Raw genomic sequence first — 72,089 nt, forward strand, 5'->3', positions numbered from 1 at the left:
CTTGTAATATACTGTAAAATATTATATTAAATTTGTTCCTTCCATTTGTTAACTGTAAATGATTTTTTAAATGTAAGTGCTCCATAGGAATATTCTCTATGAAAGCTGAACAAATAATTTTCTTTGCCTATTAGTTTTTTAATACTGATGAATGCAACATTTTTGTGTTTGTGGTATTTAGTTTAACTGTATTATCTGCACTGTCAGATTTACACTTATAAATTTCTATGCAATCAAACAAGTTCTTTTAAATCTAATGTATATTGTGATATTGATCATTCCAAACATTCTGAATTGTAACACCATTAACTAGATAACACTGTTCACACATGCATTCACCAAGTAATGCATTGTTGTTTAGGGCAGAGACACATGAAATAATTTAGTTGTTAGTAAACTACTTATGTTCACTTTGCCAACCTGAGTGAAACAAATGTGTAGGAATATTAAAAGGAGAATACCAGAAATGAAACTAGTCAGATTTGTGTGTTGTTTAATTTTAACTGCACTCCCCTAGCAGAATTTGAATTTGCCCTTTTGAATCATTATCAATTTACTTGAAGACTCATATAAACATTGATAAAGGGCTCCAGGGAAATATAAATGGCAAGAATGCTCAAAACAAGAATAGAAACTAAAACCACTGTTTGGGAAACACAAAGCTTTACTTGCAGAGATTTTGCTGAAAGTATGTTTTTCTAAAAATTCTTAATAATGTTTTAATAGTATTAAAAATAGATAAATAGGTTAACAAAAAGCAGTTAATCTATTGCTTATTCTGCTAAAGCTGAGATATTTAAAAAATATTTTCTTACTGTTATAGAACTTTAAATGCATGTCTGTTACTGGGACTAGAAACACTTGTTCAAACATAAAAGTATTTTTGAACTATTGCACAGATAAACAGATACCAACAGTATTGCCCATGTTGGACTAAGTTTAACTGAAAATGCTCAAAAGCTGATTTTGTGAAATGTGCTTAGAAGATCACTTTAAAATAAAATTAATATAAAATAATAAGTATCAATTAATAAAATAATAAAAGTAAATTTACTTTGGAAATATTATTTCTAAAATATTGAAACATTTTATTTTTTTCCTTTTATAACATAAGGTCATATTAACTATTTTTATCTGTGTGCACTTAGTTAAATATTTTAGCATTAATTCAAGGATTAACTTGCAAATAAGTTTGTGAAGATTTAAAAGATATGGAGAGTTTTTTATTAATTAAAATGAATATTTTTTCCACAGCATGTATATCCATTCACTCTAAATGTCTAAAAATGTAAATAACACAGTAGTACTAAATTCACTAATTCTGTTAGACTGAGCTTGCAGCAGATTTGAGTGACAGCAGTTTTTCCGAATCTCTCTCGTCTCCTGCGCTTCACTCTGGATTAGAACTGGCACCTTCCCCTATGCAAATGAACAGCTAATTAGAGACACCTCCCAGTCAATAAGCCACTTTCTTATTACCAATTATTTTACCTGACAAGCCCTTTCTCTCCAGTCCTGGCTCACCAAGAATCTTCATTCATTTTCTCTTCTTCTCTGCAAAGTGAACTGATCCCGCATAATCCCAGGAATAATGTAGTTTCTCTTGTGGAAGAGCAGCTTCCCTCTCCCCCTTTTACATCAAACTAATGGAGCCAGTAGGTATCCTATTGATCTTTTCTCTATATGGTTTCCACAAGGATTTGACAGACTTCCTTACAGGTTAAACATCCAGGCTTTCTGAAGTGGTTATAAAGCTTTGTTTTTGATTTTTCTAACTTTTTTTTAAACCCTTGCTCATCTGTGATCTTTAAAAGCTCAGTTGATGCCATGCAGAGCAAAGCCTTATTTCTTTGCAGAACTAATCTAGACACTGTCTAGTGTTGAGTACAGTTGTCTGATTCAAATCTTCTGTTACAAAGCAGATGACATCTAGCTAGATGTCATGAGAAGAGCCTAACAATGACAATTCACTTATCCCTTAGAAAGAATCAATTCTCCCACAATGCATCTGTCAGAGAACTCTCACTCAGTAAAAGCAATTTTTCTAGCTGTCTGACACTGTAATTGCTCTTAAATTTTCAATGAACGTTTTACAAGGACTCCCCTGAACCATGATGAAAAACTTAACTTTTTTCTAAAAATGAGAGGCTGACAGGATGAAAGAGGTCTTTCTCTTTAAAGCCTTGCTTGCTTGAGTAGGAATTCTTTCATATCATCAACAAGCTGTTGAATAGAGGATAGATTACTTTCCATTTATTTCATCAATCAGATTAAAGGCTCTCCTTCACAATGCCCTTTAAACAAGAGCTGTTTATATGATGTCCTCCCAGGTTTGACTTTAATGTAGTTTTAAATCACTATGGACAGTGGAGTCGGTAAAGAATATAAATATGATGAATATCTGACAACATTTAAGTATTGCATATATTTCAGTCATTATCTTCATTCTTGTCATAAAAGAGAGGTAAACAGGGAGGAAAAACAACTATAGATTTGCTATTCTTTAGTCTGAAAAAAAAATCCAACACAGTTTCTTTTTATGGATCAGCAAGCAGAAATGCCAAGCACAGCACTGAGTTTTTTTTTTTCTTTTCAGACCAGCAATAAAAAAAAAAATTAAACAAAGAAAGAAGTAGATATTTCTTTCCTTTCTCTTCTAAATATGTTGACAATCTTTAAAAATAGAGCTCTGAGTTCATATGTTCTTTCTGAATTCGGACTATATATGGATAATGTCCTATTGTAACATTTTTCAAAAACAAATCTGGGCTGAAGAGCTATTTATTATTTTATTAACAATACGATAATCTTTCCAGAATGAGATGTGTATGTATCAAGTATGTTAATATAAATCCTTTAATATGTGTGTGTGTGTGTATAAATGTGTGTATTTGGTTAGTAAATGATAAAATATTTGAATCCATTAAAATTCCTTCATCTAAATATATAATGTACCTGTGATAAAGCATTTTATTTTAGAAGCAAGATTATATCATAACTATTTTCAAATCAATATGTAATTAAAGTTTCTAGCTCTCATATGAATTTCTCCAAATGAGAGGGAAATTTTTTATATGTATAAAGTAAAAGAAATATCAAATTATAGGAGAGACTCTCACAATCATCTTGACCTGCCACAAAACAGGTCTACTGTTTCCCCCCATCTTCTGCTGAAATCCCTTCAACACCTAGGATCTTATCATACTCCTACATATGTATGTATATATATATATAAACATATAATATACATACTGAATGCAGCATATATAGTCACACAGTTCCATTTGTCAAACATTTTTTTCTAACATCAAGCCCAAATATTCATTCTGTGATCTATTATTTTTTAGGTCATTATATTTATGTAAACTAAAATTAGAAATATATATTTTGAAACAGTAAGTATTCAAATAATAAGAGAACTTTTGAAAATAATTCTCTTGTTCTTTCCACTCTCTCTCTCCCCTTTCTCTGAAGCTGATCATTTGCCACAAGTTTTCCTCATGCATTCATTGAAACAATTTAATAGGAACTAGTTACCTGAGCATGTGATGTACATAATCTCATTGAATCTTCAGTTGAGATATCTATATCTATGATAGACATGTTCTTTATTCAGAGAAGAAAAATGAGGCACAGAAACCTTAAGTAAACTGACCAAGTCACAGTTCAAGCTCACATTTATCAGCTGCTAAGAGCAGCATCTGTACCTGATTCTACACTATTGCTATTTCTTTTATGCTACCTTCCTATTTTTGTTTACCTTCTGAGTTTACTTTACTCTAAGTCAGGAAACATAAAAGTGGAAGTAGGAAAACCGTTAAGGTGGTGGTGTGATTCAGATAAGAACTATGATAATTACCATTAGGACCAGTAGATGTGAAGTCTGAACATAAGTGAACATATTTACATCGATCTCTATTTATGAACACCTTTATTTTGTCCCTTTCCCTTCTCTTTTTCTCTTTTTTCCCTCCCTCTTTCTTTCTTTCTTATTTCTTATTTCATTTCTTTCTTACACACATTCACACTTATTTTTGTTAACTTTCTCTTCCCATCATAAACATGCTATGTATGATGGCATCCAAGTCACTGATAAAGTTTGCAGAGGGTAGATTTGAAAGCTATACTTATCAATATTCCACATAGAATTTCCTTCTGACCAATATCATATATTTAATCTTTCTCTCAGTGACCAACATCTCTGGAAAAACCTGTTCATAAAGTTCACTTTTCCTCAACTTATCAACAAGAATTTTATATCAAATGTCTATATTTCATATATTTTGTCTTTGGCATTATCCAAATCAACCCTCTTAGGACCCTATCAGAAAGGGTCTCTAATTTCACGATTTTAATGAGGAAACTTGTGTTTCTCATGATTTATCTTATTTTAGGAATAAATTATATAGACATGAGCCATTTGTTCTTATAAGTCTTTACTCAATCTTATGACTTGTACTGTCTGCACATGTTTTATGAAAAAAAAATCTGAATTCATCTCAGAGACTCTTTGGCACTGATCTCTTCATGGAGGATCAGGACTGGAAAAATAAATTTTAGCCATGGAATGAGAATTTTGTTCTTGAAATCCCCCTTAATTTTGAGGGGATATCTTTCTGCTTAGTGCCTCATTTCATAGATTGACATGTTAATTTCCTTGTTTTATTTTACCCTGGGTTTTGGCCAGGTTTGGATAAACCACTTAGGAAAGAGGATCTGATTTGATTTCATTTTCCTTCAATCAATCTATTCTGCTTATCACTGCTTCCAATTTGATTAAGAAAACGGAGTTTCAGCTGAGATTTCCCTGTTTCTTCTGCCAATATCTAATAACCTAATATACTTTCACTTTCTGACTCATTTTGCCACCTTTGGCTATGGCCTCCATGCTTCTTTATTCTTTAAATTATTTGGTTCAGTAACTACTCTTTCCTATGTCTGTAAACTTTTGCTTGCTACATTCTTCTTAGCAAATAAGCATGTTTAATTATTTTACCATTAAATATATATACACCCTGCACAACAAAATGTCCTCTTCCTCTAGTTATTCTTATTTTCCTCTCTACCTTGTTATAAGCAAGATTCTTGAATCATACTGATCTCAACATTAACTATATTTTCCTCTTCTTGTCAACTGACTCTATTAGAACCCAGCTTCAGATCTATTTCACCAAAATTCCCCTGTTAAGATTACTGCTGGGGCAGGGCTGGGGCTGGGGCTATAGTTCAGTGGCAGAGAGCTTGCCTAGTATAAGTAAGGCACTGGGTTAGAACCTCAGCACCACATAAAAATAAACAATTAAATAAAGGCGTTGTGTCCATCTACAACTACAAAAAATATATAAAAAAAAGATTACTGCTGTAGTTTGAATTATAAATATCCCTTAGGGTCCTATTGCTAAAGATTTGGTCTCCAGTCCATAGCACTTTTGGGAAGTGGTGGAAACTTTAGTGGGGGTTGGGATAGGGGTCTGTAGAAGGTTTTAGGCTATTGGGCCTATCCTCTCAAAGAAGAATGTGAGACCCTGGTTTCTTCCCCTCTCATTTTTCATCCTGAACATAATGTAAATTTGTTCATATGTTTTCCTGCCCTTATGTGCCAAAACAATGCCAAAATAAAGCTCCAAAGCAACAAGATCAATCAGTCATGCACTGAAACCCCCAAAGCTGTGAGACCAAAGAAACCTTTTTTCTTATAAGTTGACTATCTCAGATATTTGTTGCCATAACAGAAAGCTGATCAATACTGTTACTAATGATATTCCTATTGCCATATCCTTATCACTTATTATCTTAGCTAATTCTTGCTAAGATAATAAGAGATATATATGTGACATATTTAAACCTATGTCGTAGTATGGTAGATTCTGATATTTTAGTATTCTGGTTACTTGTTACAAATTTCAATTTCTGCTTGCACTTGAAATACCAATTTTTTTTTAAAGTTTCCTTTTCAGCTGTCCACATTTTAAAAAATGATATTTTATTGGCCAGGCTCAGTGGCACACACCTGTAATCCCAGTGGCTCAGGAGGCTTTGAGAATTCAAAGTCAGCTTCAGCAAAAGTGAGGCACTAAGCAACTCAGTGAGACCCTGTCTCTAAAATAAAATAGAGTGGTGGAGTGCTCCTGAGTTCAATCCTGGATACTCCCCAGAAAAATGTTATATTCTCCTCCTAGGTGAGCTGATTCAAATCTGAAACTTTAACCACTGATGATGAATTTTTCATCTTTACCTAGGATCCTCTTTGAGCTCTAAATACAAATTAATTGCATATTCTTATAATTTCACTGACGTCTCACTACCCAAATGAAAGAAAGGTGGTAATTTTTTCATACATGGTTTCATGCTCCAATTTTTTTCTCCTAAGTTTGAAGCTAAAGGAAAATCACTGACATCTAATGAGCAGACAGAAAATTCCTTTCAAAATTAAACCAAAGGTTCCCATTCATGGGACATGGAGTCAGTATAAATAAACAAGTTGAACTCATCCACCTTCCCCAAGGCTAGTATACTTACCAACCAACCTGAATCTACCACATTCTCTCTTCCATCCTGTTCCCAAAAACTTTGTGGATGGTTTGTGTCAGCTCTTCTCCAAAGTAGTCTCTTTCCTTGCCATTAGACATCACTTGTCCTTACTTTCCCAGCAAGTTGATTCCTTCCACTCTTTCCTTCCTTCTGCATCATCAATTTCTTTACCACTCCCCACCCCCCAGAATATTAAATCAGGCGTATTCACCTTCTTTAGTGCCTCTTAATCCTTTAGAAAGGATTACTTTTGCTTTATATCCTTCTCTAACAATATTTTTATACTTTATTACCTTTCAATAATAACATAGAAAATATTGGTCCACAACAGCATTTTTTTTTTCATTTTGAAACTTCTGCCAAACACATGTCATCTATACTATGCTCTCAAACTGCTCCTGCCAGTCATGAATTGTCTCAGATTCAGAAGTCTAAGAACTATAAAAATATACTATAAAATAAACTTTGCATTAACTTATCTAATGTTTCCCTTTTAATTTTTCTTCAGTCTTTGACAAAGTTGACCCCTTCTTGTTCTGACCAACTTATTTAATTGTAGCCACTTTTCCCATGACTCCCAGCACTCTAGCTCCTTGGTAACTGCTTTACTTCTGAAGGTCCCCCCGCCCCCCAAAGGAAAAGACATTCTCTGTTCTTAGCATTTCTAATTTGAAGTGGGAGAGGTGGTGATAAATATTTATGATAAATATTATGTTAAATATTTATCGTTTATTATCTGTCTTTCACATTTTAATACAACATATAAAAGAAGAGAAATTTTTACTTAAATAAAGAACTTATTTCTGAATGCTTATTTTTCTTAGATTTAATGTATTCTGTTGGCTTTTCTTCTACTTTGCCTCTCAGTCACTTCTAAATTTTACAGTGCCCAGGGACAGAATTCTAAGCTATTTCTCTTCTTTATCCACTGTTTCTTCTAAGATAATCTTATCCAGATCTGTGGATCTACCTGTCTCTACCCCATGGACTTCCTAATTTATAAATATTGCCCTGTCCTTTTCTCTGAGTTTTACTGATGTATACCAGCTGCCTACTTGACATATCTACTTGGATATCTAGGGGAAATAAAACCAAATACACACACCTTAATCTTAATACGTTCACAATAGAACTCTAACTTCTGTCTCGGGTTTACTCATCCCAGAATTTTAACTCTCTCAAATTTACCATCTTACAGTTGCTCAAGTATAAAAATAAACTTTGCATTAACTTATCTAATTTTCTTATCTCTAATCAAAACCTTGACTGCTTACTCTGCCCAGTGAACATTAAGTTTTGTATTTTTACTTTTTTCCTCTATGGTATGACATGCATGGTGTCCACCTCTCCCACTTCAAATCCTTTGGTGCCTTCCTATTACACTTAGAACACAAGTCCCAGCTCTTGTCCTTAGACCAGGGTGACCTGGCTTCTGCACCCTCACTACTTATCTCAGCTTCTCTCATCGCTCTCCAGCTATATGTGTACTCTTTCTGTTCCTCAAACACATGAAGTTTCTTTCTTCTTTAAAACCTTAATATTAACTGTTTTCTCTTTTAAATCACTCTACCATCATAGCCACAGATACACTCTGCATGGTCTTTAAATGTCAGTTGCCACATCTCCTCCTTAAGACACCCTTCCAGATTATTCAGAACAGCTTCTGGCTACTGTTCCTAAAATCTTATTTTATTTTCATCAGAAGTGCTTACAAAATAAATATTTAAAATTTTTAGTTCAGTGTTTATTTTCCGTATCTAGAATATAAGTGTCATGAAATCAGTAACATTGTCTTTCTTGTTCACTATTGTGTCTCCAAAGCCTATGACAGTGGCACATTGATACTCAATAAAAATGTGTTTAATGGACTAAAGAACTAAACATACAAATGGCCAACAAATACATTAAAAAAAGTTCAGTTTCAATAATCGTCAGAGAAATGCAAATCAAAGCCACAAGTTATCATTTCCCACCAGTTACAATGACTATCATCAAAAGACAAGAAACCACAGATGCTGGTGAGGATGTAGAGAAAACAAAGCCTTTATACACTCTTGGTGTAAATTAAATTAGTAGAGCTATTATAAAAAAAATTATAGAGATTTCTCAAAAATCTAAAAATAGAACTATTGCATGATCCAGCAATTCCACAGTATATACTCGAAGGAAATGATATCTTTATACCAGACAAATGCTTACACCATCATATTCATAGCACTTTGCACACTAGGCAAAATATGAAATCAACTCAGATGCCCTTCAGTAGATAAATGAATAAAGAAAATGTGCTATATTTACACAATGGAATAAAACTCAACCTCAAAAGCAATGAAATCCTGTTGTTGTGGCAACATGGATGAAAGTAGAGAACATAATGTTGAGTGAAACAAGCCAGACACGGAAAGACAAATAACACAAGTTCTCACTCATTTATGGAAACCAATAAATAAATCTTGTAGAAGTATTGAATGGAATAATGTTCACGAGAGATGAGGAAGCATAGCAGGGGGACAGAAAGAAACTAAAAGGGTAATCTAGGGTCTGTGAAGAGCCAGTGGGTGGGAAAGAAGAGGAGGGTGAATACTCCTCTAATTTAGTGAAATTTAAATCTAAACTCTATCTTCCCGGTCACAGGAAATTTGGAAATTTCTTCTCAGCTCTTTGAATCTTCAAGTTTTTTGTTTGCTGTAGTGCTTAGAGTCTCATCCATTCATGGATCCGTTTGAAATCAGCTTTTGAAACAATGAGAGATTGGCTGCAGATCCCTTCCCTCTTTGTGCCTGTCTTTTCTGGCATTGCAATTTTAATTTTTCTGCCATCCTAGCTACTTCCAATTCCACTTTAAGATCCCTCATGCTTTTACCATGTCCGGTAAGAGCTAGCAGCGGTCTAGTAGGACTTGAACAAGCACGCACATCATCCGGTTGGTCCCCATTTTTTAGGATCATATTATTTTTAGTTTCTGTTTACTGCTGACTGATTTTCTGTAAATTTGGGGATCTTTTTTTAAAAAAACTATTTTTTTCCTGGCATTTATCATTATTGTTAACAGAATGGACACTACAATACAAACTGTAGTCACAATGCCCTTGTTGATTAATTAAATAAATTAAATATGTGATTTTAATAATCATAATTTATTATTCAGGGATCATTTTCATTTCATTATTTTTACACCTTCCATGCACAGTACCCTATTTAAAACTCAGAAATACTCAGTGTTCTATAATGCAAACCTCTTGTGTTAACTTGTTTGGTAGCTTTAAACTATGTGTTTATTTTGGTTAGTGTGAGTATCTATGTATTTAAGACACATTAATGAGCTTTTGATTACAACACCCTTCCTCACAGGCTGCTGTCTGTGGGTATTATGAAATATACATGATCACCTTTTATTTCTAAAATGAGAAAATCTTTTATTTATTTATTTATTTATTTATTTATTTATTTATTTATTTATTGTCCTGGGAATTGGACCCAGAGAGACTTTACCACTGAGCTATATCCCCAGCCCCCTTTTTATTTTTTATTTTAAGACAGGGTAAAATGAGAAAATCTAAAAATTGCAAACACATCTGACCACAAGGTTTTCAGATTAAGTGATTGCTGACCTATATCAAATTTGAGCAGGAAAACAAATGTTCTGTTTTCCATCCAGGTTACACACAAGATAAAAGTGTTTTGGGCAGTATTTTTTGTTTTGTGCAAAATTTGGCAAGTAATTATTCTGAAAAAGAGAAAAAAGGAGTTGATAAGAAGCTAGTGTTAAGACCTGCTCTTTAGAGCAGTCTTTGCTAATAGAATTCATTGTAAGCTACCCATTTGAGTTAGAGAATTCTTCTGCATTTTATTTTTCTAATATTTTTTCTAACAATGTGACTGGGGTATGCATAGACTGGATACATGGAACTAAGTCCAATAAAACCTGATGACTTGTCCAATCTCAAATTATTAATTTGCCACTCAGTATGCTACTTACTAGTATTAGTACTTAGTATTACTGCTTGTGAATATTTTCACAGTTATTATTTTCTGTCATTAAGCAAAACCTAATGTAGCCAAAAAATAATAATAATCTCAGTCTGTTCAAATGTTTTTAATCATAAATTTTAGGTCACCTTCTAGAATAAACACTTCCAATTGTGAATACTCATAAGAAATATGTAGTGATCTTTTATGATTATTTTAAAATATTCTTTTGTACATTATGGAGTAAGGAAACTTTTTGAGAAGATCTTGTGAAAATTCAAATATGATTTTATCTTTTTAAATTTCCAAAGAAGACTCTCATTGCTTTTCCAAACTCACCCAGAACATTCTAGAAATGAAAAATGTTTAAGTCCAAATCCCCTCATATTACTATTTTAAAAAGCTGCAGACCAAGCAATTAGAATGTTGCAGTTTTTAAAATATGAGGCTATATTTTTACTATGGCTAATTGATTTTACATCTGGCATGTTAAAAGAATTTATGAAACTTGAATAGTGTCTTTATACTCTAAAGGCTCAAAATGAATTCTCTATGTCATCATCCTTGGGCAGAAATAATCTGCTTTGAAAATGTAATAAAATTTCAAAAGTAAATATAAGCATTTCTTAAAATCGCAAATAGAAATGATTTCTTTTAAATGTATGGAGGAGGGTTTGAAAATATTTCATGTGTTTAAGTAAAACAATAATTTCTTGTTATTTGTGATAAGTAAAAAGACTGTTGGAATCTATCCAAAATAAAAATATCATTTATATGCATTGAAGTATGAAAGAAGACAAGAATTAATGAAATTACTCTGCTTTAGGATAAGCAGGAAAAGAAGAGGGGATGGAAGGGGCTAACATATATTAAGCCTCATGTGCTAATATTTAGTATACCCTTGTTATGGGATAAGTGCTTCTCTAGACACTCAACATGCATTCACTATTTTAATGTTCACAAGCAGCCTATGAAGTCACTTGATTACTATCCTTACTTCACTGATAAAAAACAAAGCGAAACTGAGACACAAAGAGGTTAAGCACTTGTTCACAGTCACATGAGAAGATGTGGCAGAACTGGGATTCACACCCAGGCAGGCTGGCTCCAGAGCTTATGCACTTAAACTTTATGATATATGACTTCTTGCAGTATTGAATGCTTACTCTGCCAGAAGAGTTTTAAAGGATTTACATCCATTATATCTTTTAAATTTAATAGAAAAAAGTAAAGGACGGGATCACGGGTCTATCTTACATCTATATATTAGTTAGCTGTCCATGTCTGTCAGAACTGACACTCTGGTTTCTACCACAAAGTGATTAGGAGACAAGTAAAATATTCTTAGAATAAGAAGTCTCTGGTACTCCATTCTTAAGACCTCTTCCTGAACGTGTACCTAGAGTAGTTGAGCCAAAATGTATAAAATGTTTCCAGATGCTGAAAATCACCTTGCACTTTGTCATGGAAATTAGGTATCTTGATTTGGGGAAAACTGTCTTGAATTTAGTCAAAGGAACAGACTTAAATCAGCTTTTTAATTTTTCTTGGAATTCTATTAAAATCTGTTTAAAAGTTCGATAGGTTCACCAGAGACTGTTTGGATTAAGGTGCAGATTCTTTTTCTGTTTTTAATTTTTTTTTAAATTGTAAAGGGACACAATACTTTTATTTTATTTTTATGTGGTGTTAAGGATCAAACCCTGTGCCTCACACATGTCAGGCAAGTGCTCTACCACTAGTCCCATGGTGCAGATTTTTCATACATATATAGAAATTCTTGATCTAGTTGTGGTTTCCTCAAATATCTTATTTGGTTTGTATGTTTGCTGGAACTGTATATCATTAAAACAACTTATGAGTATTAAATAATAAATATATAGTTTTATAAATTTTTGTATATGAAAATTATATTGACAACTTTTTTGTTTTTTGGCCTATTATACTCCATTGATATGAAAAACATGTGATCATTAAATGAAATTGAATGATCATTCCCACAAATTACTCATAAATAGTTCATAATTTTTACCTTAAGCTTATAATGTTCAATTTTACCATTCGGTAATAACTCAAAGAAGGAGTATCTTCTGATATAATGAAAAGATTTACATAAATTCCTTTACAATGGACTTCCAAATTGAGTTTTTTTTAATGATATTTCTGGGGGCAACTGAGACAGAAAGAAACTACTGTTTTAAAAACAATAGCATTTTATAAGTTGGAGTTTTAACTATGTTTTCAGGACTGTTCTCAAAGACTGACAACCACAGGATGTGAAGAGAGTGTGAATATACAAATATTTTCATCTAAGTCAGAGCCTTTCCATGTTCGAGACTCTAAGTGAAGTTGGCTAAGTTGGTGATATGGACATTGTAGAGGCTGATAACATGGAGTCAATTCTGTATCTTTAATAACATTGAATCACATACTAAATTTGTGATTTTAGGTTGCATGCACTACTAAGTAGGAAAAAAATAGAAAATGTGAAAAATAGTCCCTCAGAATTTCAGTCTCTTAACCAAATAGGTGTTTGTTCCCCACATAAATATACAGTGAGGCTCTATCGGGTGAGCAGGTGCTTCCTTCATATGCTGATTCCAATGTACAACTCTGCTGTGGTCCAGGACCTCATCTAATGGAGAAGGAGGGAAAGCACATGGAGTCTTACTGTTTCTCAGAGTCAAGTTGTTGGAAAATTTAGTTGAATTTCCATGCCTGTTGAAAAGAAAGCTGGGAAACAGTCTGTCTGGCCAGTCACTGGTATTTAATTAATTAATTAATTTAGCATATGTATAACTCACCCCATCAAAACAACTGTAGACTCGTTTAAAATCTAAGAAAATATCCTGAGGTTAAACTCATATAAGTGTGTGTGAAGGTCAGACTGGAAAAGACATGAAGCATAAGGGCAGGATTAATGTCATACAGCGTGAACATGCTCCATTCAATTCAATATTCTGTTGTAGATGTAGATGTAGCATGTAGAGCTGGAAGCTGGATAGCCTATTCATTCTGGCCTAAGACTGTTAAGATTTTATGACTGAAGGCCTCCTACCTGTGAGAGCAAGGATGAGTAGGTAACTTCTTCCTCTTTCCTAATATTATGGGCTGTAGTGAAACCCTATCTCTACTTCTACCTTTTCCACACATCAAGCTCATAATATTAAGCTTGTCCTTTTATGGAAGATCCTGTACTCAGTGGTCGTATTAATTGCTTTTTTTGGGAGATGTCCAGTTATTCCAGGTGCAGATGCATTAGGGGAATATGAGGTTTTGTCTTTTGTTTCTACTGTCCTTCCTGATGCTGCCCAGGAGTCAGAGCACTCATCCTCACTCACATAGCCTGACATCTCTGGGAGCAGCCTGTCTGCATTGTTTCCTAGACAGAAATTGATTACTTGGTTCTCATCACATGAGAATGAAGTTTGGATTTTGTCCCTCTAAATGTATACCCTGATATTTGCCCACTTCGATCTGATTTTCTGCTACCTTGTAATTTACAGAACCTTCCCAGGAGTGAATGCAGTAAAGGGAATCCCCAACAACTCAAGTTTTCTCAAGATACTAAAAGTGTGAATTGTATTGTATAAAAGCACCTGATATGACAATGTTACTGAAGACATTTCTTTGATTTTCTTCTCCCATTTTATGGGGGGAGTATAGCTCTGCATAGATTAATTCAAAATGATTCTCTGTTTCTATAATATTATCTTTTATAACATTCACTTTTCTTTATACCTTTTTCACTTTTTACCTTAGTAAAAAGAAAAGTGAGTATTAAAGAAGAATCCTTCACAAGATTTTAAGATCTCTGTCTGTAGTATTTCATTGCCATATATCATGGGGATAAAGACATTGTATGCATGTAGAGACCTAACCACCATGTATCCTGGGGGCTCCAGGAGACTTACTTAACTTTTCTGTCAGTCCATCCACACACTTGTAATAAGAGAAATAGTAGATATATTCAGGGGTATTTTAAGGCTAAAATAAATTGGAAAACAGGGAATGCTTAAAACTCTGATTGCAAGATGGGTAGTAAGTATGGTCTTTAGTAGTTTGTTGGGTTAATACAGTAATCCTGTAAAGGACACACATTCATGAATACTATGCATACAGCTTCCTTATTTCCTCTTTAAAGACAAAAATATTTTCAAGTTTGAAATTATAAGTATTTCAATGTTTTTATTGATAGAATTATAATGAAATAAAATAATATAGCCCATATTGAAATGGAAGAAAAGATATATAGTGATGATTATGAACTATGAATACTCAGAATAAATTATTCATTAACGTAGATTTTCCTAAAACAAAGCAAAAACAAAATCTGGTGGTGATTTTGGAACCATGCTTATTCTATTACAAATAAGTGATTGAAACATTTATAACATAACTCCCAAAAGTATTTAGAGTTCATTCACTTTCCTTAAGAAACAAAGAAACAAAGAAAATATAATGTATGTCTGTGTGTGTGTGTGTGTGTACACACATACACACATACATATATATAATATATATATATATTTTATATATATATATATATATATATATATATTTTTTCAAAATATTAATCTCTTTTCTGAAGGTATTACAAGGACACCCAAAGTTGAGAAATCCACGAGAAATAAACTATTTAATTTGAAATAATTTGTGACATCTTCCTAATACTTAATTATTTTTCTTCAGTTGTGAAATCATATTCATTATTTCCAACAGCACAAACATAGAAAAAAAATTCTGGATACAGAAACATGATGATGACTAAACATCTGCATTTTAATTGCACCAGGGAAAGAAGATGTCTGGAAAAAACATTTAGAGTCTACATAGGTTCCTTTCCTATTAAGGAAGCAGCTTCTCACTAGGCATATGATTTCCTTAATGAGAAAGCAAATGTATTTGTTCTCTTACAAGTCCATTAAAATGGCTGTTGCTGATCCTACATTAAATAAGATTTTGGTAAAGAGAAATTTTGCAGAAGAATATTAAAGAAATAAATTCTTTTTCAGAAGGCGGGGATGAAAATATATATTCATTTGTGCTAAATGGATAAACAAAACTATGTAAGATGGTTTTGAAGTCAATTTCTACATTATCATAAGGAGATTACAGCACGTTATTTAAACAAAAAAGAGTAGTTGGTAAAACAGTACTATACAATGAATTCACACATCTTGGTTTCAATTAGTAGACTCATTTATTACCCACCAAGATGTGAAACTGCAAGGTGAGGTTCAAATGTCACTGAGGGTGTCTTCATCACTTCAGTATCATTGCCTTAAAAGGCACTGACCAGAAGAAGCAGATGACCTCATTTCAAAATTATTACAGTACAGAGAACTCAGTTTCAACATTATAATTCATTGTCTCATGGAATATTTCAAATTTATTATCAGTTTCCTGACACATAATGGCTAATCGTTAAGGATAGCCACTTTAACATAATATGAATACGCATTCCTCCATAGGTAATACAACAGTGCCTGCATTAGCATTATTGACTAAGGTGCATTTAACTTCTTCACTAATACTTAATGGAAGGTTAATGTATAAGTCAGGAGATTAAATGGCTTTTACTTAAAACAAGTATATTGATTAAAATAACTTAGTGAGATTTTTAAAGCTGATGATATAAAAACAGTCACACGTTTTAATATTTTATTTAATATTAAGAGCAAATTGTAGGGTGCAACAGATCAAGATTAGTGGAAGTTATTGCACTAATTACTTGTGGAACTGATTCTAGCTCATAGTTAACAAATGGATATTGTACATTGAAAGGAAACAAATCATCCTGGTTATTTCTGGTGTGCAAGGGGTCCCTCTGTTTAAGGCTTCCCATTGTTTCTTGCAATGTCCTTCAGGAATGCCTCCCTTGTATCTTACACCTGGTACCATTAAAAGATAAAATGACCTTCCCAAAACAGAGCTACTATTCAATGTCAATGAAACATAGCTCTATTTCTTTTTCTGTCCTTGCATCCTTTTATTATTTAAATCTGTGTTAAACTTAATACATGGAATGCTTGCAGTTGAATTACTTATTGTTATTTTACCATCTCCTTTCTTTTCTCAAAACCCAATATTCCACCAAGTATAGTAGATAAACAAATTGGCCTTGTAATTGCATGACATATAATGCCCAAGATCATTTGCTTCCTTGATTCTGTTTCTGCCTAGAAACACTCAGCTACCTCTTATGTTCATCTTTTCTGCTTAGGTAGCACAAACTTACACCTTCAATTCCTTGTTCAGTTTTAACCTGAGCTTTGTATGAGAAGGAATTTAATCTCAAAAGCAAGTGACCAGGGCCTATATAAACATTGTGCCAGTCTAACAGCAGAGAGAAGAACATATAGCAGGTTAAATACATGCTAGTACTGAAAGCAAGGTGGTAAATTAGGCAATAAAAATTTATAATGCTAAATATATACTGTGATATGAAAGTGATCTATGGTAATAAAAATGCTAACACTTAAATAGTACTTACCAATTCAGCGAATGATTTTAAGTGCTTTGAGTGTAATAAGTCATTTACAACTCAACACCGTCTCATGGATAGGTAATTCTTACTATCTCTAATTTACTGATGGAAAAGTAAGGCACTCAAGGTACTGAGGCTTAGAACTGTTCCACAAATTGCTTGTGGCCATGCAGCTTATAAGAAGCACAGCTGGGAGTGAAGCCCTATATCGAGGATCTGCAGGTTAAACTCTTCACCACAACACTCTGCTAGCTTACAGAATTTAAAGCCAGAAAGACTTCACCTCAGATTCCAGGGATGCCAGTTGATTAACTGCATCAAATCTTGATGTCTTTATCTGTTAAATATATGATGGGAACATCTATGTTACAAGGTTTATTGTGAGAATAAAGCAGGGTAATCCAGGTAACCAAATTAGCATGCTGTCATATGGTAAGATTTTAGTAAATTAGAACTGTTACTACTGGATTAGTATAATTATTTTAATTGCATGCATTTTTAATTCATTTTAGACTTCTTATTTAATTTAATACTAACTTTTAATTTAATTTAATACTAACCATATGTTTGTGTTAAGCCTTCAAAAATAAGAGCTCTTGGGCTCATGGTTTAGTAAGGTGCAACAGACATTATGAGTTTGATTGGAAAATACCCCAAAGTCCACAGATTAAAGGCTGGGTTGTCAGCATGTGACACCAATGGGAAGTGGTGGAACCATGAGCAGGTGAGGCCTGGTAGAAGGAAATTAGGTCATCAGGAGCATGACCTTAAAAGTCTATATTGGGAATCAGGGTTCTAATTCTCTTGTTTCTCTCTTTATCCCTTGGCCACCATGAGGTGAACTACTTTGCTTCACCATGCACCCCAACATGACATTCTATCTATCACAGGCCCAAAACAACAGAACCAGCTGACCATGGACTAAAATTTCTAAAACAAGGTGTCAATTTAAATCTTTCCTATTTATTAGTTGATTTCCTCTATTTTTTTTTCTCACAGTTACAGAAAAAATAACACAAGACAAGTAAACAATTACAGTTTAGTACATAAATGTTGCAAAAGATGTGTTCAGGCACAGCAGAGAAATTAAAACTTAAGGTGGTATTACCAAAGACATCATTGATGTGATATCAATATGGCTTATTTTTATGGTTCACCACCCTGTATGCCTTCTCAGGTTGAATAATAGATGAGCCAGATGAAGATTTTGTGTATTTATTTGGTTCATCACTTGATTTAAGAAATCTGAAAATAAAAGGAAAGTTTAAAATTCAAGTTCTGTGCCATCATAAGGATAGAGTTGATAAATATATTTTGCTGAAAATTCTAGTAAGATCAACATATACCACTCCATATTTAAAAATCATGAGCTTCTGTGAAATTTTTGAAGAATGTTTTTTTTTTTTCTTCATAATGTTATTCTCCTTGTTGTGATGTAAATTTTATTCTGCCTTGAGAAGCATTTTCTTATCTTTAGATGAGCACTGCTATTGGTAAGTAAAAAAAAAAAAAAATCATAGGTAAATGTCATTTTATCAGAAAATCTTATTAGATGGAATTTTTAAGTTTTGCACCCACACAAAGTATGCCTCAGTTAATTGATATTGAAATATTATTAAATCCTCATCAAAGAGTTTTAACATATTTGTTTCAAGTAGGAGGGAAAGAACAATGGTTTGATTCTTAATGTGTCCTAATGAGCAGGACCAGGATTTTGTATCACACAGTGGTGTTTCCCCTAAGAGAAGAGAGAGAAGTCCTTTGAAGAAGAGCTTTGTATAATAAGACATAGTTTTTAAAGGAACGTTTTACCAAAAAAAAAAAATCACTTTTATTATTCAAAGTGTATTTCAATGGGCCCATTAAGCATTCTGGATTGGAAAGCATTTTAAAGTATGATTCCAAATTATCCTATTTTATTTCTCTTTTACTTGTTCTACTTTTGGAATCACCAAGTATTATTGAAATAACTGAAAACTGAAATAATACTTGAAGATGCTTAGCCATCTCGTTCACAGGCTTTCTTGTATTTGTTATGCTAAGATTTAGTTTAGTGGGAGTGGGAATCTTGACTCCACTGAGATTTCCAGTATCTAAATCAAAGAATAACTGTTCAATGTCCTGAATAACTTACTCTATAAAACTCACACTGGCAAGATAAAAGCACATTAAAGTTAGAATATTTCTCACTCATAAGATAAAAGCCACACTGATTCTCATTTTTCCAATTGTCCATATTTCATTCTCTGTCTCCTCAGTTATTTTCTTGTTCTCTTTTTGATAGTGATGGATTAAATTGTTTCTCCCCAAAATTTTAAATGTTGCAGTATTAACCTTGGATCTCAGAATGTGACCATATTGAAAACAGTTTTTTTTAAAAGTGATTAAAGTGAGGTTATTAATGTGTATCCTAATCCAATATGACTGGTATTCTTAAAGAAAGAAGAAACCTGAATAAAGATATAAATGTGCACAGGGAAGACAAAGTAAAGATACAGGATCATCCACCAGCTAAGAAGTGAAGACTAGAACAGATCCTTCTCTCATGGCCCGCAGAATGAACCAACCTGCCATCTTGGATGTTTAGCCTCTTTGTGGTTCATTGTAATGGTAGCCTTATTTGAGCTAACAGACAAATGATCCTTTTGTGCTTTTGTTCGTGAGTTATGTCAGAGTTCATCTAGCATATTATGTGCATTCGGAATCAGTGTCACTTCATAAGAACTTTCTAATATAGCTTTACTATTTCAGAAAAAATTCATAGCTAGGTGTGTGTGTGTGTGTGCGTGTGTGTGTGTGAGAGAGAGAGAGAGAGAGACAGAGAGAGAGAGAAAGAGAGAGAGGATCTTGTGGCTGCCTGATGATAAGTTAAGCAAGAATAAATAGAAAATACATTTTTAGTATATATATGTGTGTGTGTGTGCATATATATATATATATATATATATATATATGTCTCAAATATTCAGGAAACATGCTTATATTAAAAAATTGTTGTTTATATTGAATTCAAATTTAACTGAGGGTCTTGTATTTTTATTAACTAAATCTGGCAAGCTATATTTACTTTTTATATGTTTTCATTTTAATAGTGAATTTATTGATTCCTTGTGATTTTTCCTTATTGATATTTATGACTTGTCTCAAAGAAGTCTATTTCTTTCTTTTCCCCATCCTCTTTCTTAATAAATGAGTCTTACACCACAGTACCTTTGCTCTTTGTAATGTCTTTCAAACATTACGACCTCTATATTTGACATTTACACAAATTAAAACATTCAGAGGGCACTAATAATGTAAGTTACAAACTGAAAAATATCTATTAAAAAATTTAACAAAACATAAATATAATGTTGATAACTTATGAGAAGTTATAATCAAGGCTATAGAAATACTCATTTTATATTATAAAAAGTGAGTTTTTTTCCCAGTATTGGCGAACAAACCCAAGAGCACGCTACAATGAACTATATCCCCATTTCTTTTATTTTATATTTTGAGACAAGGTCTTGCTAAATTGCCCTGGTTGAATTTTGGCTTGTGATCCTCTAGCCTTAGCCTCCAGATTACAGGAGTTTGACATCACACCCAACAAGAGTTGGATTTGTATATGGTTCAAAGTAATAGACTTCATAATACATTCCCTATCTTGGAATTCATTCAGAAGAATTAAAGATAGAAAGAGCAATATTTCAGGGAAGTTTTCAAGCCTTGTTTAATTAAAAATTTGAAAGACTTGAAACAATAGTGTGGTTATGCAGTATAGTGCTACTCAGAAGTAAAGAGGAATGTTTTACTCATACACTCATTACTACAGATAAATCTCAAACATGATGTGCTAAGGAAACCAGACAGGATTTGCTGATTTTTTAATATAAAATTTTAGAACATGTCAAACTGATTAATGATAATAGGTAGTGTCTACCAAGGGTGAACGGAAGAGCAGATTGGAGGCTAAAACAAGAATAATAATGATAAAAGCCAGAGAAACTTTTAGGGGTAATGGAAATCTGTGATAATCAGAGTGATGAGTGTGAACATTTATTAAAATTTAATAAAATTTGCTCCTAAAAATCTCTATTTTGCTGCATGTAGATTATAGTTAAAAATAAAAGAGATATTGGGGGGTAAAAGGAAGCAAAACAGAAACATTTAAAGCATTTCAAGATTTAATTTTATTTACTCAGATGTTCAAATAGTCAAGTTTAATTCCCAAAGACTCAAAAACAGTTTAAGGAATCACATTCTAATGAACACAGATGGGTCCTTTCTCTGTTGGTCAAATTGATCGGGATCATATGTTACAATGGCATGAATGCTTTCTAAGAAGTGTTCTCCAAGTGCTTTCATACATTATAAAATTTGTCATCCCTCTGTTAAGAAGACCTTGAATCTATAGAAAGCTGTCTTAATGGAAAGTTTGTCTTTCCTTTTTTAAGTATAAGGAATCTTTCTGGCTTATAGGTACTGTCCATTGTCACCTTCTTGCTGTTTGTTTTACTAAGTGAACATAATTCAGTACTATAAGTAGATATGGATTGCACCATCCTTTCATCTTGCATATCAAGCATAGATCACTCTCAAGTGGTATTTAAGCACTACATATTCATGAGTCTATTCTGACTTTTTCATAGAGCTGCTTAGTTAAAAGATCTGACCTGTAGGAGTTAGTAATCTAAAACAAAATAACAAATATTATACTGGACTTAATTCCTGAGACTTCCTGCAAAGTAGGAAGTTGAAAGACGCCTTGTGCTTGTTTCATTGATTGTTTTTTGGCAAAATAAACATACAAACTAAACAACAACAAAAAACCCTAACTTTCATGAACTATTTGGATTTCCTCCATTTGTTTGTGTTACAGCCAATATTTATAGAGCACTTATTCTGTGCCTGGCACTTTACATTTACTTATTTAATTCCATCATCAAAGCCTAATGAGGAGGTTTTATTGTCTCTATTCTGAAGGCAAAGATATATACAAACAGAGATGTAATAAATTGTGGTATAAAGATGTACTAAGAATGGCAATGCAAAAAAAAATCAATAAGAGAGTTCACGTATAATGGCATGATTTGGTGTGGACATACTTTATATAAAGAGTTATGAAAAATTGTGCTGTGAATGGATAATTATGAATGTAATGCATTCCACTATTGTCATATATGTAAGAAATAAATAAAAAAAGAAAAAGAAAAAAATAAATAAATTTGTCATCTTTAGAGGAATATTGGGTAAATATTAAAATACATGAATTGTCTTTTTGCTTGGACTGCTATAACAAAATACCATCAACTGGAAAGCTTAAATAGGGGGCATCTATTTCTCATTTCTGGAGGTGGGAAGGTTATCAGAGTGTTCTTGGTGTTGGGTTCTGGTGAGGGCTTGAAGATTGTGCTTCCTTGCAGTGTCCTTACATGGTGCAGAGAGAGGGAGCTCTGTTCACTGGGGTGAAAAGAGGAGCTTTCATTTTTATCCCACTATTCCTCTGAAGGTGGTGGACTTAGTTTTGCTATGAAGATTTAAATATTTGTGGTGCAAATTTCTGCAAAAACTATACTTTAAAAGTAGCTTTATATGAAAGTATACAATAACATCACAGAGACATACTTTATTTTTTAACGTTGTTGATTATCTGGGCTGATGGACAGATTTTTTTCTTTAATGCTGGACTCATCTATAAAGGTACTTCTCATGCTTACTCTAGCAGATGAATATTTAATCAGTTAAAAACATATTTACAAAAAATGTTTTTTTATTGTCTATTGTGGCTTATTTTTCTACATGTTATAGTACATTGGTGTGTTATATAAACCTCTCAAATTGCACTTAATATTGCCTTTATTTTTGTACTGCATTCAGAGTTTTTAAAGTTGTAGCCATAATTTTTCCTTTGGTTTGAAATCTTAACAACTTGACACTTTGAACTGTAGCTTTATATAACATTGTTCTGAGGGAGAGAGAGGTGTCAACAAATTTACATATATATTTTTTTAATCTCAAAAATGGCTTTAGATCATTTGTGACAATTTGCATGATACTCACATTTTAGAAATTATCATTAATAGTTTATAAACATTATTTTTGAAAAATAATTTTAGTAACTATTTTATTATGATTGAAAAATAGCCTTTAGCTTACTTATGTACATTTTCTGAAAATGAAGTTTCTCTCATGTTTATAGTTTGGATTCTCAAGGAAAGGGAGAAAGTGTAGTGCAGCCATCCAGAGAGCATGGTTTCAGGAGTCTGACTTCTGGTCTCAATGCCCAGGGTACTTGCTCATTGTATCATCAAAGGGCATGTGATTTAATTTTATTATGCCTCACTTTCTTCATCTGAAATATGGGAACAAATGAAACAACTTCATAAAGGCTGCTATGAAGACCAATGATCTTCAGTACTATGAAGACCATCAGGTGCTTAGAGCGTCCAGCACATAAACCCACAGGAAAGGTTAATTCTTGTAATGTTGCAAAATTGATTAACTAGATTCTTGTAAAATATATTGTTGTAAGGTAAATTTGAAAAAAAAATCTGAGTACAAGTGCAAGTTCTTTTTAAAACTAAAGACTATATTTTACTTAACAGAAAGAATGTTGCACTAATAAATTTGTAGAATTAAAACATTTAGAATGCTCCATCTTTTTAATTTTATGTTCTTGAAAGGTTAAATTTTATCTACATTCCATGGTATCGTGATAACGTTTGTATAAATTCTAAACGATACAAGTAAGTTTTAAGTTTCTGTTATACTGGGATGTGGGTGATAAGATGATTGGGATGGTTAGAAAGAGTAAGTACTGGGAATTTTATTGAAAGGAAGAAACTGATATGTAAAATATTTTGAGGGATCAACTTTCTAAAAAATAGACATAAGGATGAGAAAAATAGTGAAGTCTTAGGTAAGAGAGAGCTAAAAGCAATCAGGAGAGGAAGCTTTATAGTAATTGTTCTATTTACTATTTTATTTTGACCAGACTCACTAAGTAGGTGAACAGTCTTGGAGGCATGCATTGTTAATTCCAGGAGTAAATCCTACCACTGAATGAGTTCTGGAAAGAAATTTTGTGATGATGTCAGATTGTTTCCTGCTTGGGAGGCCCATTCTGATTGGCCCCTGCCCCTCATCTCTATCTCAGACTGTACTAAGATGCTCCATAGCAACAAATAAGTAGCCTGTTGGTTCATTAAGTTGCATGAAACTGCCTTCTCTCCTGGTTTAATTCTTCCCATAGGATGTGAGTATAGGCATCTCCTATTTGCTGTTGGAGACATAAGGCATATCACAAACTTGGCACATAATAACCACATAATATTTGTTCAATGAACATGTAAATTGCTTCCCTTTAAAACTAACAGAATTTGTGTTTTGGGGTTATATGTAGGCTTAAGAAGGCAAACATGGGGGCTGGGGATGTGGCTCAAGCGGTAGCGCGCTCGCCTGGCATGTGTGCGGCCCGGGTTCGATCCTCAGCACCACATACAAACAAAGATGTTGTGTCTGCCAAAAAAATAAATAAATAAATAAATAAAAAAAAAAAAAAAAAAAAAAAAGAAGGCAAACATGGCAGTGTTATATATGTGGGTATTTAAACTTCCAGGCCTGGGAATATAAAAATTACCTTTCTTTGAGATATTCTAGGAGAGGATCCCATGCCCCAAATTAGCACCTTCAGCATTAAAACTCCATTTCTTGGATTCAAATAGTAGGTGATGAATTTTTAGGAGTCTTCTGTCAAAATCTAAAGTGGTCTCGTCATGCACTAACCTTTTTCGGATAACATTTACTCTTCAATTTTTTCAGTTAGTGCTTCATAGGGATTTTCAGAAATGAGATGGCATCAGGGAGGTGTCTGTGTGTGTGCTTCTTAAGTGGGGTGATTTTGAAGATGCCACCAAGCACAGAGTACCAGAGACAGGACAGGAAGTTGAGGAGAGGATGAAAGGGGATGCTGAGACCATTTTCATTTCCTTCACAATTTAGGATAGCATGACCTTGCTTGTAAGTGCCCTCCTCTACTGATTTGCATATGGATTCAACCTTTTGAAGTGAAGCATCCAAGTACTTCTAATTTTAGTAGGGAAAAATTTGCATTTCTAACTTCCAAACTCTTATCAGATGTGATCTTATATCTTACAGATATAATCTTTATCTCTTACCAACTCATGGTCTTAACTCTCCACTAACTGCAGGAAGCTTTTAAATGGATTTTTTTCTCTCCTTTTAAATTACAGTGAACATTCCAATGAAAATTCCAAATTCCAAAGAAAAGTACATTTTCCTCTCTAAATAATTTCTTTTGGTTGAACTTCTCAGACTAGAAACATTTATCTTTCTCAGTTCTTTTATTTTGTTGGGACTCCTATATCTACTATTGTCTTCTTTAAAGTAAGTCTTAATTTCCCCTTTCTCTATCAGCTTCAATGATTTGTGATTGTTCTGAGGTTGCCCATTCAAATGCCAGACAGCAAGATCAATTTAGTAACAAAGCAAAAGAAAAATTTATATTTTATTCACATAACTTTAGATTTTATTCATATTAAAAGATCAAATTTTATTTGCAAATGAAACCTATTGGAAACCTGAATTGGACTTGCAGGGGTTCCATTTTATGGTAAACTTGGGTTGAACCCCACTCCATGCCAGGGGTGAGTGACATGACCCACAGAACCCTAGGTTTAGAAAAATGTCACACTTAGAATGTCTTCTGCTGTCACTAACTTGAAATTCCTTACAAGTTTCAAATAAGTGGCCCCATACTTGCATTCACAATGGGCCCCAGGTTTGTTCTGTAGCTGGTCTTGCAAACTGAAAGTCTATCCTCTTCCTCCTGACTTAATGAAATATACATTATCCTACCATAGTGGTTTCTGCTCTCATGCCATCCTACATGGAACCATGGGACTAAGTCTGCTGGATGCCATATATATTGTGCTAGCCTCATTTTATAGCTCATGCTCTACCTCCTTTGCTTGCTACAGACCTGGCTTCAGAATCCAGCCCTTCTCTATACTATTTCTTGAAGATTCTAACATGAATCCTTAACTATAATCAGGATGGTCTTATCATTAATCAGGATGGTCTTATCATTATCCCGTATTTACTGAGTCCCGAGTTCATTTTACAGCTTGTGCTGCTGTTTAAATCTAAAAACTGTAGTCTTTCTTCCTGCTCATATCTCTAGCACCATGACAGATGGATATTCTAGTTTCTTCAAAGAATCTTCCGCAATATGTAAAAAAGTGGCTGTGTAACTGATGTGATTCTGCAATCTGTATACGGGGTAAAAATGGGAGTTCAAAACCACTTGAATCAAATGTATGAAATATGTCAAGAGCTATGTAATGTTTTGAACAACTAACAATAAAAAAAACAAAGAATCTTCCTAATATTCCCATCCTCAAGCATTTACCTATGATTTTCCATATTGTTTTTCTGCTTTATACTAATTAACAAATGCTAATAAATATGCATGTGCATGAAGATTGCTGAGACATGAAAAACTCTAAATGTCAGAGGGAGTGCTTAAGGAAGCTGCATTTTTTTTTGATACTTTATTTAATTTACAATTGGATTTGTGAAACATAGTCAAATTTATCTAATGATCCTCGTCATGGGCTGTAGGATATTTTCCAAGTGTGTTTTTAACCATACATGGATCAACACCATAATCTAGAGTTCCAGAGGGTCATTCACATAATTCCTGCCATTGGTTCCCAGAGAAGAATTTGTTTATTTATTTTATTTTATCTTATTGGTTCTTTCTAGTTATACATGACAGTCAAATCCATTTCATTTTAAATAAGCACATGAGTTATGCTGACAAAGAGGATCAAAAACTATAGTAGTTTATACTAGAAATCACATGCTTCATAAATGTTGGTCTTGTCTATCCCCCCAATACAAGTTCTCTGGCTGAAGTAGTAAACATTCAACCCTGATAATTCCAAGCAGAATGCAACATCATAAATACCCAGTAATTTGAAAATATTTTAAATGTGTTATACTAAAAGTATTTTGGCAGGTCAAGGACATCTAAAATCTCAGTTCAGAACTGAACTGTAATTTCTCCTAGAAATTGGACTTAAGTTAAACACACTATCTTGATACATAAAAAAATGGATACTAAAAATTATCTTAAGCTTTAAGAAAAGACCAATAGATTTTGCAAAATTGGTTGATGAATAAACATAAATTGAACTAGAATCATATGGATAAAAGTTCCATTGAAAGTTATATGTGGACTAATACTTGGCAAACTATCTCTTTCAGGTTTTCCTAGTCTTAAAATGTCTGAAAAGTAGTTCAAGATGGTTTGGCAAAATTCAAGTACAACAGAATCATTCAATTTCTCATGGAACACATATTTTCCAGAATGTATTCCTTACATGTGGTCTTTATCCATAATCAAGCTACAATAAACCTGGCTAGGTGGTCACCAAAAAGCTCACAAAATCTGTGTATTTCCTTGTTTTTCTTATTTTTAAAAAGATATCATTAAACAAGACATGGTGGTGCACACCTGTAATTCTAGTGACTCAGGAGGCTGAGGCAGGAGGATTAGGAGTTTGAGGAAAGTTGCAAATTGCCTCTGCAAATTAGTAAGATTCTATCTCAGAATAAAAAACAAAAAGGGATAGGATGTAGCTCAGAAGCAGAGCACCCCTAGTTCAATAACCTGTACTGAAAAAATAAAATATAGGATAAATATAGTGAACAGAACTTTTAGAATTTAAGAAACGATAATGCAGTCCCTAAAGCTGGTATGTTTTACAAGGATTTTGTAACTGTGGATAGGCAATGTGGAGTGAATGTGAAAAAAATGTAAAGCTTCAAGCAAAGTGTTAGGGTAAATTTTCTGCTCCAGAATGAGCAACAGGTGGCCCTGCCATAAGGTGTACATATGGCTGAGTCATGGTGCTACTGAGAATTCTGTTCAGAGAAACACATCTTGTAACCCATGGGGAATAGAGTCTTTTGACACCATGACCAGACTTATGAATCCTTTTATAGACAACAGATGTGATGGCTTATCACAGCATCTTAGCTTTGAATAGATTTTTATTATTCTAATCTATACCCTTTTCCAATCAAAAAGTTTCTCTCTTGGCATTCCTATCAGATTGAGTGCTTCATATCTGCTTATACAAACAAATCTTTTATTTTGTGTTCAACATTTCTTATGCATCATTGTATTAGATGAATCTTTTTAAGTCATTTGTTATATAGATTGATAATTGATTATTCACCTAGATAATGTAATATCTTTCAAAGGACTGCAGTTAATGTATACTCATGAGCTTTTATTTTAAAAGTTGTAATTACCCAGGTGGGTGTTTATGTGCATGTATACATGCAAGTATATAAAGTCTAGGAAAAAATAAAATGTTTACATGTGCAACCACTTGTCTTTAAATGAAGACTCTTTCCCCTCTTGTATGTGTTGATCATCCACATGTAGGAAGGTGTTCCCATGTTCACTTTCAGGAGAGTGACCGTAGATCCATATGTGCTGTTTAGGTCTGTTTCTTTTTTCTTTTTTTTTAATGGGGGCAGAGTATCAGGTATAGAACTCAGGGACACTCACCACTGAGCCATGTCTGCAGCCCTATTTTGTATTTTATTTAGAGACAGGGTCTCACAGAGTTGTTTAGTGCCTCACTTTTGCTGAGGCTGGCTTTGAATTCATGATCTTCCTGCTTCAGCCTTCTGAGCCACTGGGATTACAGTTATGTGCCACCATGCCCCAGGCCTAAGTCTGTTTCTTGATGTAACCATTTCTTATTTTACTTTGGGAAATAAGTGGTGAGGTGCTAATTGTAAACAAATATTTCTTTTCTTTTAATATTTTAAGGAAGCACCTTCAACACTTCAAACTTATTTCCCTTCAAGTGAGAATGCTACGAGACATGATGGCACAGCAGTTTCTTAGAAAATGGTGTAACTGAGCTGCACCGTGTTGGTGTAATTGAATTTCAAACCTATTATGATGAGGGGAAAAAAACTGTTTCCTAAGAAAAACTGTGATGTCGAAAATCTTAATAAAAGTGCCAGAATGGATGGCAACTGGGAAGTCCAGCTCTCCTTGGCACACATGTCATACGTGCTTCTCATTTCTGGCACTATGTTGAAATCACATGACAATCACTCACTCTTGTTAATCACTGAGGTTCAAGTATTCAAGTGGTTTTTTTTCAACTCTTCTTGAAGATTTATTAAACCTCCAGAATAATTTTGAACACGTTAGGGTTAGTTATTTAGCCATCTACTTGCCTGAAGGGAAAGGACTAGAAAAAATAATTTCCTGAGGGAACTTTTTTTCTCCCCCTCGGATATTGAAGAGGAAGGAGTAAATTATAAGCTGGTTCCCTTGTATCTTCCTCTCTTGCTCACTAACCTGGACATAATATTTTCCAAATTTTCATGTACTGACAGAATACTTTCTTTTCAGAATTTTCTGTTCATATCCTTTTAGGGTTTCTGATTAAATTGTTTCTTTCCTCATTGCCTTTTCTCTTTGTGGTTTCTTTTGATTGTGAGTATTTTAAAAGAAAGGGAGTAAGAAATGTATGGAATAAACCTCTTCAAAAGCTAAAAAGAGCCTACTGTCTTTTTTTTTTTTTTTGTCTTTTTAAACTTCTCCATTTAAATGATGTGATCACCTCGTATAAAGAAGCAGATCCTGACGGTTCTTGCTTTGTCCACCCTAAGAGAGAATACCAAATGGACATTGGCATTTTCCAGTTAAGAATGTACTTATTCATTCAGTTTATTCCAAGAAGAATCACTTAAATCACAGGTCAGCAAACTAGAACTCTGGGGCCAAATTCAGCCTACTGTTGTGCTTGTAAAAAAGTTTTACTAAAGCACAGCCACGTCCATTCATTTACAGTCCATGGCTTCTTTCCTGGGACAGGATATTGTACTTGTCATAGACACTCTATGAACCACACAGCAGAAAATAGTCTACCTGACCCCTTACAGATAAAGCTTGCCAGCCCCTGAATTAGAATCATAACTTGTTTTAAGAAGAATGTTTTTGTGCCTAATCAAGGAAATATTAAAGTATATGCAAAACTTAGAGTTTTTTAAATTTTTCCAATATTTTTTTATTTTTATAATCAGTGCTGTGTAGTTACTAAAGCATCTTGTAATATTTATGTTAAAGATCTTTTTTTTTCCGTTGAAGCAACCCATTTTCTTTTTCAATTGATTTCTACCATCAAACTTATTTTAGTTAAATTTTTATCATATGCTTTTCTTAGCTTTCTCTATTTTGGGGGGGTAGTATTTAATTTTTTTTCCTTATTGGTCTATGGCAAATAAAATTATTATATGGAAGTTGACATTTACATTAGTTTTTCATTATTGAATGAACTTATCTTTATTAGAAATGTTTAAGTAGGCTAAATACATGTATATGGCTCTTCTTAATAGATGGTTAACAACAGTAACTTTTGTTCATTCTTTCCCTAATATGAAAATGCTACTGTGAAAAACTGCAAACAGAACTGGTACACTTTTGATAGGTCCCCTGTTTTTTCCTGCTGTCAACTGTCTTCTAGCTATTAAATGCATATCAATCTTAAAAAAGATCAACTACATCTTTAATTTACAAATATTTATTCAGTTTCTAAAACAATAGCTATTTGTTTTTAGACTGTGTTACTATAATCATTTTGGGTATACTTTAAATTATTAATGGATTAGTCTTAGAAATTTTTTAGTACATTACTGTACATTCATGTATGTGACAACATAACTCTTTTGCATACAAACAGTTCAGTGGGTCAGAAGTCTATAAACAAGTGAGTCCCTCACCAGGGAATCATTTTCTAAAGGCCACTGGAACCCTCTAGAAGGATAAATTGCTTTATTCCAACTAAAGACCCTCTAGTGTACAACCTCAGCTTTTACACCAAGTATTTTTATTTTAATAATTTTTATTTCTATATTTATTTCTATTTGACAGTAATTTCTTTCAATACATATATGAACATTTACATTCTTTCTATTTCTGTGAGAATTATTCTTGATAATCATCAATGTGGAATTGGCAGATAGTCATTGTAATTAAGTAATATGAGTTATTTCTGGCCAGTTGTATAATTTTAATATTACATTTATTGATCAGTCCTGCACAAAAAAGATAATGCACTGTTACAAGTACCTCTATTATTAATTTGTATATGAACTAATAAAATAATAATATATATATATTTTGGTATCAGTAGTTGAACACAGGGGCACTTAACAACTGAACCACACTCTAGCCCTGTTTATTTTTTTATTTTGAGCCAGAGTCTCACTAAGTTCCTTAGGGTTTCACTTAGTTGCTGAGGCTGCCCTCAAATTTGTGATCCCCCTGCCTCAGCCTCCAGAGTGGCTGGGCTTATGGGCATGTGCCATTGCACCCAGCCTAAATTGATAAAAATTTAATAAAAACACTTAGCACATATTCTGAGACAAAAAATGTGATATCTGCCTTATGCTTATGCTGTTGGTGCTTTATGTTTATTATTGTTAGAGCTCAAATCCTCTCTGTAAGTTAGATATTATTATCTTTAGTTTACATTGTAAGAAAGAGTCTTTGAGAAACTGTGCATCTAAGGTCAAACAACTAGCAGCTATTAGAGCCAAGATTCTAACCCAGTTATTAGAAAGAGATTCATTTATCTCCAAAAGGTTCATTGCCAAGAAAATTTCCCATGAAATTTTCATGGCTTAGAGATTTGTTAGTTCAATTTATAGACTCATGAAATGATAAAACTGAAGTAAACTCCTTAGAAAGCATCCAGTTCAGTGCCTTTATTTTGCACTTAAAATATTAATACCATTTTATTTGCACTGAGATTTTAAAGAAATGAAGAAACTTATGTTTGGTTAGGAAATTACTTTTCAGCACAGCATGACTAAATACATCAAAAATACAAACAATAATAAATGCTGGAGAGGATGTGGAGAAAAAAGGAACACTTTTAAACTGTTGGTGGGATTGTAAATTAATACAACTGCTATGGCAATCATTATAGTGGTTCCTGAAAACACCAGACGTGGAACCACTTCCTAGTATTTATCCTAAAGAATTAAAATCATCATTCTAAAGTGATACATGCATACCCTTGTATATAGCAGAACAATTCACAATAGCTGAACTATGGAACTAGTCTAGGTGTCCACCAGCAGATGAATGGATAAAGAAAACATGATATATATACACAATGTAGAGAAAAAGAAAATCAAGTCATTTGTAGGAAAATAGATATAATTAGAGACCATTTTGTTAAAAGAAGTCAAACTAAGAAGCTGAAGGGTCACATGTTTTCTCTCATATGCAGATGCTAGAGAGGAAAAAACGAAAAGAATATCACAGGCAGATCTCCTGAAAATCAACGGGAGAGCAGTAGAGTAAAAGAATCAAAGGATGGTAGTTGGGGAGGGAGTGGGAAAGTGTTGGGGTATGATATTGGCCAAATTATATTGTTACATTGTGTGCAGGTATGAATATGTAACAACAATTTCCATTATTACACGTAACTGTAATACACCAATAAAAATGTGGAAAAATTAAAAGTTAATAATTAGAAAAAGATAAATAAAAACAATGTTGCTTATGAATTAATTATGAGTTACATAGTTGAATACAGAAACAATAAATTTGCATACATACACAAATACACATCAGGTGCAAAGAATTGAGATAACATTTTTCATAATTTCCAATGCATTTTATTTTTAATATTTTTAATTTCATATGAGCATAATACCTTTATTTTATTTAATTCTTATGTGGTACTGGGGGTTGAACCCAGTGCCTCAAACATTCTAGGTAGGAACTCCACCACTGAGCTACAACTGCAGCCCTTTAATTTATTTTCTGTATTGTTTCAGGTCCTTCTATTTTACTTATTAATATTATTTCTTGTTTTCAACTCCCGATTATATATCTCTTTAATTTGTAAAAAACTAATCAAATGTGTTAAGTACAATGTCTTTGAAATATATATAAACCTCTTTTAAATATATGGTATTTCTTCATTTATATATATGAACTTAAAATAACATTTATGAGCAATCTTGAAAAAGTTCTTGTTCTTTTTTCTTAGCTGTTTATGATATCTTAAAAACAGATAGAGCTATCACTTAACAAAGATATAAAATACATGGTAGACCAAGAAAACCCTTAAAATATATATATATATATATATATATATATATATATATATATATATATATATATATATAACATATCACACCCCTTGGATAGGGCAGGGAACATTTTAATTCTTCAAATTTCAGGCGAAAATGAAAACATATAATGAAACAGCCAACTTCCATTTGAAATAAAGGAACTAATAAAAAAAATCACATAGAATATTAAAATTGCCTCTCCATGTTTAAAACTAAGGCAAAAGAATCTCTGTAAACTTTAATTAGGGAGGACATTCATAGAAGAAGTTCCATAGCAGCCCTGACCACCCACGTTGAGCAAAGTTTCAACCTGAGAAGAAAGAGAAGGTTAAAAAGTGACTCCGAAGGAATGGAATGAAAACTGACTTTTGGATGTCGCTGCCTTGCGTTTTCCAGGGAGTCAGATAAAGACAGAGATTGACACTGTGATTCTTTCAAAGACAGAAAGTTACATATTTGCAAATGGAACCAGTACTTGTAATTTAATAAAAAATATAAAAATCTCAATCAAATTGAAGTCAGAGATTGATGAAAGAAAACAAAGAAAAAACTCAGAAGGAAACATATTTAAAATAAAATGCAAAAGAATATAGCAAACATAAACTGAAAAGTTCTGTAATTACTATAAATATAAGTGGCTTAAAACTGACTATTGGAAATTAAAGCATATCAGAATAGACTTTAAAAAGTCAAATCTTACTAATAGTTTAAAACATTTAGGTTTCTTGAAGGATACAGAAAGAAGTCAGCTCAGTTAAAATAGAGGGAAGAAGCAACATTCTCTAGCAGTGGCGATGGTTCCAGTTTGTGGGTCTGAAATCCTACACTAAACTTGACTCACCTGAGGATTATTGCATCCAAACCATCAGGAAGTACAAATGTTTTCTCTAGGTTCAGCTATATGAACATAACTCTCAACCTGTTCTTCATATGGGCAAGACTGGATATATTTGGGGGACAAACTCATTTAGAGAAGGTGGTATCTTTTGTATTTCATAACAGTTCTTTCTTCAAAGGTATTTTAAAAGAGGACATGTTTGTAGCAAATTTAAGTCTTTCATACCTTCACATCATTGAGTCTTCACATTATAGGATAATTTGGTTCTCTATAAAATTCTACTTCTTTCTTTTAGAAAAATAACTCAATCTTCTTTTTTCTAGTGCCTCATTAAGAAGGTTAGGTTGTCATCAGTCTAATTAGGTCTCCTTTATGGACGATCTTCTTTTCCTTATTTTTAGAACTTCTCTTGAGCTTTATTGTGCTTATATTAGACATCTGTCTAAATGTGGATTTTTCCATCTATGCTACTTGACTATATCATCAGTACTAGGAATTTGGGTTTTTGTCTTTAGTTGAAATTATTTTTGTCTTTTTATACAAGTGTTTTATTGCAGAAATTTTTAGGTGTACATAAAATAAATAGTATAGTATACCTGTCACCCAGGTGGAGCATCTACAAATCATGTGACATTTTATTCCTTCTCTGCTTCTACCAATTCTTCAGCCCAGCTCCATTTGTTTTATTTTTATTGCTGCATATTAATTATATTAAATGTCAGGTCCATTATAACATATTTGAATATGCATAAAAACTTAATGAGATCAATTTTCTTCCTTAATTCCTCCCTACTCCCTCTCCTCCCTTCCTATGATCCCCTTCTTCGATCCTAGCGGTCCCCAATTTTCATGGCATCCCTTTCTTTTCTTTCTAGCTTCCATATATGAGAGAAAACAATTACTTCTGAGTATGATTTTATTTGAAATTCTTAGTCATTGTATCTTTAAATATTCCATCTGATTATTTTTATTTTATTCTTCTGAGTTTATGATTATTTTGCTAGTTACTACTCATTTGGTAATATACTAACTATATTTTATATCTTGCTTTCCTGAACTGTTTCTTACAACTGATCTTCCAGTTCCAAAAGTCATTCTTGGGCTCTGTTGTTTTTCATGTAGTACATATGCTATATTGTTTATTTCAACTATTATAATTTTTGTTAACAGTATACCTTTATAATAACTATCCCATGTTCATTATCCAATACTGCATGTAATATATTTGTTTCTTTTTATTTTAGATATGCTTCTCTATATCTTGCTATTTTGTATATAAGAAAATTTTCTCCAAACATATAAGCCATCATGGTTAGTATTATAAAGAGTATTGGGGTCAACATATAGTCCTAGCTTGTGAAGATTTTTTGTTTCTTTGTTTTGTTTCATTTATTTTTGCAGAGCTGGGGATTGAAACCTGGCCTTTTACATGCTAGGCAAGTACTCTACTACTGAACTACATCCCTAGTCACTTGTGAAGTTTTGATTGCTAGAAATTCACCATGCTAGCAAAAAACTCCCAGAACACCATAGACTGGTTTTGACATTTGGTTCTCCCTTCACCAAATGATTCTGTCCCTCAGAGAATGTTCATGACCCTATGACTGTTCTTTGTTCAAAGAGTTTTCTTAACTGATTATGGTTTCCTATTTGTAGTTTGGAAAACTAAAAATGGAAAGAAGAATTAGTGGTACTTGGTCTTATGTCACCTGTCACCTACTTGTCAAAAGCTTCTGTGTGGGCCTTGCTACTTTTTCTTCTTTGAAGTGACAAAGCAGCAAGGAGGGAGCCTCACAGGAAGGAAGCAGAGAATTCAGCCTCCAGAAGTTCTTGTCTTGCTTCCTGTCATCAGCAACACCAGGCCTGGCTCTGTCTGAGACTGCTGCCACTCACTCTTCTGGACCTCAATAACCATTCCCCCCAGCCCACATCCTCAGGTATTTTTCATGGCTTTACTTGAGTTGTTCAAATGAAGGTCCATTTCCTTAATTTCCTTAGGTTGGACTGGGAAAATCAAGAAAGCAGTCTGGGCCATGATTTTCTTATTAATAACTGAAAGTCTCAGTAAAGATGCAAACACTCACAGACTAGTTGAGAAATGAGTATTATAATATTGTGAAAAAGGAAAAAAATGATTTAAATTTTTTGTAAATGTCCAGACATGGCTACACCTGGGAGCCAATCCTAGGTTGCCCTGCATGCGTGAGTGGAGGCCTTGGTGGCTGTGGGGGGCATTGGCAGTCCCTGGGGCCTGAGGATGTGGTGTAGCTCCTGGCTTTGCCAAGGGATCACCTCCAGGGCTTTTGCTTGACTGGCAGCTCAGGAATGCCACTTATTGGTGCTGGAAGTGACCTTCTCCTCCCTGGACTACCTCAAGTTCTTAAAAGTTTTAGTGTACATCTGAAATGCAAAGGAACTTCTCAAGGAGGAGGCAAAGTCCTGGTCCATTATGTCTCTACCCATACTCACACTAACCCCTGACAGTGGAACAGTTCATGATGGAGTTCACCATGTGGTGAGTGCTGGCACTTTAGCTCAACTGAGCAGGAGATTGCAAAAATCATGGACACCAGTGTAACAGCTAAGATTGTCAGGAACCTGGATCATTCATCACTGCATTGTCTCTAAGGGATAGGAATATAAAGCTAAACTTCATATTCTGCCATGATCCTCCACCAGAATCTCCACAGGATCTAGAACACAGAATGATTGTGAATACATTGCAGCTTGTAGAGGCATGACTCAAGGAACTTGCTTGATATGCAGTGATGGATGATTAACAACAGAGACCAAGTTTCAGCTAGAATGTGCACTTTATTGAATGAAGGAAGGAAGGAAAAGGGAGAGAATGGGAATGAACAGAGCCTTGGCTTTCTAGTAAACCACAACCTAATCAATCTGAAATAGTCCATTTACAAATAAGCTCATGTTGAAATGCACTGTTTAATTAAATGTTGACGTCTTGTCTTTCTTCCTGTCTATTCTGAAGGCCATGTAATGCCTCACTTTTCTCTTTAAATTTTATGAAAATATTTAGCCTTTGTGGATCTATGCCTGCTGGACTGCATTTATCTTTTACTCAGTATGACTTTAAATTTTTTCTGGTTATATATATATATATATATATATATATATATATATATATATAATATTAATTATTAAAAAATAAATTTTCACTGTACAAGTATGGTTTAATAGATTGCATCCCTTTACTGCAATAAGATACAAATATAGATATTTGAGTGTTAGTACACATAATGCTCCAGAAATATTAAAGAAAAAAAGTCAAAGTGCAGAACTCTATGTAAATGTGAAAGACAAAAGGTTCATATGTACTGATAAAGGTACTTTATAAAAAACATACATCCAGAAAAATCAATTGTGTTGACCTCTTGGTAGAAGGAAGGAAGTTTGTATATTATATTTTAATTTAAATTTTAAATATATGAATGTAAGACTTTTAAATTTGAATTTTCATTTGCTAATAAAAAGTAAAAAGATTTGCATTATAAAATATTATCTTCTCACACACATTCACAGATGATTATTTGTGTAAGATTTTATATTGTGGTTGAAGATTGTTTAGAAAATTTTCAAACTTTTATGCTAATAAATAAAAGTCAAAGAAATGTTAAACATATGGATAGTTTAAAAATATTTGAATTATTATACCTCAAAAATGGTCATTTATTTTATTAGAAAATATTAAAAACTGATGAAAGCTGATACTTTGCTTCATTTTAATTATATGTTTAATTTCCATACTAAGTAATTGATTCATCTCATGTAAAATCTGTGTAGAGAAACAATCAGCATGTTAACATAAATGAACTCATGAAAGGTGTCAAGTGATATTATCGAACACAGCAAAAAAAGATTTGTTGAGATTAGATAAACCAAGGCATCACTTGTCAGTTCCTCTATTTAGAAAAGGTAGACAGAAGGGAAGACAAAAGCCAATATTCAAATTATCTGCATGATCTGTTGTTTCTTGACTACAAATCGTCAATGTGAGAAGGGTGTGCAAAGAGACAGTAAAAAATCACAGCATCACTTTTGTTAGCAGATCAAAATCCCCATTTTTAATGGTATGGAGGCTATATTGAGCTCTAACAATGGAACTATACTTACCCTTTCTTGGCTTGTCAGTCTCCATTTTGAAGTATTGTTTTTAATGACCTATCTAGAGAGTTTATTTTTTTATATAAAGAACATGAATATATTTAGCTGGTTCATCTATCAAAAAACTTGCTTTGGTATATCATGATCAGACTGTATTCTGTAAGTGTGGTGGACCTTGACAGACAATGTCAGTTGATTCTAAGACTCTGTCTTCCTGCATAGCAATACAACATTTCCAAATACGTTCTGACTCTAATCTGCAGTCAAATCAATTAGTGCTAGCTTGCTCCACGCTGATTCAATCAGAACCTATAATTCCAGAGTTTTCACACTAATTTCACTGGTAAATTTGATGAGAAACAATAATTATGCAAATATTCACAGGAATGTTTGCAAACACAGAGATACAATAAAATTAAGTTAAAAATATAATAACTCTAAAGTCAACTCATTTTCTCAAAGTATGTTTACAGGTGGGGATATAGGAAGAGATTTTTTTTCCCCTGAGTATGCTTTTGCTCCTGCATTTGCTCATTTCTGTTTTTAAGAAGTAATTACTCTAGTGTCCATGTTAAATTACTTCCTTTCTTTTACCTTGAAATTGATGCTTGAGTTCTGAAGAATGAACCTAATATAAAGCTGAATTAAAAAATGAAAAAAAATTGGCCAATGGCAGCAAGGATGGGTCGGGGAAGAGGGAGAAGGATTGATTTGGAGATTTCTAGCCAAACTACTGGCTTATGCTTGTATATAGTTTGCAAGATGTCTGTGAAGCTGTGATTAGGGAACCTTTCTACTAACAAAGTAGAACGCTGCCTCTGATCCTTAGTAAATTGGGCTTTGGGGAATTGTGCAGGACACTACTACATTTGCCTTGCACTTGGTAAGGGACAGGTCTTAGGAAAAATTTCTAAAGCATCAAGCCACTTCAGTGTTACTGATGCTGTGCTTCCACGTGCTACCAGGGTTGGCTGGCCCAAAACCTCCAGAATTGCCAGTTCTGCCAAGAGACTATATCCAAGGTGATGCTCTGCTCCTACATGTGAATAACAGTGAAGCCACACCTCAGCCATGCTGGGCTGTGGAGGAGCTTCTTACCTGCCATTGAGCCTTCAAGATCTTTGATCTACTTTATTTCCTTTCTAAAGTCAATGGACAATAGTGTTCACAGATGCGTGTACTTAGAATGGGGAAAAGGATCTCCCGGCACAGCTGCCTGAGCACTAACTCTCATCAAGTTCAGTGAAACAGTTCTTTGAATCCACTCATGCAGACCCTTTGTCTCCAGGGCATATACATACTGCCAACTGGATCTAGTGATTTTCGATGTATGCACAAAAGTATACTGAGTACTAGCACTCTCCTTTAATGCACTTGGGCAAATTACCTGTAATATCTTTCTATATTGCAACTTTACCAGTCTTCTCATCCACAAAAGGGTTGAATTAATACTTTCTACCTGTGGGTGAGAATTGAATGAGTTAATTTATATGAAGTATATACAACAATGACTGCGTATAGTAAGAATTTAAGAATCTGTCAAATGCTAGCTACTACTACTACTTCTAATATTATTGGTTTTATTATTATGTTTTTTTCATTATTATCATTGTTGATTCTGAATCCCTGAAGTCCAGGAGTACATTAGCCTGGGTTCTCTAGAATACAGACCTGAGCAAGGATCATACTTGATAGTGTTTTATTTGGGGGAAGGGAGTCCAAAATCAAGAAAGCACGAAAAAAGAAAGAAGGGAAGTTAGCAAATAGAAGGGAGGTGGGCTAAAGACCTGTAAAAATCTTCACAATAAACAGAGAGAGTTTATTGAGATGTCACTAGTGAGTCCTTGAGTAATGCATCAGGAGATAAGGAAAGAAAACCTGGTAAAAGTTTGCTATCCATCATATCAGCCCTAGTTCCCTCCTGAGTTGTGCCATCTGGTCACTTTGGGCAACTGATAGGAAAGCCCTCAAAGTAAGAGCAGCATCAGCCTTAACAATAGGACACAGCAATGCCATGATGCCAGGAGCTGGTTTCTGTTTGGCTCCAGCCTGCACCTGAACATACCCTGAAGATCCCATATGAGAGGATGAGGAATTGAGTGGGTTATGGGACATTCTAAGCGTCAGAAGCAATGCTGAGCCTGAGACAGAAGTCAAGAGGGCACCACACAAGGTAAAGCTAAGACCCTGAGATGTTGTGTGCTTACCTAGAATGACATGAAGAAATCGGAACAGTTGCCACATTAGTCCTGACCTGTGAAATGGTATTCCATGCCACTATCTCCCTCTGTCTTGCATGGTGGTCAGGGAGTTCAAAAGGTCCCACTTCAATAAACAGCAAAATCCTTCCTAAATGGCCACAAGAATGTGGTTGAAGCCAGGCCATTATTATTATTATTATTATTATTATTATTATTATTATTATTATTATTATTATTAGAATATCTGGAAATGTCAAGCAGAAAGAGGAGCCAAGTGAATCAGGAACAACAAAGAATTGGGTCCAGAAATCTCAGACAAGCCCACTGAGCACTAATTGTGGCTACATTCTTTGTATTTTATGATTATAAAGGTCAGAAAACCCAGGCACAATGTCACATGTCTGTTATCCCAGCGGCTCTGGAGGTTGAGGCAGGAGAATTACGAGTTCAAAGCCAGCCTCAGTAAAAGTGAGGTGCTAAGCAACTCAGTGAGACCCTGTCTCTAAATAAAATACAAAATAGGGCTGGGGATGTGGGTCAGTGGTTAAGTGTCCCTGGGTTCAATTACTGGTCCCTGCCCTACTGCCCCCAAAAAGAGTTCAGAAAAGGGAGAGATTTTCTTAAAAATCTCATTCATTTTAAAAGAATGATTAGAGAAACGTACCTGGGCCAAGTATTCACCCAGATAATAATATTTCTTTCAAAGAATGGGGCTCAAATTCAAGGGGCACAGAACCTGGATTGACAACACATATAGAAGGCCAGCACCCAAATGTAAAGGACCTGAAGTTCTTTCCATATAAAATCTATGGATAGTCTCTTCATCTCTTTCTCTGTTCTAGGGTTTTGTGAATATCTCTATATCTTAAAAATAAAATCTGTGTTAATTATATCTACTTTTAAGTATTTCTGTGAAGAAGTTAGTGAAGCCATATTGCCTAAACACCTTTTACAGAAAATGTTCTATTATTATTTCTCTAATTATACTTTCTCTTAATCATCCCCTGGAATAAATATAGTGGTGCTGTTGGGTTTCTTGCACCTAATATTAGTATTTTCTATATTTTTGCATCTTTTTTTTTCCTTTGCAATTAGATTCTGGGGAAAACTTTCAGCTCTCTCCTTCAGCTCAACAACCTTAACTTTAGCTATATGTCCACTCTGCTATTCATCCAATTGACTTATTTTTCTATTGACTGAAATTTTAATTTCAGCAATACTTTTAAAAATCATTGTTCCTACTTAACACATAATGTGTGTTAGTGCTTCATCTGGGTTTACTAGCTATTTTTATTTTAAATTTTGTTATTTGATCCGTTTCTTTATCTGTTTCATCAGTGCTATGGTTTGGACAAGTGTACCTAAAGGTCCAAGTGTAAAGACTTGGTCCTCAGGGTAACCATAGTAGGAAATGCTGTGGACCATTAAGAAGTCCTTTCCTTCATAAGGCCTGTCTTGGGGAAGACGGTAGGTCCCAAGGCTCTCTGCTGTTTCCTGTCTTGAGATGTAAGTGATTTGCTCCACCACAGGCTTGTGCCCCCAAGCAGAGGCCCAAAGAGATGAAACTTCCTGATATTGGATTGAAACTTCTAGAGACATGAGCCAAAATAAACACTTTGCTTTTATAACAAAAGGTTAACAAAAGTTTAATTGCTTCAGGTATTTCATTATAATAAAGTGAAACTGACTAATGCACTTGGGTATTGTTTTTTCTAGTCAGTTTTCAGTTATTATAATTTTAAGTATTGTTCTCATGATAAAGATGTTATATCTCTGAATTTACCAAATGTATTGGTGTCTTCTGTTAACTCTATTTTCTTGGAGAGTACGTCTATTTGTTCAAGCTGGTAAATGCCTTTTGTTCAGAATGTTCAATGTTATTGAAAAGCTTCTAACTTATTTCTTTTGTTTCCTAAGCAAGAGTCTAGATTAATCACTCTTGATTGGAGATAGCATTTCCTAAACACAAACTAACCATAATCAGTAAATGCTCATTTTTACTATGTATTGTACCCAGATTTTAGGGTCTGTGCATGTGGGCAGGGCATGCATGTGGGTTCTTTCTTCTTTCTTTGCCCTCTACCTGCAGCCTGTGAGTCTCCCTCAGCAAATGCCCTACTACCTTTGAGGAACTCTGTTACTGACGCTAGTCCTGGGGCAATGCCATGGCAACAGCTATGGAAACAGATCTCAGTGCAGCTGTTCCACTCCCTTTAATGCCACAAGAACTGAGAAGCATGTCACCGATCACTATCTCATCCCCTGTTCTTCACTTCTTACAATATTTTCATGTTTTGTTTCCCGAGAAAAGCCATCCATTTGGAGGCCTTATCGGTTCCCTATGTCAGGTTGTAAGTCTTAATCTCTGTGAAGTTTGCATATCTTCCAGAAACTTCTTAATATTCTGGTTTACTTTTAGCACTGTTTTGATTTTCCATAAATAATGGGTATCTTCTCATTTTTATATTTATCCTTTCATTGAAGTAGGATTTGGGGAGAAGAGAAAGACTAAACAAGTACATTTAAAACCATTATGAGACAACATTTTCTGGTTTATCTTGGAAATGCATCAGAATGTTCTTGTAAACATGAACTCAATACATAGGCTCTTTAGGAACAAGTTGCAACCTAGCTGAGGGTACATTTTTAATTTCTGGATTTTCTCTTCACTATACTTAATATTGATTCACGACTAAGTAAACTAAGATGTATATTACAGCTTTTCATTTTTCTTCTGTACATAGAGAGTCATTCTTACCAGCAGAATCTTGATCAATAGTTGCAAATGGGTAGCAGTTTCATCACAGATGATTGCCATTATGTTGCCAAAGCACAGTTCAACAACTGTCCATTTTTTTTTCATATCTATATAAAGATACAATTATAAAATTTACAACTTCAATGTCCTGAAATAAAAATATAGATTGAACATGTATGATATTGTTTGCAAAGCATCTTTTAAATTCATCAGATAGAAGCAGATAAAATTGCTCTTTGGTTCTTCAGCAGGTCAAATTACATGTTGTTTAAGATCTTGTAGAGAATAATATAAAAAATTTAGAATATATTTAGGAAACAACTGTTACAGCACAACTAATTAAAATACATAAATTTCTTTGCATTTAATTAAAAAGCAAAAAATGACCCTTTTGTGGAAGAATTACATTGATTTTTTTTTTTGCAATTTTTTTCAAAAAATCTGTGAGAAGCTGATTTCTCAGATATTATAGCCCAAGTGTTCTAGGAACTCTACCATCATATTGAACAATATAAAGTGTATTGTATTTTTGATAGAAGAAATTTGGTAATTTTGTAACTGCATGTTGAATTCCAGTGCAAGGACTCAAAATTAAATAAAATATATTAGTGAGTGTGTGTTTCAAATAGCTACTAATATGCATATTAATATAATAAAAAATAGAATCATGATCAAAGAATCTCAAAACATTCTATTAAGTGAATGAATGGAGCCAGATATACGTGGCAGCATACTATATGAATCAGTTTATATGTGATTCTAAAAATTGGATAACCACAAAAATGGAAATTTGGAGAGATGAAAATATTCTGTCATGCTTATGGTGGTAGTTTCATGACTCATATGTTTATCAAAGTTTGTTCAATTGTGTTCCTAAAGTAGCAAATCAATAGTATTTAAATTATACTTCATAATTAATAAAAAATATAGAAAACACCCATTATTGGTTTATAGTCATTATTTGAATAGAGATCAAAACCTTTGACATATGTTAGACAGATTGCACTTTCATTTCATGTAGTACCTAAGACTTATCTTACTTGCTTCTGTCCTGTGCTTTGTGCTTTTGGCATACAAGCCATCTTTCTAAAGGGCTGATTCTTCCCTCCACTGTAGGTAGAAACATGTTGATTCATCCGTCTGCAAAGGTCTGACCTGAATGGCTTTCTCTTATGTACACTAAGAACTAGGGAAAGTTAGTTATCTGAAGAAAGCAACTTTCTGGTGTGCATGCCAGGACAATGGCTGCTTGGGATGCTGGTCATATAAGAAAACCAAGCAAGTTAATGCTGATGATGTCACTGCTTCTACCACCTGATGTACAAATCCCTTCTCTCAATGGTGACTGGCACTGAAATGAGGACACTTGTTCAAGCAGCTCCCAATGGACAAAATTCCATGAGGGGAAGTAGATACTTCTTGGTCACAGTGAGGGAATGAAGAGGTTATTTGTTCAGCCTGTCACTACTGAATTCTTCCTCAACAGTCACTGATCTCTTATAAGCTATTTCTAATAAATAAGTTTCCCAGGCTGTCTGTGGGCAGTTTTTAATTTTTTTTTTTGCCTTTAGCAACCTGCCACCCTGGCACACCTGAGCTGGGGCCATGACAGTTCTCTTATAAAATACAATCCAAATTGTTCTTTGGTTCTAGGGTGGTTTTCATAATTAAGTTGTCTAAATTCTGGTTTTGTTCTGGCAGTCCTGCATAGTTTCTTGCATTCTAGTATGTAAAATGATAAGAAGGTTTGGTGATGGGAGGAAAGACTAATCAAAACATAAATTACTTTGTACTAAACCACCCAAGAGATATTGTAACAGGAAGTTAATCTTGATTGTGTGAAATGTTCATTCTGAGGCTGAATTATGGAGAAGGACTCTCTCTTTCCTCCTGTCTTCTTCTCTGAGACTCATCAATTGGTGAAACTAGAGAACACAAGAACATAAGATGCCAACACAAAGAAAGGGGTGGGAGCCATGCAGGAATAAGAGACGTAAGGAAAATTGAATGGAGAGGGTTCAAGGAGGATAACTTTTTCATGCCAACAATGAAGTGACTAGAGTCACCCTCAGATAAGAATTAAGATGCACCTGCTTATTGAAGGAAAAGCAGGCACGTGAAACAAGTGAACAGTCAAATATTTGGATCTCCACTCATTTTTTATTATATACAAAATGAATTTAAGACTGTCATCCAAAGGAAGGAACTGTGTAAGAATTATGCAGTGTTTTCTATTTGATCTCATCTACCACATCAATGTCTTAAAATTTATTATTCCTCCTTTAGTGATAAATAAGTTATATTAACATTTAAGTGATATTAAAAATTTAGAAAATTAGTAAACTGCTGTGTGTCTCCCTGAACATGAAGTCTTAGTCATTAACATTTGCTGTGTGTCCTCCATGTCTAACGACATGCCTTGAACATGGTAGACACTGTGCAATGAATAGTCATAAATCAAAAGATTACACTTGGAAATAATTGTGTTTTCAACACTTATTAAATTGTACATTTCTATTCCATTACTGGGTTGGACTATGAACATTCAAACTTGTTTCATCACTGACCAATTGAGAAAAAAGGAGAAAATCAAAGAGAGCCTGGTTTTAATCATGTAAGATTCAATTGTGATTGTGACTAGACATCAAAATCTGCCATCCTGGATGCTTATTTAAATACTGAGAAGATATATTACTTTTCCAGAGTACCTCTGGAAAAGTCAGGTACAAATATGTAGCCTGACGACATGTAGATGAATTGTTCATTTGGGGAGTTAATTATGCCTTCTATGCTGTGTAGTGCACCTTATTATTAAAGTGGTTGTTGTTTCTTAACTAGTATGTAAAACATTGTATTTTCACCGGAGCCAACAGATGGTTGTACAGAAATTAGAAAATTCTGATTGTACAGAAATTAGAAATTATTTTAAAATTGGAATTCTTTAAAAAAATAAATATATTTAGATTTGAAAGTTCTTAACTGTTTAAAAAGCTTTGGAATGAAGAAATCATTTTGGCAACATTATACTGTCTGGATTACTATAGCTTTATAGTATAGTAAATATAGGAGATTTAGTCTTCTACCTTCATTCTTCTCCTTTAATATTGAATTGGCTTTACTGAGTTTCTTGCCTTTCTGTACAAACATTACAACCAGTTTGTTGATATCTACAAAGTAACTCATTGGGATTTTGATTAAGATAGCATTAAATATATAGATCATGGTGTAGTATATTGACAGTAATAAATCTTCCTACTCATGAATATAAAATCTCTGCACTGATTTTGTTTTTCATTGATTTTGTTCATCAGAGTTTTATGGTTTTTCCAAAATAGAGCCTGTACATATTTGTTAGATTTATACCTATGTATTTCATTTTGGATTCTAATATAAATTGTGTTGTGTATTTTTTTTACATTTTTTATTCATTTGAATTAGTTATACATGACAGTAGAATGCACTTTGATATGTCATATATAGTGGAATATAATTGCTCATTCTTCTGGACGTACATGATGTAGAATCACACCAGTTGTATAGTTTTGTGTGTGTATATACACTCACACACACACAACACACACACACACACACACATACACATAGGGTAATAATGTCTGATTCATTCTACTGTCTTTCCTACCCCCATCCCCCTCCCACCACTCCCCTCTACATAATATAAAGTAACTCTATTCTTTCCTAGCACCCTTTCCCCATTGTGAATTAGTGTTTACATATCAGAGAAAATATTTGGCCTTTGGTTTTGTGGAATTGGCTTATTTTGCTTGACATGATATTCTCTAGCTCCATGCATATATTACATTTATCTGTTGAAGAGCAACTAAGTGAATTCTATAGTTTAACTATTGTGAATTGAGCTGCTATAAACATCGATGTAGAGGGGAGGGTGGGAGGGGTATGGGGTAGGAAGGAGAGTAGAATGAATCAGACATTATTACCCTATGTGTATGTGTGTGTGTATATATATATATCACTGTAATATGCAGATTTTAAGTCCTTTGGGTACAAACTGAGAAGTGGGATAGCTGGGTCTAATGGTGGTTCCCTTTGAAGTTTTCTGAGGAATCTCTATACCACTTTCCCTAATGGTTGACACCATCTGCATTCTCACCAGCAATGTATGAGTGTACCTTTTTCCCCACATCCTCACAAATATTTATTGTTGTTTTTATTATTAATAATTGCCATTCTTACTGGAGTGAGATGAAATCTTAGTTTTGAGTTGCATTTCTCTAATTGCAAAAGATGTTGAATATTTTTTTCATATACTTGTTGATCAATTGTATTTCTTCTTCTGTGAAGTGCCTGTTCAGTTTCTTAGCACATTTATTTGTTGGGTTATTTGTTTTGTTTTGCTTATGCTGTTAAGTTTTTTGAGTTCTTTATATAACCTGGAGATTAATGCTCTATTTGATGTGTGTATGGTGAAGATTTTCTCCCCTTCTGTAGGCTCTCTCTTCACTTTATTGATTGTTTCCTTTGCGGAGAAGCTTTTTTTAAGTTTGAATCCTTTCTGTGTTGTGTTTTTAATTTCAAATCTTGCTTGCTCATTGTTGGTGTGTAGGGAAGTGACTGACACTTGTACATTAATCTTGGATCTTTGAACACTGTTGTGCTTGCTTAAATACCAGGACATTTTCTGTCATTTGTTTTGTAATTTCTATAATCATGACAGACAGTTTTGTTTCTTCCTTTCCAATTTGTATAATTCAATTTTCTTTTCTGGCGCATTATTGCACTAACTAGGACTTCTAGTACTTTGAAGTTGTGGTGAGTACTTTCTTCCTATCTTAGAAGGATTCTAGTTTTTCATCATTAAGTGTGCTGACGGATTTTTGTAGTTATTTTTTTTATCAAGTTGATGATAGAATTTCTCTAGGAACTAGAAGTTTGAGATAATGAACCATGGACAGGTGTTGGATTGTGTTAAATGTTATTTTATGATCTATTGCTATTATTGAGTGACTTTTCTTCTTTAACCTGTTGATGTACACTTGGTTGTGATATATATTATTTTTTAATAATGCTGAATTCAATACCCAAATATTTCGTTGAGTAGTTTTGTATCTACAATCAGAAACCTATAATGGTAAGTCAACAACCAAACCAAGTTAGTATGCACAATCTCCTAAATTCTGGAACTGACAGAACTACTTACCTTTAAAAATAAAAAGGAAGGGAAAAAGAATATTGATTGGTTAGATGTCCAAGTAAGTAAACCGAATCTCTCTTCCCTTAGCAAAGTGATTTTATCATAGCAGAAAACTATTAACTTACTAGTATTATTATTAAGAGTAAAATTTTTAAGAGTATCACTGACTTCCATTTCTTTGGATACATTTGAGGGCAAGCTTACTATGCATAAAACAGGAGATGGTGTGAATGTATGCATATTAGATGCTGAGGGCCTTTTCCTTTTTTCAACCTCAACTAAGTTCTACTCAAACTGAGTACCAGGATTTTCCCAAGCAGGGAGAAGAAATGTTTATTATAGAGTTATCACAATAGACTTAGAATAAAAGAACTAAGGACATTAACTCACCTGAAGGAAACTTCCTCTTCAATTAATGCTAAAGTGAGATTCATAATCAACAAACCCCATCTTCATGCTCAGAGATTTCAATTATATTTTTTTGTGTGTACAATTCTTAAATATTGGCAGACTTTTCAGATTTACTTAACAACTCTGGAAGGACCCTACCAGAAGGACAGACACCATATCCAAGAGATAAATACAATAAACACAAGCAAATAAACAAATATATCAGACAGATACAAATCAAGCATGGACAAAAACATGGAAGGAACAAAGCATCTAGGGATGGAAGTAAACTTAAAAACACACACCAAAAGTAGCCTCAGAAGGATATTGTGTTAAGAGTAGATGATATCCACAGGATAGCCTTAACAGTAAGCATGTAAGTTAATGAAAATATTTAAGGAAAAATCCTTTAAAACATGAATAAAATTGAATAAAAATCAATTCAATAGTTTTAAAATAAAAATAGTGAAAATTACTTTTCTTTTGAGCTACTGAGAATTGAACCCAGGGATACTCTCTCTACCTCTGAGCTATATCCTCAGCTGTTTTCATTTTGAGACAGGTTTTCACTACGTCCCACAGGTTGACTTTCAACTTGCTACCCTCTTGCCTCAGCCTCCTGAAGAGCTGGAATTGCAAATATGTGTAAATCAATAAAAAATAAATAAAAATTGATCAAAAATAAATTGATAGAAACACAGCAGCCAACATCATTCTCCAGCCCTGTGGGTGTGATGACCTTATCATCCTGTCCAGTCAAGCCTTCAGAAGATATGGTCTCAGCCATTATAGCTGCTCAGCTGCCATGAGAAAACCCACTTGAGAACATCCTAGAGCAGAACCACTTGAATTTCTATTTTACCATTGTATTGTAAAATGACTAGCCGATAAAATTAGAAACTTCTTTTTGTGTAAGGAGTATATAGGAGTCAATAAAAGTTTGTCTACAGTTTATGCTCAGTAGAGAAGTCAGAATTAAGCAGAATCATGTATGTCTGCATTGAAAAACCTTGTGATGAAATTGGCCTGACCAAGTGGGACCTGTTCTCTGACTTTGTTAGCTTCTGACCTTCCCTGCTCACTCACTGAAACAGGAGTGGCCCCCTTACTGCTCATATATCCTGCCCCTGAGCAGTCCTACCTTCAGGCCTTCGTTCCAGGTGCTCCCTCTACATGGAAGCAACACATTCACAGGTCTATTTGGCTGGCTTCTTCACGGTCTTTGCATTTTTCTAAAATTTCACCTCTCACTGATACTAACCCTATCTATCCCTTCCACTTCCATTTATGGTATATCTGATCTCCAAGTGTACATTCTTTATTCTAGTTGCTTTTTAAATAGTCAATGTTAACTTGTAGCATATGCATTTTGTTGTGGCTCAGATGTGATATATTTGGATGTGATAAAGTGTAACATCAACAAAGGAAGATGTTGTGTGTGTGTGTGTGTGTGTGTGTGTATGATTGTATCCTGAAGTGCTATAACAATTACTGGCACATATATGGCATAATTTTTTTTGTGTGTGGTGCTGGGGATTGAACCCATGACCTTGTGCATGCGAGTCAAGCACTCTACCAACTAAGCTATATCCCCAGTCCCATGCATAAAAATATTTGTTATGGCAAGTAAAGATGGCACATGCCTGTAATCCCAGCATCTTGGGAGGATGAGGCAGGAGGATTGCAAGCTCAAAGCCAGCCTCAGCAATGGCAAGATACTAAGCAATTCAGTGAGACCCTGTATCTAAATAAAATATAAAATAGTGCTGGGGATTTGATTTAGTGGTTGAGTGCTCCTGAGTTCAATTCCTGGTATTTCCCCAAAAAATTAGTTATAAAATACATAGGATATAAAAGAATTTCTAGCAGGAAAAAAAACACATTAAAATATTTGTGTTTCTTCAAATTAATTTGCTTACACATTTATCTTTAATTTTAATTGCCAACTTTAAAATTCATTTACTTTAATTTTGAAACAACTAAATTTTCAATTAAAAAGCAATATACTTTTAAAATATGCATATTTACTGAAAGTAATTCTGTTTTAATAAGTAAAAGAAATATTCAAATTTAATATGTGCTGAATTCATTCAAGAAAATTACCTCCAGTGTCTCATTTTAAGTTAGAACACTTTTCACTCATAGCAGTCTACCTATGGAGTATTTGCTTAGAGGATCTCTATTTTATGCTTATTTAACATAATTTTAACTGAGACTTTTATCATTTACTCAGTTTTATTCCAATGATGATGTATGAAAATATTTTTAATTAAGGAGAGGGAAAGCCTCTGTATTCTTCATCAGTCTCATTGCTGACCCCACATGCCAATTGAAATTTTCATGCATTTCAGACATATTTTCAACACTTTTTAAAACTAATTTCAAAGCCTGTACAATGTGTGCCTGATGATCACTGAGCAAAATTATAGGTGCTGATAGTATGAGTTTAAACTAATGCTTCACCCTATAAAATAGACACATGTATCGGAAAGCTAAGAGAACTTCCATAGAGAATGTGTCCACTGAACATGCACTTAATTTGCAAGAGTTCAAAGGATATCCATTCTTAACTGAAAGACATCAAAAAGAATTGTAAAAATATCTTGTCAAGCAGCATTGTTGTGCTGTCTAGCTTTTTAACCGTAGCATAATTTTAATGCTATTAATGTTTCTACAAAGACACACAGAGGTCAAGGATGCAAGGAGAGAGAAGAGAACGAAAGAGAATGTGTTTATTAATTACATTTTCTGGTAGTTTGGTAAGATGATGTGACTTTCTTTAGTAAACTGTATTAATAATATATTTACAGGCATATGATCTGATTTTAAAACTGCTCTGAATATAAGAATTCAAGAGACTGGCTGGATAAGATTTGGCCAAAGGTACCACATGAAAGCTTTGGATTAATGCTTTTGTAAATTAAAAAGATATATTAAGAAACTGAAAAAAAAAGAAATTGAATTGATATACTGAAGAAAAGATTTGGTCAATAATATTCATATTTGGCATTCAAAATGATTCTTAGTTTAATTTTTACAACTAAATCTAATATTATAGCAATAATACATGCAATTAAGGATGATTTATTTATCAAGACGACTAGAATTAACACTTGGTATAGATACCAAAAAAAAAAAAAAACACCTCTTAAAAGTATATAAATCACTCCTTGTCCCTCAAAAATGTATATGTATTCCCAAGCCCTCATATGCATGTGCTATGCAAGCATACTTTAGCCTCACTACACCAAAAAACAAATATTAATTATAAGTATTCTAGCTTCCATTGTTAAAATAATTAATTATTTCAATCCGAATAAAACAACACTGCCTTTTCACATAGGAATCTTTTTATATACAGGTATTAATTCTAAAATATGTTCATAGATCTTTAAGTAAAGATACAGTGTCAGAATTTCCCTTGAGTACTATGAAAGTCTCTAGTATAAATTTTGTATTCGTATCTTATGTATTTTAACGTTGAAAGTAGGAGATAACTATGGTTGTTATAAAATATATGATATGACCTAGAGTTGGCTATCCTGAGCATCTACCTTTTGATTGTAAAGAAGAAATACCTTATTTTTGCCTTCTTGGATCAAAAATTTCAAGCTGTATAATTTTCTTGCTGTTCACGGAAACAAAGCAAGTGGAGACCATACATCAAACATACTCTGAAGGTTACAAATATTTGCTATTCAGAAAATCTCAATGAGGGTTTAGTTATTTAAAACTAAAGAAAGAAAATTACTATTAATAATTGGTTTCAGATAATGAAATGTTTTTATGCAAATAGGTGAACCCTAAATATGACCTGGAAACAAAAGACTGCTTAACAGTTACTATTAAGCAATACATTAGTAGATCAATTAAACAGAACTTCTTTTTAATGAATGTGCTGTACCCTTGTTGCCATAGAAACCTGGAAATAGAAAGCTTCAGAATGCTAATAGAGTGAGAAACACAACAAAATGTTTGTAAACATACACCTTGAAATTTGTATGATCAGTGAAGTAATAAATGGGGGATGCAAAGAATTTCCCAGCATGAAAGGAAAGACACAATTCAGAATTTAAGGTATTACGTTTTTTTTTTTTTCATTATGCAGATCAGTCAAGAAGCTGCCAAACATTATTATGGGTCACACTCACATGCATTGGCTGATATAAAGAAACATTTTGCTTTCAGGATTTGAAAGAAATTGTATGTGAAGTCATGTAACATCAGGGATTAGTGAAAAAAAATATGTAGGCTATTTTTCAGAGGGAAAATAATGCCAAGATTGGGTTAAAATAAAAAAAAATTTAAATTCATTACACCCATAACATTTCACCCAAAGATGTAATCTGTACAAGCCTAATTTCCTCCTTTATTTTTTTCCTCTAATTCTCTTGTTTGAAACCTCTTTTACCCCTTTGTTTTGGTGCATGCATTAATAATATTTGATTTGGCTTAAACAATTCCTAACAAACTGAAATGTCTGGAGCTCTATAGACAAATACTGTTATTAATGCAAGTACAATTACTGAATTGAACAAGAAAAATAATTTGGGCCACTTTAGGTTCCTGACTTACAATGATAATTATTCCAATTTACGTTATACTTTAAAGAGAAACAAAGCAGCTAAATAGCAATTCTATTCATCGAAGAATTAATTTCTTTCCTATTCACTATTATAACAGAGTATTGGATTCTTTTAGCATCTAATAAATCAGAAATTCCACATCCATTTTGTACTGAATTTCATTCATAATTATTGAGGTAGCAATTTGGACAAAGGCAACATTCCAGTGTCAGTGAAAGGAAAGATAAGATAAAGAGCTTGGCATTGTCCAAGGACATAAGGTTTGTGTCCTCTTCTCAGGAACTTATGAATCTGACAGAGTGTGATTCTCCTTGTGTTTGGACCTGGCTGCTTACTGATTGGTGAGGAATGAAAAAACTTCATTTAGGCTGGGACTGTAGCTCAGTGGCAGAGCACTTGCCTAGCATGTGTGAGGCACTGGGTTCAATCCTCAACATCACATATAAATAAAAAAATTAAATTAAAAAAAAAAACTTCATTTGTTCAACCTGAGCTGATTACTGGAGTATTTTTAGTGTTGAGTTCCTGCCAATTACATAAAGGTAGCTGATGTGTATGCTGTTTCAGGGAGCAGTCATTAGATATGTACATATATGATACATATATGATCAGATATGTACATATATGTACATATATGATACATGCTTTAAAGTATATTTCTCTAAGAGTCTTGGGTTGGGACATATGGAGGGAATTATGTGCACTGTATGTTATTATTGAGATTTCCATGTTTTCTTGCTGCCTCCATATTTATTCAGGCTTCACTTTCTGGACACTTCATTGGAAATTGACACTATTTCATAATAATTTCTCACATCCCAGGTAACCAGGTGATATGTGTGTTAAAAATTGAGAATTAATCTTTCAAAGGTCCAATGGAAATGAATTGTGACAAAATTCACATTAAGCATATTTTATGGAACAAAAAGAACATCATTGGAACTTCGGTTGTAGCTCAGTGGTAGAGCACTTGCCTAGCACGTGTGAGGCACTGGGTTTTATTCTCAGCACCACATATAAATAAATGAATAAAATAAAGGTCCATCAACAACTAAAATGATAATCATCATCATCATCACCATCATCATCAACATCACTGCCTACTCTTAACTTGAGAAAAATAATTGTATAAAAATGGTAATATGAAAACAGCCATCTAACATAACAAAAACGAACAAATGTAAATTTTTTGTCATATTTGCTTTGCCTTCCATTTTCTATAGAAAAGAAACAATCACATAACAGTTAAAATTTCTTTTTATCTTTCTTCAGTCTAAAAACAACAAATAAAAAACAATTAAGCTAATCACATATTAACAAAAACATGCCTTCTGTTCCAAGTGTTAGTCACAATTTTGAATTTGGTTTGCTACAGTTCAAAGCAAAGAGATCTTATATTTTTACAAAATATAGGAAATTTTTTGTTTGCTACATATTGATGTCATATTGTGTTTTTTTTTTTGAATTTTGCATATTTAAACGTAGAAAGCTAGTTGGGTTACTCTCATATAGCATTTCTGAACAAGATGTATATTATGAATTTAAGAATCTATTGGTAGAAACTTAGATCATTTTCAGATTTTCTTTTATATAAAAATGCTGCATGGAACATTTTTGCAGATGTCACACAGTTGCCTGTGCTATGGGTTAATTAGAGAATAACTCATATAATTCAGCCTTATTAAATATTGTCAAAGTAATCATAAAGATGTTTGTACCCAGTTTTATCTCCAACATCAGTGAAAAATTTAATGAAAAATTTAACTCAACCTTCTCCTTCATAACACATACATAGAATGCATTTTTTTAGCAGGTATGTTGCTTGAAAACAGCTTGGATAATGGTTTCCTGTGATTACTGGTAAGGTTGATTATCTTTTCCTGCTTTGGGGTATTAGGTCTTCCTTTTTTGCTTCTTTGTATTTTTTCTTGACTGTGTTCTTATTTATTGTGTTGTCTGCAGTCTTTTCCATTACAATTTGAGGAGTTCTTTATACATTCTAGAAACCAATGTTTGTAGAATACACGCACACATACACTTGATCTTGGTATTTTTAATTATGTTTTTGTAAGCAATTTTCCAGAATATTATTGAGAACATTTGCATCTATGTTTATCAGGGATATTGGTCTGAAATTTCTTTCCTTATGTGTCTTTGTCTGGTCTTGGTATCAGGAAGATACTAGCCTCATAGAATGTATTTGGAAGGGTTCCCTCCTTTTCTATTTCATGGAATAATTTGAGGAGTATTTGTAATAATTTTTCTTTGTACATCTTGCAGAACCCAGCTGTGAATCCATCTGGTTCCAGGCATTTCTTGGTTGGTAGGCATTTGATGGAGTCTTCTATGTTCTTGCTTAAAATTGATCTGTTTAAATAGTGTATGACCTCCTGACTCAGTTTGGGTTAGCATATGCCTCTAGAAATTTGTCGGTGTCTTCGAGGTTTTCTCTTTTACTGGAGTATAAATTTTCAAAATAGTTTCCAATATGTCTTCTGTGTTTCAGTAGTGTCTGTCGTGATATTTCCTTTTTCATCTTGAATTTTAGTAATTTGAGTTTTATCTCTCCTTCTTTTAGTTAGCTTGGAAAGAATTTGTCGATTTTATTTATTTTTCAAATAACCAACTTTTTGTTTTGTCAATTTTTAAAATTGTTTCTTTTATTCAATTTCATTGATTTCTGCCTGTATTTTAATTATTTCCTGTTTTCTGCTACTTTTGTTGTTGGTTTGTTCTTCTTTTATAGGGCTTCGGTTGTAATGTCAGGTCATTTATTTGTTGACCTTTTCTTCTTTTAATGAATGAGCTTAATACAATGAACATTCTTCCTATCACTTCCTTCAAAGTGTCCCAGAGATTTTGATAAGCTGTATCAGAGTTCTCATTGACCTCTAAGAATTTTTTTTATATTAATTAATTAATTAACTTTAATTAAGTATATACGACAGTAGAATGCATTTTGATTCATTGTACACAATTGTAGCACAACTTTACATGATGTAGTGTCACACCACATGTGCAGTTCCTAATATTTTTTTTATCTCCTCCCTGATGTCTTCTGTTATCCATGCATCATTCTATAGCATATTATTTAGTCTCCAGGTGTTGGAGTTGCTTGTGTTTTTTATTTTGTCATTGAGTTCTAATTTCATTTCATTATGGTAAGATAAAATGCAGGGTAGTGTCTCTATTTTTTTTTGTATTTGCTAAGACTTGCTTTGTGGTATAACATATGATCTATTTTGGAGAAGGATCCATGTGCTATTGAGTTCTACTGAGTTTTTTATTTGGTTTATTGTTTGGAAGATCTATCCAGTGGTGAGAAAAGTGTATTAAAGTCACCCAATATTATTGTGTTGTGGTCTATTTGATTATTGTGGTTGAGAAGGTTTTATTTGATATACATAGATGCATAGTTTGGGGCATAGATATTTATAATTGGGGCATAGATACTTATCTTTGGGGCATAGTTATTTATGATTGTTATGTCTTGTTGATGTATAAATCCCATAAGCAGTATAAAATATCCTTATTTATCCTTTTTCACTAGGTTTGGTTTGAAGTTCACTTTATCTGATATGAGGATAGAAACTCCTACTTCTTTATGTGGCTCCTGTGAGTGGTATTTTTTTTTTTTTACCGCCCTCTCACCTTCAACCTGTGGATGTCTTTTCCTGTGAGATGAGTCTCTTAAAAGCAGACTTTTCTAGGAGTCTTTTTTTTTCTTTAAATCCAATCTGTCAATCTATGTCTTTTAATTGATGAGTTTAGGCCCTGAATATTCAGGGTTATTATTGAAATACAATTTGTGTTTCCAGACATTTTAGTTTATTTTTAACTTGATGTGGTTTCTTCTTTGATTGTCCTTTCCTTTAGTTTAGTTCCTCCCATTGATGATTTCCATTTCCTCCTCATGGAATATTTTGCTGAGAATGCTCTGTAGTGTAGGCTTTCTTGCTGTAAATTCTTTTAAATTTTGTTTATCATGAAAGATTTTTATTTTGTCATCATGCTTGAAGCTTACTTTTGCTGGTTATAAGATTCTTGGTTGGCATCCATTTTCTTTCAGAAATTGGTGTATATTGTTCCAGGATCTTCTGGCTTTAAGGGTCTGGATTGAAAAATATGCTGAGATATGAATTAATCTCCCCCTATATGTAATCTGATTCCTCTCTCTGGTGGCCTTTAAGGTTCTATCCTTATTCTGTATGCTATGCATTTTCATTATAATGTTCCTTGGTGTAGATCTGTTGTAATTTTGTGCATTTGGTGTCCTGTAAGCCTCTTGTATTAGGTTTTACAATACATTCTTCATGTTTGGGAAATTTTCCAATATTATTTCATTGAAGAGATTGTGCATTCTTTTGGTTTGACTCTCTGTGCCTTCCTTTATCCCAATAAATCTTAGATTTGGCCTTCTGATGCTATCTCATAATTCTTGGATGTTCTATTCATGGTTTCTTACCATCTTCATTGTGTGGTCAACTTTATTTTCAAGATTGTATATTTTGTCTTCATTATCTGATGTTCTGTCTTCCGAGTGGTCTAGTCTGTTGGTTATGCTTTCTATTGAGTTTTTTATTTGGTTTATTGTTTCCTTCATTTTAAGGATATTTAGGTTTTTTTCCCAGAATTTCTATCTCTTTCTTGTAGTTATCTTTTGCTGCCTATATTTGCTCCTTTAACTCTTTGTTGGTGTGATCAATGAATGTCTATATTTGCTCTCTTATCTCTTTGTTAAAATGTTTAAGTTGTTCCTGTATTTGCTCTCTCATGGCATTCTTTAATTCACAGATCATTTTAATTATGTGCATTATGAATTATTTCTGATATTTCATCAACTTGTTACAGTATCTTGGTTTGCTTGGGGTATTTTCTTCCATTGTTTTTTCATGTTGTCTATGAGTCTTCCTTTCTTGCAGTGCAGATCTGAGGTATTACATTTTCTACCCTATAATTTTGTAGTGTTTGTGCAGATTACCACCGGTGCCTCAGCTTGGTGTTGGGCTTCCAGTTCCCCACTGGTGTCGCAAGATGGATACTACTGCAACTAAAGTGAGTGGCAACAATAGTGGTGTTAACTCAAGATAGCAGTGGGGTGTCGAAAGATGGAGACAACAACTTCCAGAGATGAGGCTAGACCTGGGCTCCTGGGGACGTCAGTTGGGGCTGTCCTGAGCCTGGGCTTCTGTGTGGGTCAGCATAGGTGGTTCTCTGTCTGTGCCTGGGCTCTGGTGTGGGTTGGCATATTAGCAAGCATCCTAGGCCTGACCTAGGCCTGGGCTCCCTCATTATACTTTTGAATGTCATTTTTCCTAACAATTAATGATGTTGAAAATTTTTATGCCATTTTTGAACATTTTTATGTATGTTCTTTGAATAAATATCTATTCATATCCTTTGTTCATTTGATAAGGTTGTTTGTTAAGTTTTAGGTATTCTCTAGACATTTTGAATATTAGCTGCTTCTTCTTTTTCTTTTTTTTTTTTTTGGTAGTTGTGAATGAACTCAGGCACTGACCACTGAGCCACATCCTCAGCCTTATTTTGTATTTTATTTAGAGGGTCTCAGTGAGTTGCTTAGTGCCTTGCTTTTGCTGAGACTGGCTTTGAATCAATCAAATCTCCCATCTACTTTTTCAGCCTCCCAAGTGACTGGGATTACAGGCTTGTGCCACCATGCCTGGCTTGCATATTAACTTCTTATGAGATATGATAAACAATAGTTTCTTATAAGAGTTTTATAATTTTAGGTCGTATGTTTGTTTACATAATTAATCTATTTTAAGTTAATTTTTGTATGTAGTAGTAGGCAAATGTCCACCTTTTTTATTTTGTGTATGTGTCCATTTCTTAGCACAATTTATTGAAAAGAAATGTCTTTTTGCATTAAAAGGCTTATCATCTTTATGAAAAGTAATTTGGTCATATGTGAGGACTTATTTCTAAACATTCCCTTTTTCCCCATTGGTCTGTATGCCTTTTCTTAATATTTATTTTTTAGTTGTAGTTGGACACAATACCTTTATTTTATTTCTACGTGGTGCTGAGAATCGAACCTGAGGTCCTGCATGTACTAAGTAAGCGCTGTACTGCTGAGCCACAACCCTAGCCCTATATGTCTTTTTTTATGTCAGTGCCACAGTGTTATTAATTACTGTAGCTTTGTAGTTAGTTCTCAAATAAAAAGTAAGTGTTCCAGCTTTATTCTTTTTTTTTAGATTGTTTTGACTACTTGAGTTCCCTTGAGATTTCATATCAACTTTAGAAATTTTTTTTTAATTTCTGCAAGAAATGTCATTGGATTTTTAAGCATGTAATCTGGAGATAACCTCAAGTTGTATCAACTTCTAAAAATAGCAAATCTAATCTACAGAATGGTATGTTCATGTCAACTTTGTTTTAACAATGTTTTGTAGTAGTTTTCAATTACAAGTGTTGTAGCTTCTTGGTTAAGTTTACTCCCATTTTATTATTTTTATTCTAATGCAAATAAAATTATTTTTTTGATTTCCTTTTTATATTTTTATTTCATTATTTTATAGAAATGCAGCATTTTTGTGTGTTGACATTAGATCTTCCTACACTGATAATTTCATTTATTAGCTTTAAAATTGTGTGTATGTGTGTGTGTGTGTGTGTGCACGTGTGAAATCTTGAGAACCTTTTTTATATAAGATTATGTCATCTGTCAAAAAATAATTTTACTTTTTTATTTCTAATGTGGATTTTTTTTTTGTACAGGAATTCATTATAGGGTTACTTGTACTACTGAATCACATCCATACTACTTTTATTTCCTATTTTGGAATGGGTTCTCATTAAGTTGCTGAGGGGCTCTTTAAATTACTGAAGCTGATCTTAAAATTGTGATCAACCTGCCTCAGTCTCCAAGTCTCTTGAATTACATTCATTGCCACTGTGCCCAGCTACAATTTGGATGGCTTTTCATCTTATTGCCGAATTTTTCTGGCTAGAACTTATAGTATATTTAAAGGAAATGGTAAAAATGGGCATCTTTTTCTTTGTTCTGATTTTAGAGGAAAAGTTTTCTTTTGATGATTGCTGATGATTGCTGTGAGTTTTTCATATATTGAAACTTTTATTATATTGAGGAAGTTCCCCTTCTATTCCTATTTTGTTGATGTTTTTATCAATAATGTTGAATTTTGTCAGGTGCTTCTTCTGAATTAATTAAGATTATCATGCCCATATAACATTGATCATGTAAAACTTTTATGAGGTCTGTGAACATGGTAAATTTCTCCATTTATTTAGGTTTGTTTTTCTCCATGAAGATTTTATACATCTCTTATTATATATATTCTTAGTAACTCTAGTCTAGCTTTGTGAACAAAGAATTTTTTGTCAATTACTTTTCTATTGAAGATTACTATACTATAAGTATATCATGATTGATACCTTGCTCTTATATTATTAACTTACTCAGTAACTTCATATTCCCTTGGATGTTTTTATGTAGACAATCATATCACCTTAAAATAATGATTTTGTCCCCATTTTACCAATCTCGTTCCTCTTATTATTTTATCACTTTAGTTAAATTTGATGAGGGCCTTCAATATAATACAAATCTCATGGTGGTAACAGGCATCCTTATATGAATCTTAAGTGAACAGCAAAGTTTCTAAAATTTTAATGGTCAAACTTTTATTTGCCATATGTATTAGGTAAATGTTTTTGCTAGATAAAAATCCACTTTTAATGCAAATTTTCTGACTTTATTTTGGTATTGAACTCAGGGACATTCGACCACTGATCTACATCCCCATCCCTGTTTTGTATTTTCTTTAGAGACAGGGTGTCACTGAGTTGTTTAGTGCCTCGCTTTTGTTGAGGCTGGTTTTGAACTCGTAATTCTTCTGACTTAGCCTCCCAAGCCGCTGGGATTACAGGCGTGTGCCACTGTGCCCAGTGACATTTTTATAATTGTTAAATTTAAGTGAATGGTCTTCTGCAGTAGTTGAAATAATACTAATGTTCTTCCTTTAAGTTGTTAGTGTAGTTTTTTTGGGAGGGTGGAGGAGTTGATGTATTGTGTTATAAAGTCTTATTAATTGCTAGCTTATTTTCAGCCATTTTTTCTCTTATGACCTAAAATTTCTATTATTTGTACTTCAGAGTTTTTCAGTACAATCTCCATGTCTCGTAACTTCTCTTTCATAGTTTCTATTCTATACCTACTGTGGATGATTTCTGGTTGTGATCCTGAATACTGTCTTCTGCTTCTTCAGTATTCTCTTCATCTGTGTTCATCCAGTGTTTATTCTACCAACAGAGAATATTAGTATGAATTTATAATTTTTTCATCAATGTTTCAAATTGTATCACATATTTATATTAATAAGTTTAAGTGACCGTATTGTTTTAGCTTTCATACTTTTCACTCTTATGATATCTGATTAATTTTTTATAGTTAGTGATGTTTGACTATTAAAATTTTATGAATGCGTGCCTATTAAAATTTTAGAAACATTGCTGTTCACTTCAGCTCCAGATAAGGTTGCCTGTTATCACCATGAGTATTTGTATTATATTGAAGGCCCTCACAAAATTTATATATTGATTAAAATTCTGCTAGGTTGCATTTTGCAAGCACCTATTCTTTTTCATTATTTTTTAATAGAGCTTTTAAAATCTAAAACCTATTTTAAAAATGTCATTGTTTAAAATTGCTGTATTATTTCCTTTTCCTGAAAGTAAATTATTCTGTGTTTTGGACTGTTGGTTTGCATAATGTTTATTTTTTCTTTAATTTTCAAGATTGAATTGATTACTATTTCTTTTGTTTATAGGTGACATTTTTTTTTTGTCAGCTCAACTTATCTTTCTGGAAATTTCTTGCAATATGGTTAGCTCCATCTTTAGAGCCATCAACATTATATTGACTTTTCACATTTCAGATTTTTATGTTCTTCCTTCCTTCTTTCCCTTCTGTTTTTAGGGGCTCAAATAATTAGGTCAGGTACACACAGAGAAACTCTCAATCTTAAAGTCAACTGGACTAAATGATGCAATGTAATGTGATCATGGAACAAATACATTTAGAGATAACAGGGATTAAGGTGGCATATATCTCAGGGGTGTGGTGGAGGTGAGATATTTTAAAAATTCTGCCTACCACAGGTACATTTAAGAAACATAATAAAAAATTTACAAAATTAATAAAAAATAACATGAAGGAGAAGGTAATGTTTTAATAAATGAATTGAAGTATTATTTTGAGGTGCATGTGGATATAATTCTCTTCCAGAAAATCAAGTGTCTTTATTTTCTTTCACTCTCTGTACTGTCACTTTGTTTAGAAAACTCACTCATGATTAACAGCTCATCTCACAGTATGTAATGTTTTCTCAATAGGGGATAAGTGTAGCATGTGAGGATACCTGGATACTTCCTCCTTTTAGTCAGGGCTTGGAAAAAGAGATAGATTTATGACAGCTGTGTAGCCACCAAGACCATGCATTGTGTTTTATATATGAAGATCCATAGTATGTGTAAGTCTCTGTGTAAGGAGGTCTTCCATTATAGACTTTTACCTGCTCTGTTTTTACAATTAAAAAATTCTTTCATTAAATATTTGAACATGGAAGATCAAGAGATGTGTGGATAGAATTATTACTACTAAGCACACAATTTGGGCTTATGAATAAGAAACTACATATAATAATTGGTACCCAAGAATATTTTGTAAGTTATTTAAATTGTCTTGATTAAAGAAAACTTGAAAAGTAGACAAAAATGTCAAAATACAAATATGTCATTTAAAATTTTTTACATATAAAACTATGAAATTTATAACTTGAATTTATGGGTGAAATGCCATAGGAAAGAAAAATAACTCCGTGTTAGTTATATATGTTCTATGCATGATAATTTTTCCACAAGTACATCACCCACTTGGGGTCCATGATATCCTGAAATTTTCTCAGGCACTGTTCTTTCTCATATTTAACTATAAGTGATTTTAATAGCAGCCTTATAGGAAGGGGATAGGAAGGGCAGCAGAATACAACAGACACTAATATGGCAGTATGTATAAACGTGGCTGTATAACCAATGTGATCCTGCAATCTGCACATGTGGGAAAAATAAGAATTCATACCACATTTGAATAAAATATATGATATATGATATGTCAAGATCATAAAAAAATGTTAGTTAACATTGATATTATACAACTATACTTAAGAACATGATATCTGCATAGGTAATAGCAGCAAATTTATGGTAAACCAAAAAGGACTTAGTCTAAAGTAGATGAAAAAGATATTCTTGCCCCCCTATACATTTATTTTATGAAATATATTTTGCTTGTATATGGACATAATACTTTTCTTTTTTTTAATGTGGTGCTGAGGATCAAACCCAGTATTGCACACATACTAGGCAAGTGCTCTACCACCAAGCTACAACCCTATCCCCCTGAACACTTTTTTAGCACCTTCCTGTTATCCAAAGAAACTTCAGACTGTCTTCCAGCTTCATATACAAGCCATGTTCCTGTATAATCCATGCTCTGTGGCTAAACTAATACTGTGCTTATTTCTCCTATACAGTCAAGCATTTAGATATATAATCTTGTTCAAGTTAATATTTGCAAGCTTCACTGCACTAATTGTATTTATCACATATGGTTTCTGTTTCCTGGGCAATAGGTCTTGTTTTCTAGATTCAAATCTAAAGTAAATACTATCAACATATTTTCTATTTCATATGAAGACATTCATGTGCTAGCCTCATGAACTATTTACATTTAGGTTTCCTGGGAAACTGCATTTAGGGCTTTAAAAGAACAGACTTAAAATACATGTATGTTCTGCAATATCTTAATAATTTAAAATTTTTTTTCTTTACTTAATCTTTATTAGATGAACTATCAACATCTTTTGAAAGTATACTTTGATAAAGTTACGGAACTTCCATTATTTATCTAAAACTCATTACTTTAGCACTAAGGTTCTATGAGCACAGCAAGAAAGTCAATTAGCTCCACAAAGAAACCACTACCTGTCCTTATTAAAGAATAAGTAGCCTTTGTGGAAGAAAAATATGAGCTATAGTGTACCTCCATTTAGTGTGAATTGGAAACCATGGAGGTAAAATGAAATAGTGGAAAAGGCAAGTCCTCAGGGAAAATAATAACCTCACTCCATGAAAAAAATAATTAAATTCCTGGTTATTTTTTTTATTCTAATGGCTGATCCTATGGTTCTCATTTATAAAGCTTTTACTATGACACTTTCTATGTCCTTTGGATTCCTAAGTTTCAATTTAACCCAAGAAGAGGATAATATTTTCATGTTTTCAAAGGGCATCTTCATCAAGAGAAGGTTTTAAATCTCTCAAAAATATCATAGTGTCTGAAAGAACTTATAATTCACCCAAAATATATTTTAACCACTTTACTGCCTTTAGGTGATATAGATGTTAAGTGAGGCAGTTATAGTGCTAGGAACATAGTATCTCAAAACAGAAAAAATATGTTTTACTAGCAGGCCACAATATATATGCCTTCCTTCTCAAGAATAAATTATGAACCACTACAGAATGCAGAAAAGATATTCTGCTGGTGACACTAGAGTTATGACACTTCTCCAATGATTTTATACAGTCCTACTGAAATGAAGCACCCGTATGTACATATCTGTCATTTAGATATCATCAACAAAGAATAAGCACACATTTACATTGTTGAATATACTTAAAAATTTTTATCCTCCTTTTCAATCCTTCATTGAGACCAATTTCTTAATCTGGAAACCTCTGAAATGTAGTCTAGAATTTCTTCTTATGTCTCAAGACCTTATGATCCCCTGGGTAACATAATTTACAAGGATTTTGACTCACTTTTCTCTCTTTAAACAAATAACAATAGAAGCAGTGAAAGGCACAGGAAAAATTTCTTTCATGTTCAATTAAACAGGAAAATACTTATAACATCAAATATCAAACTGGGAAAGCAAAATAGTCAAAAGTGCAGTTTAAATTTGAACAAATGGAAACAAGAATCTGGAGACAGATTTTCTTAATAGATGAGGCATTTGCCCTGAAATATCACTTATATACATATCACTTATAAGGTGATATGTGCATCAAAACAATAAGGTATATGGATGAGAATGAGGAAGCTTTAGGAGAAGGCATGAGTGTCCATTTAAAGATCCAGCTACACATTTCCAAAGAAAACACGGGTGGATCTGTAGAAGGAACCACTTTGTCTTGTTTTGGTACAGTCTGTAGCCCCCAAACACTAATTTTGGAGACAATTATACATGGAATATCTGAGACTTCTACTCAGCAATGTGATCCTTGTCAGACAGTCTTCACCTGTCATTTTCCAGTGAAGAGTTTAGCTGGAGTTGACTCAAATTTATATTCTTTACCATCATGCTCTACTTATATTTTTCAGGAGAGCTTAATATTATCATCATATTTTCTCATTATTCAAGCTAGAAGACTACATTATTTATGACCCTTTTTTCTCTCTTGCTCCTTAACTGCCCACTAAATACTATTACTTTTATCTGCCAGTGTGTGCTTCCTTTAGTCTCCTCTTCTTCCTAATAGCACTTAAGTATTTATTTATCTGTAACTGCAAACTCCTTGCCTCCATCATCCACTCTACACAATCCTTCCTGCACAGGACCACTCCACTTGAATTCCTAAAGCAGGGTTCTAACATGTCTCTTTCACTCTCAAGAGATTCCTTAGACTACTGAAACAAAGCATGTACCTGACTATCAAAAGATCTAAGGAAACTTCTAAACCATCCACACCAATCCTATTTAGATCTTCACCTAAGAGCCTAAGAAAGAAGTCCTCTCAGATTTTTTTTTTTTAACCAGGAATTGACCCTAGTGGTGCTTAATCACCAAACCACATTCCCAGCCTTTTTAAATATATTTTATTTTAGGACACGGTCTTGCTAAGTTGCTCAGCTGCTGAGGCTGGCTTTGAAACCTCAATCCTCCTGCTTCATCCTCCCAAGCTGCTGGGATTTTAGATGTGTGAGACTGTGCCTGACTATTTTGTTGTCATTGTTGTTGTTTAAGGTTTATGCTTTGTGAAGTGTCCCTCGAACTTTCATTGAATTCCAACAGAATCTTTGGCTTGATGCTACTACTCATTCAAGGTCTATGATAGACCTCATTCTTTAAAAACACAAAAGACCTCTATTAAGTGGCTAATATAACAGACATTGTAGAAATAATGAAGATGAATAAAACACCATACACACGCTTTAGAAAGTCACTTTTCGGAGTGGAAGTAAGGGTAGAACAGGTAAGTAATCTTATTATAATTTAATAAGTTATATTTTTATGTGTTTATATCTACTTTTGTTTATATATAATACTTGTATCTATTCAAAGCAGGGGCTACATTTAATGACATTTGTTATGATGAATGATGATAATAACAATATGCTTTTGATGAACTGAAATAATGAATATTTACCATTATGAAATTCTGTGCTAGCTGGATGAAATGAGCTGTAACAAAAGATGCCATGTCACTGTGTGTACTTGGGCTTTTGAGATGTTAATATAAAACATTTCTGTTTGGGCTTTTCCTTTAGTTTACTTTAAATTAAATGGTACAAAGGATGGAGGAGAGAGAGAGTACAACATGGAGAAGATGAGGGAGAAGAATGGAGAGAAGAAAAGAGAGAGAGATAAAGAGCAGTAACTCCATAATGGTCAGTGGACTGCAGACTGGGAGACTCCCCTGGTAAACCTGTAGGAAGAAGATATGTAGAGTGACAGGCTACTGTGATGTATTCCTTTATTTCCATCAAATATCTCCCAACCATCCTTTGGGAGTGAGTGATTTCACCTTGAACAAGAGGAGGAAGGGAAGAAGCTCAGTTACATAGAAGGAAGCTCAGGCTGTTATTGAGATGGTGCTTGTTGGTTCCATTGGGTCAGACATGCACTTGACTGCTCCAGAGTAATTTCCTGGGTCATTTTCTGATATGGATCTATCCTACGCTTGCTTTCTCCTTATTTCACTGGCTTCTCACCTGTTTTTAGATGCACTGCTTCAGATTCTGAAAGCTCAGGAATCTCAGGCTGCTACAGGGTTAAAGGATTCTAGGTACACATTACTTATTAGTAAAGGAACTGTGCCATAAGCAGACACTCAGGAAAAAAAAGAAAAAAAAAAAAAAAGGAAAGATATCCTTTCACTTGCAAGGAGAACTGCATCCTGTTTCCCTTCCACACACCGCTCTTAGTCAGCAGACTACCTTTTGCTACCTGTTTTCCCTTTTATGCTGCAATGTGCTTAACTACATTTCTCCAGTATGGAAGACAGGGAAGAGAATATAACTTAATGCAGCTTTGTGCTTATTACCTCAGGAAGGAAAATCAGTATATGGAAGTCCCTCAGGAGAGGCAAGTGCTGCCATGTCAAAATTCATCAGAGCCCTAGTTTTCTTCATGTCATGGCAAAGTGCCAGTTCAGCTCTAGCTCCATTCTCTTGGGCCCAGTGGCAATTGTCAAGGGATGCATTTCAAAACTGAGAAGTGCATTACTCTTATGCTTTTACTATTTTAACTTTTATATATGCTTTAAGTTCACATGTCACATCTTTTTATATGCATGTATATATCTCATGCAAGTGTTGTCTATTTCCATTTACTGCCAAATCAATGAAGAGGACTGTTGGTGTCTCTCTCTCTCTCTCTCTCTCTCTCTCTCTCTCTCTCTCTCTCACACACACACACACACACACACACACAGACATGAATGAGTCACTAAATAAAATTAATTTTTTCAAAACTTTATTTCGTCAGCTGCTTTCCTTTTTAGCTATACTAACCCATTCATACGTTTTTAAATTTTTTTAAATGTATTTGTTCTTATGTGTTTGCTTGTAATAAGTTTGTGAGGCATTGGACAAATAACCTTTTCTTCATAGTGTTTTGTACAACTATTCCTGAGGTAAAGTATCATAATAGTGCTCATGAAGGTCAATGCATAGTTGATAGATGGACAGATAGATGGATAATCTGTACTGTGAGAAAATGAATGAATATAAGTGAGAAAAACGTTTGGAAGAATGATGATAAAAGGTGAGTCCAAAGAACAGCAGAGGAGGGAGGAGGGTAGAACATGGAGAAGTAGTAAGTTAAATCAACCAAGATATGCTCAATCCATTTGTAAGTATACTTCAAAGTAAACTTCAATGAATTATGATTCTGGATACAATTGTAATGCACTAATTAATATAACAACAACAACAATAATAACAACAACAACAACAATAATAATATAAGGGAAATCAGTAGAACAAGCAGATCTGGGGAGGGAGGAAGGAAGGAAAACAGAAGGTAAGGAATTAGCTTGACCAAAATATGTTAAATGCATGTATAAATACATCATAATGAGTCACAATATTATGTATAATTACAATGAACCAATATAAAAATGTGAGTCCAAGTGAAGGGTAAATATTATTCATTTTTTAAATCCTTCCCTATAGAATGGAATAAACACAGTACTCTATGTAAACACAGCACAACTTTGGGTCTTCTTGAAAATTTAAAGAACATAAAAGAAAATATACATAGGAATTGAGCATTCAGCATTCTCTAGATTGAGTTCAATAGCTTCTGGAATCTCACTTTTGTTCTAGGGTACATTTGTCTAACTGAAAATTGACAGGATCCAAATCAATTATAATCAAAAGTTCAGAAAATCCCTAAGGTCTGGTACGAGACAAAGACATTGCAAAGAATTGTATTTAAATCAGAAGGATGTGAATTTGGCTTGTACTTCATGGAGCAAATGAGGAGAATTTTTAAAAAGCTAGCCAGCAGAGAAGCACAGGACAAAAAAAAATTGACTTCTCAAACTAGCATGTTGTTAAACTATCCCCTTTCCAAATCTGAAAATAGGAAAGAGGAATACATGGGGAGGGTGAAATGAAGACTGGGTAAAAATCACTCAAATTTTAAAGGGTCTTTAATAATAATAAATGAAAGGGGGGCATTGTGAGCCTACATCAAATTGACAGTCAATCAATGCTGTCAAATCCAACCTAATAACAGTCACTATTCTCCCAGGAAAATGTCAAGAAAATGGAAGTTCTTGTCACTTGTGTATTTGAAATTTGGTCCTTTCCTTTAATGCCTGGATTCTGAGCTGTTCTTAGAATAAGTAAAGGGAGTGGGAATAATAGCACAATTCTATGTCCTGGGAATCACAATAATGGTACAATTCTATGTCCTGGGAAGTACTGCTCCCCTGTAGGAATTATAAAATGTTCTAGTGTATGAACTGGCAAATTTTCACTAAGTTGATTGTGCCAATAAAATCCACTAACAGAAATATTCCAGAGTTCTGGTGTGGAAAGTATGTCTTTAAATTTTACTGCATAGGTGCACTGAGTATAGAGCGGGATTTAAGGTAGACTTGAAGAATTGCATTTATTTCCTGATCATATATTAAGATTCTGATTTGTTCCAAAAGCCATGTTAGATGCTGAGGACACCATGACAACACGGAGGACAAGCCCAGCACAGAGGAGGGTGTTACGTCAACTACTCGCACAGATGCAATATTTAATGAGAAGCTTTTGCTGAGTCATAGCATCTCCCAAGAGGTTCCCACAGGTCTAGAAAGGATTGTGGTTGTATTTAAATGTTCAGTTGGCTTCTGTGAAATTAGCAGCTGATATATATATATATATATATATATATATATATATATATATTACACATAATATTAGGATTCATTTGGACATAATTATAAAAGCATGGACTATAATTTGCTCTCATTCAGTCCCCATTACTTTCTCCTCTTTCCTTCCTTCTATTCTACTCATCTTTCTACTATTTACTTATAGCTTGAAAAAAAGAAATTAGTGTCTTGTGGATATACTTAAAGGTAAGATTCACTGTAGTATATTCATACATGTACATAGGAAAGGTGGATTCATTCTGCTGTTCTTCCATTTTCCCTCCCCTTCCCCCTCCTCCTGCTTCCTCAATCTCCTTCCACTACTCCACTGATCTCTCATCTGTTTTGATGGAGTCCCCCAACCCACTGCCACTTTTCTTTTTTGTTCACTATTTGTTTTCGACTAAATTCCACATTATGAGAGAAGATATTCCACCTTTGACTTTGTGGGTCTGGCTTATTTCAATTAGCACGATAGTCTCCAGTTTCATCCATTTATTAGCAAATGCCATAATTTTACTCTTTTTTAATGACTGAGTAATATTCTATTGCATATATATATATATATATATATATACACTATATTTTCTTTATGAATAAAATTTTTTTAAAGTTCTGAGGAATTTCAATTCAATCTCAACTCTCAAGACACTGCCAGGAATAGATTAAGTTTTTCAGATAGGACATAATTATGAACACAAAAATCATGACTTCTTTCAAATTAGTAATTGACATAAGTTAAATATGAATAGCTACTTATGTGGATATCACCCAACATCTACTCCTCTTAAAGATAAACCTAGCCCCAGGGTAACAGAGAAAGTTCATTTAATTTTATGATATGCTGAGAATTTTTATTATAATGATACAGATACAATTATTGGAATATTAACTTGGGTTATTTTCCTGTTTTTTTTTTCTTTTTCTTTTTTTCCATCTCCAACTAGGTAACATGTAAGCATTTTGTATTCTTTGAAAACAATGTGTGAAAAGAGGATATCTCTTTATGCTTTTTGATTTCCTAAATTTTAAAGTGAAATTCTTAGGGGAAAATCATGAATGAAAGTATCTTACCCAGAAATGAGCCAGAAAATTAGTCTGCCCATTGTAGAGGGGATAAAAAAAAGACAATATTTATTTGGGACTTTAATTTTTCTCATCAGCATTTTTTAGTTTTCAGTGTATAAGTATTTCATGTTTTAGGTTAAATTCCTAAGTATTTAAGACATATTGTATTTGTGCATTGAAAGAATTAATATTGTTAAAATAACCAAATCAAATGAAGATAGTGCCATCCCTAGTGATATTTTTTTAATTTTTTTGCAGAAACAATTATCATAAAATTCATATAGAGCTACAAAATACACAGAATAGTCAAAATAATCATGAAAAGAAAAAGCAAAACTAGAAGTTTCATACATCCTAATTTCAAAATATATTACAACGCTAAGGTAATCAAAATTTATGCTGCTAACATAAGGAGAGCCATAAAGACAAACAAAACAGAAGAGACAATCTAGAATCCCTCACACATATCATCAATTGACCTTCCACAAAGATGTCAATGGTACACAACAGGAAAAGGATAACCTCTTTAATAAATGATGCCGGGACAATTGGATATACACATGCAAAGTAATTAAATGTGACTTCTGTCTTACAACATACACAAATGAACTCAAAATAGATTCATGAATTAAATGCAAGATCTGAAACTGTAAAATTCCTGGATAAAAATATGAGGAAGAAATTTTGACACTGGTCTGGCAATGTTTTCTGGGATATAACATAAAATACATGCAGCAAATGTGAAAGTAGACAGTTGGGACTATATTGAACCAGAAAGCTTTAGAGCAGAAGAAACAACAATAGAGTGAAATTACAATCTATGAAATGGGATAATGTATTTGTAAACAATTTACCTGATGATTTGTTATTATACAAAATATATCAGTCTTCAAACCAATAGAAAAAAACAAATAACTCACTCAAAAACTGGGCAATGGTTTTGAATGGACATTTCTACAAAGAAGATAAAGCTGTGGCTACCAACTAAATGGAAGGATACTCAGTATTACTAATCATCAGGGAAATGCAAATAAAATCAAAATCAGTTATCACATCATATCTCAC

This window comes from Marmota monax, unplaced genomic scaffold (genome assembly GCF_021218885.2).
Source record: "Marmota monax isolate L192 unplaced genomic scaffold, Marmota_monax_Labrador192_F-V1.1 WCK01_AAM20220418_F8-fsc00037, whole genome shotgun sequence".
Taxonomy (NCBI): domain Eukaryota; kingdom Metazoa; phylum Chordata; class Mammalia; order Rodentia; family Sciuridae; genus Marmota; species Marmota monax.